At 40.4% G+C, this 72,089-nt stretch overlaps 1 long non-coding RNA gene across 1 annotated transcript; it reads right to left on the bottom strand.

Annotated features, from left to right (window-relative positions):
* Positions 1-26,234: 26,234 nt before the first annotated feature.
* On the bottom strand, positions 26,235-38,560 carry LOC129619415 (uncharacterized). Its single transcript, XR_008697869.1, has 3 exons — positions 38,523-38,560; positions 33,492-33,781; positions 26,235-26,830 (listed from the first exon to the last, which is right to left on the bottom strand). It is a non-coding gene; the product is annotated as an uncharacterized LOC129619415 (long non-coding RNA).
* Between the last annotated feature and the right edge of the window lie 33,529 nt (positions 38,561-72,089).

Here is a 72,089-nt window from a genome sequence, read left to right on the forward strand (position 1 = left end):
ACTTTCCCCCAGAGTGGGAGGTGCCTGTTTAATGATTCCCTCTGCTTCATATAATTGGGAAACACCTTCTCCGTTTAAAAATTCATGTTTGGAGGGCTTTTTTAGAGCCCGTGGCAAAAAAAAAAAAAAAAAAGGTAGACATTTATTTTCTTTGAGTGGTGAGCAGAGAGCTGAAAAAACAAGTGTGAATTCCCATTTTTGCCACCTTTACCCATGATTTGACAGTTGGTACAGATGATGAACATTAGTTTAGGCAACCTCTGGGAGATAGTGAAGGACAGGGAAGCCAGGTGTGTGGCAGTTCATGGGATCACAAAGAGTCAGACACGACTTAGTGATGGAACAACTACAGATGATGAAAAATGAAGAGTTTGAAATTTGGGAAATTTGTGAGAAGGGATACTTCAGAGAAATTGTGTTGTATAAAAGCATGTTGGATATAAAAGGGGAAATTTGATTTCTAGTCCCTGGAGGGGAAAGTGCTTAGACTGCAGTGTTCTGTTGCTGCTGCTGCTAAGTCGCTTCAGTTGTGTCCAACTCTGTGCAACCCCATAGACGGCAGCCCACCAGGCTCTGCCGTCCCTGGGATTCTCCAGGCAAGAACACTGGAGTGGGTTGCTAGTTCCTTCTCCAGTGCATGAAAGTGTTCTGGAGAAGTTCAAAACATAACTATGTTAATGTGTACTAATGATTTTCATTCAATCAGGCACATGTCATTTTGAGCCAAATAAAAGCTGATATTATTAGGATGTATGCAAATCAACAGCCAGCCAGTTTGGGCCATGATAAGAAGAAGACATGGTGATGGGGGAGTCCATGTGGACACCGTCTCAGCTGTGTGCATGAGGGGACCTTTTAGACTCTTGAGGGCACATGTGCTACTGCCCCAGTGGAAGCTGGGCTGGTCCTTAAATGGGCCAGAGGTTTGCAGGTTTTTTTTTTTTTTTATTAATTAATTTGTTTAGCTGGCTGTGCCAGTCTTAGTTGTGGCGTTGAAGATCTTGGTTGCAGAATGTGTGGTCCTTTAGTTGTAGCATGTGGGAACTAGTTCCCTGACCAGGGATTGAACCGTGCACCCTGCAATGAGAGTGCAGAGTCTTAGCCACTGGACCATCAGGGAAGTCCCAATACAACTTTCTTTTCACAGGATCCCTGTGTCCCCATGCGTCTTACTCCATTCAGGCTATTGTAACAAAATACCACAGATGGAGTAGCTCATAAACAACAGAAATTTATTTCCTACGGTTCTAGAGGCTGGAAGTCCAAGGTCACGGTGGCCTCATAGTTGGGCGAGGGTGCTCTTCTGGGTTGCAGAATTCTTGTTGTGTCTTTACAGGGTAAAAGGGCAAAAGAGAGCTGTGGGGTTGGAGGGTGGTTCTTATATTTATAAAACAGAAATAGAGTCACGAATGTAGAAAACAGACTTATGGATACCAAAGTGGGGAAGGGGTGGGGAAGGATAAATTGGGAAATTTGGGATTGACATATACACACTACTATGTATAAAATAGATGCCTCATAAGAACCTATTGTATATCACAGGGAGATCTACTCAATACTCTCTAGGCCTATATGAGAATAGATTCTAAAAAATAGTGGATATACATAAAAGTGTAACTGATTCACTTTGCTGTTGTAACATAAACAACATTGTAAATCAACAATATTCCAATAAGAATGAATTTTAAAAAAAGCACTAATCCATCATGAGGGCTCCACCCTCATGACCTAATAGCATAACTCACCTCCTAACTTCATGACACTGAGTTAGGATTCAGGCATGTGGATTTTGAGAGGATGTACATTCAGAGCACAGTGCCATGTAAATGAACTCATTCTTAGATGCTGGGTGAGGGAATACCCCTGAATCCACACCCAACCCTCTGTTGGGCTAGGTGCCCCTAGGACCACCCAACTACAAATGCATGCTAATGACCAGCTGGTGGGGAATGTGGAGCCTAGCAGGGGTTCACCCGAAGTTGGGTGTCCTTTTCTTCAAGGGAACACACTCATTTGTTAATGTTTAGCCTCAAATTCCCAGAATTTTCATGGGTTGCTTTTTATTGGAGAAGTTTTGATAAGTACCCTGGCTCATTAAGAAACTGTAAACACCCAGAGAGAAGGAATGGAAAAATGAATTTCTGGAAACTTTTAGCAGAACATGAGAGACATTTTTAAAGAGTGGCAGGGTGGAGCTTGGGTGGCAGAGGAGACACCCTGGAGTTGGGAAGGGGCTAGTTAGGGAAGTGAGTGATTAGGGGACCTCCCAAGAGTAGGGGAACTAAGATGGCAAAGGTACAGTGGGACTCAGCCTGCCTCAGCCCCGGAGCACAAGCTGACCTTCTGGAGTGTTGGTTTACAACCCTATGACAAAGTCTATTGGAAGTTTTTTCTAGTGGGGGGGGGGGATAAAAACCTTCATTTCATAATTAAATCAAAGTAAGAGTTGGGTTATTATTACACTCTTTTGGTGCAAGCTTTGTGGCACTGTGTTGTTGCGGAAATATAAGTCTATTTAAACGTTGACTTCTTACTTTCTTTAACTGTGAAATTAGCCCATTTGCCAGGAGCTAGAGAAAAGTCTCGGAGAAGGCAATGGCACCCCACTCCAGTACTCTTGCCTGGAAAATCCCATGGACGGAGGAGCCTGGTAGGCTGCAGTCCATGGGGTCTCTAAGAGTCAGACACGACTGAGCAACTTCACTTTCATTTTTCAGTTTCATGCATTGGAGAAGGAAATGGCAACCCACTCCAGTGTTCTTGCCTGGAGAATCTCAGGGACGGGGGAGCCTGGTGGGCTGCCGTCTATGGGGTTGCACAGAGTCGGACATGACTGAAGCGACTTAGCAGCAGCAGCAGCAGCAGAGAAAAGTCTGATGACCATAAAGGGAATCAGGAAGTATGTATAGAGAATGAACGCTGTTTGCCTGTTTCCAAGAATAATATTATGTCTGTCTGTCTGCTCTCCATCTCTGTGTAATCACATGCAGCACAGGCACTGACTAGTCAGAGTGTCTGCCTCTGTAGGTGCCAGGCATTAACCCCTTATTTGCTGGACTATACAGATGGTTGGAGAGGAAGGGAGAGAGGGAGCAGTCAGGTAGTCTAGAAATGGTTCCACCTTTTAACAACTGGTGCAGCTATATGGCACCCCACTCCAGCACTCTTGCCTGGAAAATCCCATGGACGGAGGAGCCTGGTGGGCTGCAGTCCATGGGGTTGCGAAGAGTCGGACACGACTGAGCGACTTCCCTTTCACTTTTCACTTTCCTGCATTGGAGAAGGAAATGGCAACCCACTCCAATGTTATTGCCTGGAGAATCCCAGGGACGGTGGAGCCTGGTGGGCTGCCGTCTATGGGGTCGCACAGAGTCGGACACGACTGAAGCGACTTAGCAGCAGCAGCAGCGGCGGCGGCGGCTATATTGGTGATCATCTGCTTAAAACTTATGTAGACTTTCCTTTAATTAGTATTTGGTTTGTTTATTATGATTTTGTATGGGGTTGTGGACAGGAGATGAGATGATGCCTGTGTTTTGTTTTTTCTTTATATTAGACATATGGGCAACGATGGAAACTTTGGGAGATCTGGGTTGTCTGAATATGGCTAAGGCCAAGGAAACCACTGGAAGTCAATGGTTGTGCTATTGGAGGCTTCCTGGCTTTTGAAAGCTGTTTTCAAGATGATTTATTTGCAAAGAAGTACTGGAGGAAAGGTTTTTTAATATCTGCTGTCGAAGGCCACCCAGTTCAACAGTGTAAAAGTTCCTAGAATCAAGTATGATTTCAGACTCACTGTTTAGTTATTCGAAGACTCATTGGTCTTTTTAAGAGGGTGAATGGAATTTTAAAAATGGGTAAGGCCTTTTTCTGCTCCATTTAATTCAAATAGTCCAAAAGTGCCAAGAAAATGTTCTCAAGTTCATGTCTTATGTGGTAGACAACTTTGAGCTTGAAGGACTGTAATATTTATCATTTTAGTGTTTTTATGATGCTGTTCCTCATGGTGGGATAGGAACATCATTTTTCTAGGGGAGCGACGTGGAGCCACTTTTCATTTCTAAACTCTAATTAAATCTCAGAGATTGAAAAGTATAACGATACTTCTTTTCTCAGGATTGTACTGCAAATTCGAGTCTTTTATCTTACAACTGCTGGAGTCATATATAGTTTTTGGTTTGAAGTAGAACAGAAGTATTATTCATGGTTCAATTAAGGTAAGAAATCCTATTCCTTTCACTGAAAGTGCTGTAGTAGAGCTGAAGTCCACCTGTGAATGCTGGGAAGAGTGGTTCTTGTATTAATAATAACATTTCCTTTTGTGGACCACCCAGCCCTCTAGCATCAGTTACAATCCATACTCATTATTTTCTCCCCAAATCATCACTTCTGTCAAAAGATAGCTTTTTCCCTTTTGAATTCACCCTACTCAGTGCCTCACTTTTGGAATTCCTTATGGCAAATAGTTTGTACCATAGCAAATTGTGATGAAAGATTATTTGCTCATTAGACTCTGACTTCAGACATGAGTCTTTCTATTCATTCATTCAGCCCACAAATATTTCTTGAATGTCTGATATGTGCTTTATGTCTTTTATATGATAAGGGCTGAATAACTATTGGGTGAAAGAATGAATAAATACCAGTCTATTGATGCCAACCATCCAGCACTGAGTAGAAGAGAGACAAGCTTTCAGACTTTGTGGAACTTACAATCTGGTAGAGAAAGAAGATAGATATTAAAAATGACACACAATTACATAAGCAATATTTTAAATATTTTATAATTATATAGCTAATCATTTAGCTATTACTATTTAAGAGCTAGTAAGGGAAAGCATTTTATGTGTTGAAAATGGTTAATAAAGGGATTTGACCTAATCTGAGAGTGAGGACAGGTTTCCTTGAAGAGGTGGCATTTGAAATTGAGACCAGAAGGATGAATAGACATTACACCAATAAAACTTTAGGGGGAAAATGTTTTTTCTGAGGAGTACTCAGAGTTCTCCAAATATAATGGTATCTTTGCATCTCTTGAGTCTAGCCTAGTGCCTTGTACCAAGTAGGTACTCAATAAATGAGAATAAGTAAATCTAAAAAATGAGTACTAAAAACCTATTATGGGTCACCCACTTTAACCTTTATGGAAGAAAGTGAAGAGGAACTAAAAATCCTCTTGATGAAAGTGAAAGAGGAGAGTGAAGTTGGCTTAAAGCTCAACATTCAGAAAACTAAGATCATGGCATCTGGTCCCATCACTTCATGGCAAATAGATGGGGAAACAGTGGAAACAGTGTCAGACTTTATTTTTGGGGGCTCCAAAATCACTGCAGATGGTGATTGCAGCCATGAAATTAAAAGGTGCTTACTCCTTGGAAGGAAAGTTATGACCAACCTAGATAGCATATTCAAAAGCAGAGACATTACTTTGCCAACAAAGGTCCATCTAGTCAAGGCTATGGTTTTTCCAGTGGTCATGTATGGGTGTGAGAGTTGGACTGTGAAGAAAGCTGAGTACTGAAGAATTGATGCTTTTGAACTGTGGTGTTGGAGAAGACTCTTGAGAGACCCTTGGACTGCAAGGAGATCCAACCAGTCCATCCAAAGGAGATCAGTCCTGGGTGTTCATTGGAAGGACTGATGCTGAAGCTAAAACTCCAGTACTTGGGCCACCTCATGTGAAGAGTTGACTCATTGGAAAAGACCCTGATTCTGGGAAAGATTGAGGGCACGAGGGGAAGGGGATGACAGAGGATGAGATGGTTGGATGGCATCACTGACTCGATGGACATGAGTTTGGGTGAACTCTGGGAGTTGGTGATGGACAGGGAGGCCTGGCGTGCTGCGATTCATGGGGTTGCAAAGAGTCAGACATGACTGAGCGACTGATCTGAACTGAACTGAACCTGGGAGGCGAGTATGGGATTTGATCATATCTTCAGTGCTGCCCTCCTACCAGCGTTCTGTGGCTCCTTCTGTATGTCTTTGGTTATAGAATATCTTTTTTGGTAGGTTCCAGTCTTTTTTACTTTGTTCAGCAGTTGTCATTTTGGTGTGGGCTTGAGAGGGAGCACAAGGTCTCCACCATTTTGTCTTCCTTACACTAAACACCTGTTTTGAACCAGGCACCATGCTGTATTTTAGGGATGGTGTGGGTAGTGCTGAGGTTGTGCAGTGGGGCAGTGGAGTTGTGGAGTGGGGAATTTCTCTCAACATCTTTCCCAAACATCATGGCCACTCTCTTTCACTTTCTCTTAACAGATTCCCTTGGCTGCCTCCATTCAGAAGAACCGAGTCCATTGAAATGAACTTTCTCAACTTTCTGCTTCTATTCTGTGAGTGTCTTCTCTCTGCCCTCTCCCTCCTCAACCTTATCACTGATCTTGGGGGCATCTCTTCCCTATCCAGACTGATTTATCCACTTGTGCTCTTGATTGGTCTCTCCTGGACCTCTTTCAGGAGCCAAAGCCATCCTTATTAACCCTCTTTTTTGTTTATGTCCTTGGAGGAGTTTGACCCTATTGACTGGCTCTTTGTTCTTAAAGTGCTCTCCAGCCTCAGAGACTCTTGTCCTGTTAACATGGCCTCTTGGTCTTACTCCAGCTGATGAATAGTCTGTTCTTCCCAATCTATTGGCCCGTCCTCCTCCACTTGCCTCTAGTATGGTGGGGTGGGGGACACCAGGTTCTATCTTCTGCTTTATTCTCTTTCTACACACTCCCTCAGAGGCCTTACTACTCCTTTGCCTTAAACTGCCACCTATATGCAAATGGAACCCAAATCCGTAGTTTCAGTCCAGACTTCATTCCCGGTCTCCAAAATGATTTACCCATTGCCTTCTGGGCATCTCCACTTGTCTTTTTAAAAATTATTTAGGGGGAGGAGCCAAGATGGCGGAGGAGTAGGACGGGGAGAACACTTTCTCCCCCACAAATTCATCAAAAGAGCATTTAAACGTCAAGTAAATTCCACAAAACAACTTCTGAATGCCGGCAGAGGACATCAGGCACCCAGAAAAGCAACCCAACTCTTCGAAAGGAGGTAGGAAAAAATATAAAAGACAAAAAAAGAAACAAAAGAGGGAGGGACGGAGTTCCGTCCCGGGAAGGGAGTCTTAAAAAGAGAGAAGTTTCCGAACACCAGGAAATCTTCTCACTGCCAAATCTGTGCCGAGCTTTGGAAGCACAGAGGGCAACATAAAAGGGAGGGAAAAAAATAAATAAATAAACAATTAAAAATCGCAGATTGTGAGCCCTACGGTAACTCCCCCAGCGGAGAAGCAGCGCAGATGCCTGCACACGGCATTAGCAAGCGGGGGCTGGGCAGGGAAGCGGGGCGCGGGCTGTGTCCCTTAAAGTAAGAATCGGCCCGAATGTCCTGAGCAGTATCTGAGCGAAATAATTTGGGCTAGCAAACCAGACTGTGGGATATCTACCACGCGAAAAGCCAGCCCTAACCTAAGACACCGCCAGGCCCGTGCACAGAACAAAGGACTGAACAGAGATAGCCGGTTGCAGACCTTCCCCCTCCGGTGACAGGCAGCCAGAGCCGGAAGGGGGCAATCACAGCCCCAGAGAGACACTATCTATAAAACTGTAAGCAGGCTTCTTTGCTAACTAAAACTTCTTGGGGGTCTGGACGGTCAACATCTGCCTGAGAAGGTGCGCCGGTTTTACACCCAGATAACCGAGTGGCGGGGAGGCGATAAGTCGCAGCATTGGCGCCTGCCAAACACATCACCCGAGCTGCTCGGATCTGGGAAGAGCACAAAACGCAGGCCCAACCGAGTCTGTGCCTCTGAGGACTACCCCAGTGCCTGAACCTGAGCAGCTTGGACCTGGGAGCTCAGCCCAGGGCCGGCCTCTGATTGTTCCCTGCGGAACAACCTAGAGCCCGAGCAGTGTGGGCAGGGAGGCTACACGCGCCTTGAGCGGGGGCAGACCCAGTGTGGCTGAGGCACTGCGAGCGCACGCCAGTGTTATCTGTTTGCAGCATCCCTCCCTCCCTCCCTCCCCACAGCGCGGCTGAACAAGTGAGCCTAAATAAAATAAAAAAAATAGTGTCCTCCACCGTCCCCTTTGTGTCAGGGTGGGAACCAGACACTGAAGAGACCAGCAAACAGAAGCTATAACAGAGGGAAACGCCTTGGAAGCTACAGGCCATAGATTAAAACCCTGTGGTTACTACGGATTACATAGGAAGGGGCCTATAGATCTTGAGAAATATAAGTCAGACCAAGGAACTAGCCAAAAATGAACTGAACCCACAATACTCACAACAAAACCAAAGAAAGACCTAGATATATTTTTACTATTTTTACGATCAATCTTTCTTTCTTTTTTTCTTTTTTTAATTAAAAAAAATTTTTTAAGTCCTCTATTGTCCTTTAATTTTCACTTTTATAACTATTACTTTGCAAAAAAAAAAAAAAACCTATTTTTTTTTCTTCAGCAAACTTCATATATATATTTTATAATTTTTTGACCGTGTTTTGTTTTGTTTTGTTTTTTTCTTTTTCTTTTCTTTAACATTGTATTTTTGAAATTCCAAACTCTACTCTAGATTTTTAATTTTAGCCTTTTGGTATATGTTATCAATTTTGTACCTATAGTTTTTTTCATAATTTCTGTGACTTTTTTTCCCCCTCTGTTTCTTTCTCTTCTTCTTTTGTATAACATCGTATATCTGCAATTCCAAACTCTACTCAAGATTTTTAATTTATGCTTTTTGGTATTTGATATCAATTTTGTACCTGTATTTTCCTTATAATTTTTGCGACATTGTTTTTGTTGGTTTGTTTGTTTTCTCTCTTTATTTTTCTTCTTCTTTTTTTTAACATTGTATTTTTGAAATTCCAAACTCTACTCTAGATTTTTAACTTTTGCTTTTTGGTATTAGTTATCAATTTTGTACATATAGTTTTTTTTTATAATTTCTGTGACTTTTTTTCCCCCCTCTGTTTCTTTCTCTTCTTCTTTTATATGGCATCGTATATCTGCAATTCCAAACTCTACTCAAGATTTTTAATTTATGCTTTTTGGTATTTGATATCAATTTTGTACCTGTATTTTCTTTATAATTTTTGCAACATTGTTTTTGTTGGTTTGTTTGTTTTCTCTCTTTATTTTTCTTCTTCTTCTTCTTTTTTTTTTAACATTGTATTTTTGAAATTCCAAACTCTACTCTAGATTTTTAATTTTTGCTTTTTGGTATTAGTTATCAATTTTGTACCTGTAGTTTCTTTATAATTTTCGCAACCTTGTTTGTTTTTCTTTGTTCGTCTCTTCTCTCTTTCTTTTCCTTCTTCTTTTCATTAACATCGCATTTTTGAAATTCCAAACTCTACTCTAGATTTTTAATTTTTGCTTTTATGTATTTGTTACCAATTTTGTACCTTTAAGAACCCAATCTTCAGGACCCATTTTTCACTAGGGAACGAGATTACTGGCTTGACTGCTCTCTCTCCCTTTGGACTCTCCGTTTTCTCCACCAGGTCGCCTGTATCTCCTCCCTGACCCCTCTCTACTCTACCCAACTCTGTGAATTTCTGTGTGTTCCAGACGGTGGAGAACACTTAGGGAACTGATTACTGGCTGGCTCTGTCTCCCTTCTTTTCATTTCCACCTTTTATCCTTCTGGCCACCTCTGTCTCCTGCCTCCTTCTTCTCTTCTCTGTATAACTCCGTGAACATCTCTGAGCGGTCCAGTTGTGGAGTGCACATAAGGAAGTGACTACTGGCTAGCCCACTCTCTCCACTATTGATTCCACCTCATCTCATTTGGGTCACCTCTAACTCCCTCCTCCCACTTCTCTTCTCCATGTAACGCTGTGAACCTCTCCGAGTGACCCTCACAGTAGAGAAACTTTTCATCTTTAACATAGATGTTTTATCAATGGTGCTGTATAGAAGGAGAAGTTTTGAAACTACTGTAAAAATAAGACCGATAACTGGAAGTAGGAGGCTTAAGTCCAAACCCTGACTCCAGGGAACTCCTGACTCCAAGGAACATTAATTGACAGGAGCTCATCAAATGCCTCCATACCGACACTGAAACCAAGCACCACACAAGGGCCAACAAGTTCCAGGGCAAGACATACCAAGCAAATTCTCCAGCAACAAAGGAACACAGCCCTGAGCTTCAAGATACAGGCTGCCCAAAGTCACCCCAAAACCATAGACATCTCATAACACATTACTGGACATTTCATTACACTCCAGAGAGAAGAAATACAGCTCCATCCACCAGAACATCGACACAAGCTTCCCTAACCAGGAAACCGTGACAAGCCACCTGTACAAACCCACACCCAGTGAGGAAACGCCACAATAAAGAGAACTCCACAAACTGCCAGAATACAGAAAGGACACCCCAAACTCAGCAATTTAAACAAGATGAAGAGACAGAGGAATACCCAGCAGATAAAGGAACAGGATAAATGCCCACCAAACCAAACAAAAGAGGAAGAGATAGGGAATCTACCTGATAAAGAATTCCAAATAATGATAGTGAAATTGATCCAAAATCTTGAAATTAAAATGGAATCACAGATAAATAGCCTGGAGGCAAGGATTGAGAAGATGCAAGAAAGGTTTAACAAGGACTTAGAAGAAATAAAAAAGAGTCAATATATAATGAATAATGCAATAAGTGAAATTAAAAACACTCTGGAGGCAACAAATAGTAGAATAACAGAGGCAGAAGATAGGATTAGTGAATTAGAAGATAGAATGGTAGAAATAAATGAATCAGAGAGGATAAAAGAAAAACGAATTAGAAGAAATGAGGACAATCTCAGAGACCTCCAGGACAATATTAAATGCTACAACATTCGAATCATAGGGGTCCCAGAAGAAGAAGACAAAAAGAAAGACCATGAGAAAATACTTGAGGAGATAATAGTTGAAAACTTCCCTAAAATGGGGAAGGAAATAATCACCCAAGTCCAAGAAACCCAGAGAGTCCCAAACAGGATAAACCCAAGGCGAAACACCCCAAGACACATATTAATCAAATTAACAAAGATCAAACACAAAGAACAAATATTAAAAGCAGCAAGGGAAAAACAACAAATAACACACAAGGGAATACCCATAAGGATAACAGCTGATCTTTCAATAGAAACTCTTCAAGCCAGGAGGGAATGGCAAGACATCCTTAAAATGATGAAAGAAAATAACCTACAGCCCAGATTATTGTACCCAGGAAGGATCTCATTCAAGTATGAAGGAGAAATCAAAAGCTTTTCAGACAAGCAAAAGCTGAGAGAATTCTGCACCACCAAACCAGCTATCCAACAAATACTAAAGGATATTCTCTAGACAGGAAACACAAAAACGGTGTATAAATTCGAACCCAAAACAATAAAGTAAATGGCAACGGGATCATACTTATCAGTAATTACCTTAAACGTAAATGGATTGAATGCCCCAACCAAAAGACAAAGACTGGCTGAATGGATACAAAAACAAGACCCCTACATATGTTGTCTACAAGAGACCCACCTCAAAACAGGGGACACATACAGACTGAAAGTGAAGGGCTGGAAAAAGATTTTCCATGCAAATAGGGACCAAAAGAAAGCAGGAGTAGCAATACTCATCTCAGATAAAATAGACTTTAAAACAAAGGCTGTGAAAAGAGACAAAGATGGTCACTACATAATGATCAAAGGATCAATCCAAAAAGAAGATATAACAATTATAAATATATATGCATCCAACACGGGAGCACTGCAGTATGTAAGACAAATGCTAACAAGTATGAAAGGAGAAATTAACAATAACACAATAATAGTGGGAGACTTTAATACCCCACTCACACCTATGGATAGATCAACTAAACAGAAAATTAACAAGGAAACACAAACTTTAAATGATACAATAGACCAGTTAGACCTAATTGATATCTATAGGACATTTCATCCCCAAACAATGAATTTCACCTTTTTCTCAAGCGCACATGGAACCTTCTCCAGGATAGATCACATCCTGGGCCATAAAGCTAGCCTTGGTAAATTCAAAAAAATAGAAATCATTCCAAGCATCTTTTCTGACCACAATGCAGTAAGATTAGATCTCAATTACAAGAGAAAAACTATTAAAAATTCCAACATATGGAGGCTGAACAACACACTGCTGAATAACCAACAAATCACAGAAGAAATCAAAAAAGAAATCAAAATTTGCATAGAAACGAATGAAAATGAAAACACAACAACCCAAAACCTGTGGGACACGGTAAAAGCAGTCCTAAGGGGAAAGTTCATAGCAAAACAGGCACACCTCAAGAAACAAGAAAAAAGTCAAATAAATAACCTAACTCTACACCTAAAGCAACTAGAAAAGGAAGAAATGAAGAACCCCAGGGCTAGTAGAAGGAAAGAAATCTTAAAACTTAGAGCAGAAATAAATGCAAAAGAAACAAAAGAGATCATAGCAAAAATCAACAAAACCAAAAGCTGGTTTCTTGAAAGGATAAATAAAATTGACAAACCATTAGCCAGACTCATCAAGAAACAAAGGGAGAAAAATCAAATCAATAAAATTAGAAATGAAAATGGAGAGATCACAACAGACAACACAGAAATACAAAGGATCATAAGAGAGTACTATCAACAATTATATGCCAATAAAATGGACAACGTGGAAGAAATGGACAAATTCTTAGAAAACTACAACTTTCCAAAACTCGATCAGGAAGAAATAGAAAATCTTAACAGACCCATCACAAGCACGGAAATTGAAACTGTAATCAAAAATCTTCCAGCAAACAAAAGCCCAGGTCCAGACGGTTTCACAGCTGAATTCTACCAAAAATTTAGAGAAGAGCTAACACCTATCCTGCTCAAACTCTTCCAGAAAATTGCAGAGGATGGTAAACTTCCAAACTCATTCTATGAGGCCACCATCACCCTAATACCAAAACCTGACAAAGATCCCACAAAAAAAGAAAACTACAGGCCAATATCACTGATGAACATAGATGCAAAAATCCTTAACAAAATTCTAGCAATCAGAATCCAACAACACATTAAAAAGATCATACACCATGACCAAGTGGGCTTTATCCCAGGGATGCAAGGATTCTTCAATATCCGCAAATCAATCAATGTAATACACCACATTAACAAATTGAAAAATAAAAACCATATGATTATCTCAATAGATGCAGAGAAAGCCTTTGACAAAATTCAACATCCATTTATGATCAAAACTCTCCAGAAAGCAGGAATAGAAGGAACATACCTCAACATAATCAAAGCTATATATGACAAACCCACAGCAAACATCCTCAATGGTGAAAAATTGAAAGCATTTCCTCTAAAGTCAGGAACAAGACAAGGGTGCCCACTTTCACCATTACTATTCAACATAGTTTTGGAAGTTTTGACCACAGCAATCAGAGCAGAAAAAGAAATAAAAGGAATCCAAATTGGAAAAGAAGAAGTAAAGCTCTCACTGTTTGCAGATGACATGATCCTCTACATAGAAAACCCTAAAGACTCCACCAGAAAATTACTAGAACTAATCAATGACTATAGTAAAGTTGCAGGATATAAAATCAACACACAGAAATCCCTTGCATTCCTATACACTAATAATGAGAAAACAGAAAGAGAAATTAAGGAAACAATTCCATTCACCATTGCAACGGAAAGAATAAAATACTTAGGAATATATCTACCTAAAGAAACTAAAGACCTATATATAGAAAACTATAAAACACTGGTGAAAGAAATCAAAGAGGACACTAACAGATGGAGAAATATACCATGTTCATGGATTGGAAGAATCAATATAGTGAAAATGAGTATACTACCCAAAGCAATCTATAGATTCAATGCAATCCCTATCAAGCTACCAACAGCATTCTTCACAGGGCTAGAACAAATAATTCCACAATTTGTATGGAAATACAAAAAACCTCGAATAGCCAAAGCAATCTTGAGAAAGAAGAATGGAACTGGAGGAATCAACCTACCTTACTTCAGGCTCTACTACAAAGCCACTGTTATCAAGACAGTATGGTACTGGCACAAAGACAGAAATATAGATCAATGGAACAAAATAGAAAGCCCAGCGATAAATCCACGCACATATGGACACCTTATCTTTGACAAAGGAGGCAAGAATATACAATGGATTAAAGACAATCTCTTTAACAAGTGGTGCTGGGAACTCTGGTCAACCACTTGTAAAAGAATGAAACTAGAACACTTTCTAACACCATACACAAAAATAAACTCAAAATGGATTAAAGATCTAAATGTAAGACCAGAAACTATAAAACTCCTAGAGGAGAACATAGGCCAAACACTCTCTGACATACATCACGGCAGGATCCTCTATGACCCACCTCCCAGAATATTGGAAATAAAAGCAAAAATAAACAAATGGGACCTAATTAACCTTAAAAGCTTCTGCACATCAAAGGAAACTATTAGCAAGGTGAAAAGACAGCCTTCAGAATGGGAGAAGATAATAGCAAATGAAGCAACTGACAAACAACTAATCTCGAGAATATACAAGCAACTCCTACAGCTCAACTCCAGAAAAATAAATGACCCAATCAAAAAATGGGCCAAAGAACTAAATAGACATTTCTCCAAAGAAGACATACAGAGGGCTAACAAACACATGAAAAGATGCTCAACATCACTCATTATCAGAGAAATGCAAATCAAAACCACTATGAGGTACCATTTCACACCAGTCAGAATGGCTGCGATCCAAAAGTCTACAAGCAATAAATGCTGGAGAGGGTGTGGAGAAAAGGGAACCCTCTTGCACTGTTGGTGGGAATGCAAACTAGTACAGCCACTATGGAGAACAGTGTGGAGATTCCTTAAAAAACTGGAAATAGAACTGCCTTATGATCCAGCAATCCCACTGCTGGGCATACACACTGAGGAAACCAGAAGGGAAAGAGACACGTGTACCCCAATGTTCATTGTAGCACTGTTTATAATAGCCAGGACATGGAAGCAACCTAGATGTCCATCAGCAGATGGATGGATAAGCAAGCTGTGGTACATATACACAATGGAGTATTACTCAGCCATTAAAAAGAATACATTTGAATCAGTTCTAATGAGGTGGATGAAACTGGAGCCTATTATACAGAGTGAAGTAAGCCAGAAAGAGAAACACCAATACAGTATACTAACACATATATATGGAATTTAGAAAGATGGTAACAATAACCCTGTGTACGAGACAGCAAAAGAGACACTGATGTATAGAACAGTCTTATGGACTCTGTGAGAGAGGGAGAGGGTGGGAAGATTTGGGAGAATGGCATTGAAACATGTAAAATATCATGTATGAAACGAGTTGCCAGTCCAGGTTTGATGCACAATACTGGATGATTGGGGCTGGTGCACTGGGACGACCCAGAGGGATGGAATGGGGAGGGAGGAGGGAGGAGGGTTCAGGATGGGGAACACATGTATACCTGTGGTGGATTCATTTTGATATTTGGCAAAACTAATACAATTATGTAAAGTTTAAAAATAAAATAAAATTTAAAAAATTATTTAATTAATTAAAAATTGTTTTTTGGTTGTGTTGGGTCTTTGGTGCTGTGTGTGAGTTTTTTCTAGTTGCGGCAAGTAGGATCTTCTCTTGTCACAGAGCGTAGGCTCTAGGGTGTGTGGGGTTCTGTAGTTGTGGCACATGGGTTTGTTGCTCCAAGGTATGTGGAATCTTTCCAGATCAGAGATCAAACCCCCGTCCCCTGCATTGGCAGGCGGATTCTTACCACTGGGGAAGTCTGCCACTTATCTTTTATACAGTTGCTTCAAATTCAGCATGTCCAGCACTGAACTCATTCTTTGCCCCCACCAGCCAAACCTGTTCTTCATGTTGTGAATATCATTGCTTTATGCCCTGTAATTTCAACTGGAAAACTGACAGTCATCTCTAGCTCTGCCCTTTCTTTTTCAGTTCCTAATTGTTGAACATGGTGCGTAGGTTCTTCAAAGCCTCTTTTTTATGACCCTCCTATCTCTTCTACTGCTGATTAATTACAGGCTTTCCTCATTTCTTACCTGGATCATTCCAACAGACTTCTAACTGAGACTCCTTCACTCAGTCTCTGAAGTGTCCATCCATCTTCCATGCTGCTGTTAGAATGAGCTTTCCAAGGTACAGATCTGATCATGTCTCTCTTACTTTAAACCATGACTAAGAATAAACTCCAAACTTTTAGGTGGCTTTCAAGGTATTTCATATCTGGACCTTGTCCACTCCTCTGTTCTTAACATTTTCTATGCCTCACTGTATGCTGTAGTTTCTCATACTATTTCATGACTCTGTGCCTTGCACTTGTGTTTTTCTCTGCGTGGAAAAGCTGTTTTCTCCTTCAATTGCTGTGTTAATATTTGGCCCCTTCTTAAAATTTAATGCAAGGAATAAGCATGTCTCAGGTTTAAGTGTGTATGTATGTGTGTATGTATCTGTATGTGTGTGATTGATGTAATTCATCCTGTACACTAAGAACACAAACCCAATTAATTTAAGAGCTGCTGCTGCTACTGCTGCTAAGTCACTTCAGTCATGTCCAACTCTGTGCAACACCATAGATGGCAGCCCACCAAGCTCCGCTGTCCCTGGGATTCTCCAGGCAAGAACACTGGAGTGGGTTTCCATTTCCTTCTCCAATGCATGAAAGTGAAAAGTGAAAGTGAAGTCTCTCAGTCATGTCCAACTCTTAGCGACCCCATGGACTGCAGCCTACCAGGTTCCTCCGTCCATGGGATTTTCCAGGTGAGAGTACTGGAGTGGGTTGCCATTGCCTTCTCCGAATTTAAGAGCTAGGGAGGGATATACCCATATGATAAGTCTTTGTGGGGGGTCTTTGGGTTATGCACATATGATCCTTCTTAAATTTTAATATCCCTGTTAAACACAAGGGTGCTAATGTATTGGCTAGAAATTCCACATTATTAGGCCCTCAGTAAAAATAGATGTTGACCAGTTATCTGACATCAAATATAGTGGGTCAAAAGGCATTCACAGCTCAATGATTCTGAGGGGATGGGTTGGAGGGTGGGGCACAAAACTGTGATTAAGACCCCAGAAAAGTGAAGAAAAAATAGGAAGCTTTGTGTCTGTTGCTGATTTCCTTGTTCAATGTCCTGGAATGTTGATAGAGTGAAGCGACAGCTGGTCATCAGGGGTTAAATACCCCTGTCACCAGGGCAGTGGGTAGAATGTGGATCTTCCTGATGATTCCATGTTATTTCTTATTTTGGCAAAGTGAACCCATGGGTCAAAGGCTAAGTTTATTATCTCAAAGCTATTTCCTGACTATCTATTTCTTTTAATGAACGTGAAAGAAAAGATAGCACTAGAAAAATACACATACCTCTCCAAGTCTGAGGACACACGGGCTCCTGAGAACAAGTCTGTTCAGTGACTCTGAGAATGCCTGCTAAACCCCAATAAAGCTCAAGAAGACAACTTGGTATTTCTTTCTGGTTGGCAGAGGAAAAGGCCGTTGGGGTATAGATGAAAGCCAGTGTTAATAAATAGGATAGAAAGCTTGACTCTTTCTAAATGTGCTGTGCAATTTGCTAATAAAACCACTTATTTATTTTAGCAAAGCCATAGGTTTAGCCAGACTTTGGTTTTATGGGTTTAATATAATTTCAGCATCATTTACTGTAGTCTAGCTCTTAAAGTTTTTGATCTTAAGAATCTTAAGAAGAAATAAAGTGGGAAATATACTGGACGTATTAAAAGTGGAGGCAAAATTTTCAATGGAAATTCAAAAGTAAAGAGTTGGAAGCAGATTTCAACTTGGTTCTCAAATTAATTTTCATCTGAGAGAGTTTCTAGAGGAACAAGCCTATTTATTTGGCTATGTGAAATGTCAGACTCCAGGCAGGCGGTCAAACTCCCTAATCCTGTCAGGTTTCCTCCCCAAATAGGAAGGGAAAAAAGAACCCAAAGAACTTGGTAGGGCTGCTCAGGAGAATAATTTTAAATCAATGTGACTTTGAAGCAAAGCTCCTGTTGATCCTCCTAAATCTCTGCTCAAGGAGAATAGCCGCCACCTAACTGCTGAGGTTTAGTGTTCGTAGCCTGAACGCCATTCATTGAAAGGACTAGAAAATCTGTTCTTAGCATCAAGACTCCTTGCTGGCAGCGCAATCCTTGAAACACTTCCATCATGGACTCTCATGGCCTGTTGTAGGGGTTCCTTTGCGTTCCTTTGAATCCAGCAGATGGAGCATCTTGCATGTCTAAGGAATCTCAAAGGTCAATCATTCCACCAGGCTTCTTCCTCAGGAGTCCACTTATAGGTCCAGAAGAACCAACTATTTCCTCATATCCAGGGTTTTCCAACATCACTGCAGACATTCAGTTCAGTTCAGTTGCTCAGTCGTGTCTGACTCTTTGCAACCCCATGAACCGCAGCACGCCAGGCCTCCCTGCCCATCACCAACTTCCAGAGTTCACCCAAATGCATGTCCATTGAGTCGGTGATGCCATCCAACCATCTCATCCTCTGTCGTCCCCTTCTCCTCCTGCCCTCAAATCTTTCCCAGCGTCAGGGTCTTTTCAAATGAGTCAACTCTTCTCATGAGGTGGCCAAAGTATTGGAATTTCAGCTTCAACATCAGTCCTTCCAATGAACACCCAGGACTGATCTCCTTTAGGATGGACTGGTTGGATCTCCTTGTAGTCCAAGGGACACTCAAGAGTCTTCTCCAACACCACAGTTCAAAAGCATCAATTCTTCGGCACTCAATTTTCTTTATATTCCAACTCTCACATTCATACATGACCACTGGAAAAACCATAGCCTTGACTAGATGAACCTTTGTTGACAAAGTAATGTCTCTGCTTTTTAATATGCTGTCTAAGTTGGTCATAACTTTCCTTCCAAGGAGTAAGCGTCTTTTAATTTCATGGCTGCAGTCACCATCTGCAGCGATTTTAGAGCCCAGAAAAATAAAGTCAGCCACTGTCTCCACTGTTTTCCCATCTATTTGCCATGAAGTGATGGGACTGGATGCCATGATCTCAGTTTTTTTATTTTATTTTATTTATTTTTTAAAATTTTATTTTATTTAACTTTACAATATTGTATTGGTTTTGCCATATATCCAAATGAATCTGCCACAGGTATACATGTGTTTGAATGTTGAGCTTTAAGCCAACTTCTTCACTATCCTCTTTCACTTTCATCAAGAGGGTCTTTAGTTCTTCATCACTTTCTGCCATAAGGGTGGTGTCATCTGCATATCTGAGGTTACTGATATTTCTCCCAGCAATCTTGATTCCAGCTTGTGCTTCTTCCAGCCCAGTGTTTCTCATGATGTACTCTGCATATAAGTTAAATAATCAGGGTGACAGTATACAGCCTTGACGTACTCCTTTTCCTATTTGGAACCACTGTGTTATTCCATGTCTAGTTGTAACTGTTGCTTCCTGACCTGCGTACAGGTTTCTCAAGAGGCAGGTCAGGTGGTCTGCTATTCCCATCTCTTTCAGAATTTTCCACAGTTTATTGTGATCCACACAGTCAAAGGCTTTGGCATAGTCAATAAAGCAGAAATGGATGTTTTTCTGGAACTCTCTTGCTTTTTCGATGATCCAGCAGATGTTGGCAATTTGATCTCTGGTTCCTCTGCCTTTTCTAAAACCAGTCTGAACATCTGGAAGTTCATGATTCACATATTGCTGAAGCCTGGCTTGGAGAATTTTGAGCATTACTTTACTAGCATGTGAGATGAGTGCAACTGTGCGGTGGTTTGAGCATTCTTTGGCATTGCCTTTCTTTGGAGACGTTAACCACGTTAATCTGATTTGATGGATTTTAATCTCCCAGGTGGTAAAGAACCCCCCTACCAATGCAGGTAGATGTAAGAGACGCCGGCTTGATTCCTGGCTCAGGAAGATTCCTTGGAGGAGGGCATGGCAACCCACTCCAGTATTCCCGCTTGGAGAATCCCATGGACAGAGAAGATTGGCAGGCTACAGTCCATAGGATCACACACAGTCAGACACAACTGAAGCGACTTAGCACACAGCTTGCACAATCTCCCTCAGATATTCAGGATGCCTCATGTTCAGTTTGAGAGGTGTGAGCCAGCACCTGAGGAAGCCTCCTCACAACCCTGTGGGCTGGCAGTGCTCAGTTAACCCGTCCTGGTGACCATCTTCCCCATGGAAAACATGTAGACACTGACATATACACCACAAGGCTGATTGGTTTTAACCTATACATGGAATGCAAACCCAATAAAGGGATCCTGTTTCTGCAAAGGAGAAGCAGCAAGAACATCCAGGAAGCTCTTAAAAAAGAAGAGCAATGAGGAGGATGAGTTCTATCAGATGTTAACACCTATTATAAGGCTTCTATTGGTGGCTCAGACTAAAGAACCAGCCAGCAATGGAGGAGACCCAGGTTTGATCCCTGCTGGGGAAGATCCCCTGGAGAAGGGAATCGCAACTCATTCCAGTACCTGGAAAACCTCATGGACAGAGGAGCCTGATGGGCTACAGTCCATAGGGTCACAAAGAGTTGGAACACAACTGAGTGACTAACACATAAGGCTTCTATGATTAAAACTGTTGTAGTGTTGGTTTATAGAAAATGGAATAGTATAGATAATTGCAAATGGAAACAGTGATTATGATGCAGACAGCATCTGAATTCAGTGGGCTCGGGTAGAATTTTGTTTTGTTATTTTGAATAGCATAAAGAACTCCCATATAACCTTCCCCAAGGTTTATGTTGTCATTCCCATTTCATCTCCCCACTACTTTGCCCCCCCAGATTTATGTATATATTTTTTCTGAACCATTGGAAAAGAATTGCACACATAATGTCCCTTTGTTTGATAATATTTCAGTATGAATGTCCTAAGGACAAGAACATTCTCACACATACCCACAGTATGGATATCAAATATGCAGGAGACATAAGAGATGCGGGTTTGATCCCTGGGTGGGGAAGATCCCTGGAGGAAAGCATGGCAACACACTCCATTATTTCTCTCTGGAGAATCCCATGGAAGGAGGAAACTGGAGGGTTACGGTCCACAGTGTCCCAGAGTCAGACAGGACTGAAGCGACTTAGCACGCATGCATACTGAACCAGCACTTTAGTATACAATTCATATTCCAGTTCTGTCAATTATCTCAGCAGTGTCCTTCAGAGTAAGTCTTTCTCTAGTTCAGTATGCCAACTGGAATCACATATTGCTGTTCATTATCTTTTCTCTTCAGTTGCTTTTCTCTGCTTTTGTACCATTTGCTTATGTGCTATATTTTGAAGAATACAGGCCAGTAATTTTAGAGAATTAGTTTCTCTTAATTTTAGGTTTCTGTGATGTTTCCTCTTGATTAGATTCTGATTATAGATTTTCAGTTTTATTTTACTTTTTTCTTCCAGTTTTGTTGAGATATAATAGACATCAGCACTGTATGAGTTTAAGGTGTATGGAATAATGATTTGACTTACATCATGAAATCATTACCACAATAAATTTGATATCCATCATCTCCATATATATAGAAAATTAAAGAAATGGAAAAAAAATTTTTTTCCTTTGTGATGAGAACTCTTAGGACTTTCTCTTGTAACAACTTTCATATATCATGCTTCTAAGTCACTTCAGTCGTGTCTGACTCTGTGCGACCCCCATAGACGGCAGTATATCATATGGCAATGTTAATTTTATTTATCACACTGTACTTTACATCCCTGAACTTATGACTCTTATAACTGAAAGTTTGTACCTTTTGATTGCTGCTCTAATTCCCCTTCCACCCACCTCCATCTCTGGTAACCACAAATCTGATCCCTTTTTCTATGAGTTTGTGTTTGAAGTATAATTGACCTACAAGACTCTGGTAGTTTCTGTAACATAACATAGTGATTCCATATTTCTACATATTTCAAAATGATTTTCATAATAGGTAGGATAGACTTTTAAATGAATGGTATTAGGACAACAGGCTAACCATGTGGAAAAGGATACCACATACCAGGATAAATTCTGAATGTATTAGGGATTTACTATAAAAAAATGAAACCATATAATCACCAGATTAAAACATAGATGAGTTTCTCTATAAGCTGGGAAAATAGTTCCTGTGATTCAAAATCCATAAACAATGTGAGTTGATAAATATGGAGGAAAAAAATAATTTTTATTCCCTTTACCAAATAACATTCATAAATAAAAGGGCAACCTGGCAAAATCTTTGCAACTTTTGTCACAGATAAAGGATTAATACCCTGTTATTTAAAGGGCTTCTAAAAACAAAAAAGGCCAGCAATCCTAAAAAACAATAAATAAGGGAGATTGACAACTCATAGCAAAAGAAGTTCAAATCGTTTTTAGAAATTTGAGAATATGTTGTCTTGTTTTTAACAAGGAAAATGTAAGTTAAAACATCTCTGAGATAAAAATTCTCAGCTATCACACTTGCAAAAATGCAAAAGTTTTACATTAAACATTCTAATTTGTGGAGAAATAAGTACTCGTAGGTTTTACTAGTGGGAATGTGAACTACTGCAGGGTTTTGATGCACCCCACTCCAGTACTGTTGCCTGGAAAATCCCATGGATGGAGGAGCCTTGTGGGCTGCAATCCATGGGGTCGCTAAGAGTCGGACACAACTGAGTGACTTCACTTTCACTTTTCACTTTCATGCATTGGAGAAGGAAATGGCAACCCACTCCAGTGTTCTTGCCTGGAGAATCCCGCAGATGGAGAAGCCTGGCAGGCTGCAGTCCATGGGGTTGCACAGAGTCAGACACGACTGAAGCGACTTAGCAGCAGCAGCAGCAGCAGCAGCAAAGTTACAGATACACTTATTCATTGGTCAGGCAATCTCACATCTAGGAATCTGTCCCAGAGACACTATCCCCAATGTTATGTCCCTGAATTGTGCACAGGACAATTAAATTAAGCAGTATTTGCAATAGCAAAGAACTAGAAACAACACATGTGTCCTTCAGCAGAGGACTGATTGTATAAATTATACAATTATAAATTATAAGCCACCTAATGGAGTACTATGTAGTCGTAAAAATAAATGAGACTACTAGGTAACTATAAAAACAAATAAATGTAAATGAGTATGTCTATATACTTCCACAAGAGATCACCAGGCTATATTATTCACAAATTGTTAAATTAAAAAAATAAGGTGGGGAAAAGTGATCAAAGCAATCTCTAAAATGTCAAATGAAAAGTGAAACAAATGAATCCAACTGAGTATCAAGTTGGTGACATAACCATATATTAAATAAAATCTGTTCCCAGAGACATTAAAACACATCCCTAGTGGTTTTACACCCTATGGAAAAAAACATGTTCCCGAGAGAATTGTCTGACTTCAGCTCTGGGAGTACAAAACATACAAGGTAAGCCGGAAGCATCTTACTATAACAGAAAACAAGGATTTTATTTAAGAATATGGGATCTTGACAAAAGAACTCAGGAGCCAACTTGAAGGGATTCTTTTAGTTAAAAATGAGCATCAGTGAGCAATAGATTAATAACTTCGATAGATTGAAACATACAAAATACTCTTAAATTCATGAATTAACTCATTTTTTTAAAAAAATTAACTCATTCTTTTGGAAGTTGATTAAAGGAAAGAATCAAGCATTTTACCTTCTTTCCTGTGTAAGGTGTACTTTAGGGTAATAGATGGCAGAAGAACCATTTTCTTTAAGCAGGATTCAAGTGAAGCAAAGAATAGAGTGAGAATATCTCCATTTTGCAACCACTGATGAAACAATTCACTGCAACCACGGATGAGACAATTCACTGCAGACAGTGTTCTGCAGTGGCTGCTAACATTATAAAAAGAGAGACAGCCAGCCATGGTTTGCTTCCTGATGCCTGTTATTTACTCATTTAGGAAGTATTTTTGTCAACAAAGAAAATCAAACCTGAATGTAATCAAGGCTTTAGACCTAATAGTTTATGAAATAAATAGGGGAAGAGACACATGTTAAAAGATGCCAAGTGTATATAATCAGCAAAATTCCGTATGAGAAATGATTTAGGAAAGAAAATAGGCTTTTTTTCAGAATAAATTATGAGAGAAAGCATTATAGATTAAAGTGTGAGACATATAAATTGCAATGTATGGAACTGTTTGAATGAATAATAAAAATATATGAGACAATCAAGGAAGTTTGATTCCTGGCTGGATATCTAATAACATTAAACAATTATTTAGAAATTTTACATTTGTTAATGGTTGTGTTAAAAAAAGAGCCCTATCTTTTGTAGATACAGACTGAAATGTTTACAGATGAGATGGTATGATGTCTGGGATCTGCCTTAAGAATCCAGTGTTGGTGGAGGGGAGTGAGTGAGTTATAGATGAAACCTGATTGGCCTAAACTTAATTGTTGAGACTAGGTGATGGGTGGAAGCTTCATTATGTTAGTCTCTCTACTTCTGTATGTATTTGACATTGTCCACAAAAAAGAAAAGAGGTATACATAGAGATAGGGCTTTCTTTCACCCACAGGTATGGTGAGACCATGGAATTAACTGGTCTTTTAAAAAAATTTATTTTATTGAAGTATAGTTGATTTACAATATTGTGTTAGTTTCTGCTGTACAGCAAAGTGACTCAGTTATATATATATATATATATACACATTCTTTTTAATATTTTTCCATTATGGTTGATTACTGGATATTGAACATAGTTCTCTGTGCTGTACAGTAGTACCGCGTTGTTTATCCATCCTATATATAATAGTTTGCCTCTGCTAATCTCAAAACTCCCAATCTATTCCCCTTCCTACCCTTTTCCTTCTTAGCCACCACAAGTCTGCTCTCTATGTCTGCGAGTCTGTTTGTGTTTCTTGGATGAATTAATTTTTTTTGTGTTTTAGATCCCACATATAAGTGATATCATATGATATTTGTCTTTCTCTTTCTGACTTACTTCACTTAGTATGATCACCTCTAGGTTCATCCGTGTTGCTTCAAATAGCATTATTTGCTTCTTTTTTATGAATGAGTAGTATTGCATTTGGAGAGGGAAATGGCAACCCACTCCAGTATTCTTGCCTGGGGAATCCCATGAATTCCCAATCCATGGGGTCACAGGGAGTCGGACACGACTGAAGCGACTTAGCACGCACGCAGTATTCCATTGGATATATGCACCACATCTTTATCCATTCATCTGTCGCTGGACATTTAGGTTGCTTCCACGTCCTGGCTGTTTTGAATAATGCTGCTGTGAACATAGAGGCTCATGTATCTTTTCAAATTATAGTTTTGTCTGGATATGTGCCCAGGAGTGGGGTTGCTGGATCATATGGTAACTCTACTTTTAGTCTTTTTGAGCAACTTCCATACTATTTTCCGTAGAGGCTGCACCAATTTACATTCCCACCAACCATGTAGGAAGGTTCCTTTTGCTCCACACCGTCTCCAGCATTTATTGTTCATGGACTTTTCTTCATGAGATGGAAAGCTTAACTGCCATTTTGGAATTTTAGGAGTGCCATGAAGAGGGCAGCTGCATTCCCTAGAAATTCCTTCATAGACTTTCCTGGAGGTGTTTGTGTGCTTGGTGACTTCCAGCTCAGATGTGGCTTCTCCAGGACACTGAGTGGGACACTCATGGTTTCAGATTCAAGGTCTGCTCTTTGCAACTTACTCTCAGAAGGCTGTGCCAGCATTGCCTTGAGGAGCTCAGCCGTGCCTTGTCTGTGAACTCAGAGTGTAGGTGTGTATAGCTCTCTCTGCTTTCATTCCAGAAGTATTTCTCACTCCCCTCTGTGCAGCCTGTCAGTGGCTGATCAGGTGCTGAATGGGGGTCAAGCGGTCCCCTCCCCAGGAGCCAGGCTAAGAACTTCATCTCATTTTGCTGAATGAGGCTGTCAACTGGAATTGGTTTCCTGAAGGGAAAAGTCTATTTCTCATACCATTGCCAGAGCCAGTTTCCCACCAGTGGTATTTTAATTGCATACCAAGCAGCTGTCTGTGTATGCTGTTGCCCAACATGTCTAAATTTGTCCCCATACGATCCCAGTGCATGTTCTCTGTCAGCAATGGAGCAGAGTATTTTTCAGGAGGGTGTGCTGTACAGACATATATCAGGGTGAGGTTCCTAATTGTCTGGAAGTGATACAGTGACTCCAACTTATTTTGACATCAGAAATTATAATTTTTTGAAATGGTACAGTTCCCTCTTTCACACATTTGGAGGCAAAGTTAAGATTACAAGAGATATAAATCACTGCTGTGCTACAGTTGAGAAAATTGTCAACTTTAGACTATTTCTGTTTTGACTATATTGTCTAGAAATAAAACTCGGTATGTTGATCTCACCTCATTTTATTACCTCTTCCCATGGGTAGCTGAGGGCACATTCCCACAGATGGAGGTTCTCAGAATGTCTTTTGGGCCTGACTTGACTTGAGAAATAAGGCTTAAAGCTACTGGATTATCTCTGGGTTGGAGGGCAAAGGGACTAGTCCAGAACCAGGATCCAGACCCTTTCCATATTCACTCTGGTTAAATATATTGATGTTGGTGTCTAGGAGGAAGAAATTTTCTTTTTTCCTTCTAGGTTCTTCTGGCTGCTCTAAGAATTAAATTGACATGAGACAGATTGGCAGAAGAAAATTAAACAAAAGTTTAATAACATATATATAATAGAGAGACCCAGGAAAACTGAATAATTCACCAAAATGGCCAAAGCCTCACCTTAAATACCATCTTCAAGGAATTCCCTGGTGATCCACTGGTTGGGACTCCACGCTTCCACTTCTAAAGACTTGGGTTCAATTCCTGGTTGGGGAATTAAGATCCCACAAGCTTTACGGTTCAGTCAAAAGTAAAAAAAAAAAAAAAAAAAAAAAGTTAAATAAAAAAATATCATCTTCAGCTAAAGCAAAAGAGGATATTGGAGGTGGTGGTTTGAAACCTCAAAGGGGAGAAAGGAAACTGACATGGATATAGAAAAACAAATGTTTGTTAAATGTTTGCTGGGCCAGAGACAATGGGACATAGAGAAGAATTTTAACAAACAGACTTTGCTGCGTTCCTCCCTGTTTACACATCTAGTTCATACCATAGTTATAATGGTGACAGCTCCCTCCTTGGAACATGTCTTCTATCTATATTCTTTCAGGCAGTTGAGGGGAAGGTCAAAATTTCTTCTTGAGTCTTTGGGCCTTGAATGTTTCCAGCTCAAAATAATCTGCATGCTGAAAAGATGTTTGGGATGGCAAGTTTTGTTTTCCTACATAGGCCCGTCCCTGCCACTAGCTCTGTCACACATTCAGCTTTTTAACCCCCAGCAAGTTTGCCCAGAGAACATCAGTGTAGAACAGAGGACAAGGCCTAACCCAGGTGTGTGGGTGGTCCCTTGTCAAGATCTTGTGTCTCAATTTGAGGCAGAGCTGAGTCTACTCAAGTGTCTGGAATTCCATCCTCAGCCAGTGTTATTTCTGGATTTTCTGTTTTAGATGCATCATTTCAACTTGCAGAAGGAAGAAATAAAAAAAAAAATCTTTTATTTTTAAACATCGTGTTCTTGGGGTGGGGGAACCATGTCATTGAAATGCTTCAATATCTGATTTAAAAAAAGTTTCATGGGGAAAGTAATTAAACTGCTAGAAGGTCAAAAGCATTCATTTAGGTCACAAACATGGTAGAGGTTTTAACACGTTCCAGCAGCGGGGAAAGTTGGGGAGATTGACGAAGACACAGTTTCCCTCTTCAAGTTCTCAGGTGATGACCTGGAGGGCTAGGGTCGGGGGAGGGAGGGAGGTTCCAGAAGGCGGGGATATATATACACACATAGCTGATTCACCTTGCTGTACAGCAGAAATTAACACAACATTGTAAAGTAATTATAATCCAATAAAAAATAATAAATGGAAAAAAAATAAAATGAGATCTACTGCGCCCAAAAAGAGTTCTCAGAATGTTAAACCTAATAGTTATACAACTGGACCTTTGATGTTCTTGAACGTGGTAGGAGGGATTTTGACTCTTTTCAAATTATCCTCAAGGCCTAACCTAGAGCCAGTTAGAACTTTGCTGAGGGCCAGGTCATGGTCGGGGAGGGGACAATTGAAACAGTGATTGAATCTAGCAGTTCCCGCATTGCTTTTCTCCTTTCACAACAGTCTCTTTGGAACTTGGTTTTGTCATTATTGACTCCGTGACAATTTTATGGGCTTCCCTGGTAGCTTAGCTGGTAAAGAATCCACCTATAATGCAGGAGACCCTGGGTTCCATTCCTGGGTTGGGAAGATCCCCTGGAGAAGGGACAGCCTACCCACTCCAGTATTCTTGGGCTTTCCTGGTGACTCAGACAGCAATGGAAACCATAGGCTTCATGCTACTGAGGGATGTTCTGGTCTCTGAAGATTTCAGGAATGCTGAGCTGATGGTGGAGCAGGCAGGGCACTGTGAGAGCCAGCAGAGGAGCAAGGACCTGCCTGGATGGATCAGAGAAGGCCCCGTGGAAGGCAAAATGCCTATGCTGAGCCCTGGAGAACTGGTCAGAACAGGCCTCAGAACACATAGTTGGCAGCCACTGAATATCTGGAATGAATCTTGCAGAGGAATGAATCTGGGCAAAGGAAATAGCATATTCAGAGAGCAAGAGGGTGGACAGCATGGCATATTTTTGGGGAAAGTAAACAGTTCAGCCATTCAGCGTTTGACCAATGTTTATTTTAATGAGCATCTACTGCGTGCCAGATTGTGTCATAAGGGCTGGGGACATGGTAATAAATAAAATCAGTAAACCCCTGTTTTTACAGAATTTGGAGAGGATAGTAATCAAACAATAAATAAGACAATTTGGGACAGATATAACTGCAAGAGGATGTACCAGAGTGATTAGGAAGCAGGCTAGTAATTTGGTATACTACCTCTTTCAGGGCTTTTTACTAAAAAGGATGATTATGTACAGGAATAAAGGTCTAATTATGATATTTTAGAGGAAGTTTTATGATATGGCAGAGAGTCTGCTCAAATCACCAAACATGAGACGGTCTTGCTCAGGAGAATGAGTAGGGGCATAGGGAGTATCTGATAAGGGAGAATTTTGAGCATTACTTTGCTAGAGTGTGAGATGAGTGCAATTGTGCAGTAGTTTGAGCATTCTTTGGCATTGCATTTCTTTTTGATTGGAATGAAAACTGACCTTTTCCAGTCCTATGGCCACTGCTGCATTTTCCAAATTTGCTGGCATATCAGCACTTTCACAGCATCATCTTTTAGGATTTGAAATAGCTCAACTGGAACTCCATCACCTCCACTAGCTTTGTTCGTAGTGATGTTTCCTAAGGCCCACTTGACTTAGCATTCCAGGATGTGTGGCTCTAGGTGAGTGATCACACTGTTATGATTATCTGGGTTTTTGAAGATCTTTTTTGTACAGTTCTTCTGTGTATTCTTGCCACCTCTTCTTAATATCTTCTGCTTCTGTTAGGTCTATGCCATTTCTGTCTTTTATTGTGCCCATCTTTGCATGAAAATTTCCCTTGGTGTATCTAATTTTCTTGAAGAGATCTCTAGTCTTTCCCATTCTATTGTTTTCCTCTATTTCTTTGCATTGATCACTGAGGAAGGCTTTCTTATCTCTTCTTGATATTCTTTGGAACTCTGCATTCAGATGGGTATATCTTTCCTTTTCTTCTTTGCCTTTCATTTCTCTTTTCATAGCTATTTGTAAGGCCTCCTCAGACAACCATTTTGCCTTTTTGCATTTCTTTTTCTTGGGGATGGTCTTGATCCTTACCTCCTGTACAATGTCATGAACCTCTGTCTATAGTTCTTCAGGCACTCTGTCTATCAGATCTAATTCCTTGAATCTATTTGTCACTTCCACTGTATAATCATAAGGGACTTGATTTAGGTCATACCTGAATGGTCTAGTGGTTTTCCCTACCTTCTTCAAGTCTGAATTTGGCAATAAGGATTTCATGATCTGAGCTACAGTCAGCTCCCGGTCTTGTTTTTGCTGACTGTATAGAGCTTCTCCATCTGTGGCCGCAGAGAATATAATCAGTCTGATTTCAGTGTTGACCATCTGGTGATGTCCATGTGTGGTCTTCTCTTGTGTTGTAGGAAGAGGGTAATGCTCAAAATTCTCCAAGCCAGGCTTCAACAGTATGTGAATCATGAACTTGCAGATGTTCAAGCTGAATTTAGAAAAGGCAGAGGAACCAGAGATTAAATTGCCAACATACATTGGATCATCGAAAAAGCAAGAGAATTCCAGAAAAACATCTGTTTCTGCTTTATTAACTATACCAAAGCCTTTGACTGTGTGGGTCACAAAAAACTGGAAAATTCTTAAAGAGATGGGACTATCAGACCACCTGACCTGCCTCCTGAGAAATCTGTGCAGGTCAAGAAGCAACAGTTAGAACTGAATATGGAGCAACAGACTGGTTTCATTTCGGGAAAGGAATACGTCAAGGCTGTATATCGTTACCCTGCTTATTTAACCTATATGCAGACTGCATCATGAGAAATGCTGGACTGAATGAAGCACAAGCTGGAATCAAGATTTCTGGGAGATATATCAATAACCTCGGATATGTAGATGACATCAACCTTATGGCCAAAAGCAAAAATGAACTAAAAGCCTCTTGATGAAAGTGAGAGAGTGAAAAAGTTGGCTTAAAACTCAACATTCAGAAAGCTAAGATCATGGCATCTGGTCCCATCACTTCATGGCACATAGATGGGGAAACAATGGAAACAGTGAGAAACTTTATTTTGGAGGGCTCCAAAATCACTGCAGATGGCGACTGCAGCCATGAAATTAAAAGACACTTGCTCCTTGGAAGAAAAGTTATGACCAACCTAGACAGCATGTTAAAAAGCAGAGATATTACTTTGCCAACAAAGGTCCATCTAGTCAAGGCTCTGGCTTTTCCAGTAGTCATGTATGGATGCGAGAGTTGGACTATAAAGAAAGCTGAGTGCCAAAGAATTGATGCTTTTGAACTGTGGTGTTGGAGATTCTTGAGAATCCCTTGGACTGCAAGGAGATCCATCCAGTCCATCCTAAAGGAGATCAGTCCTGAATATTCATTGGAAGGACTGATGTTGAAGCTGAAACTTCAATATTTTGGCCACCTGATGTGAAGAGCTGACTCATTGGAAAAGACCCTGATGCTGGGAAAGATTGAAGGCAGGAGGAGAAGGGGATGACAGATGAGATGGTTGGATGGCATCACTGACTCAGCAGACATGAGTTTGAGTAAAGTCTGGGAGTTGGTGATGGACAGGGAGGCCTGATGTGCAGCAGTCCATGGGATCACAAAGAGTTGGACATGACTGAGGGACTGAACTGAACTGATAAAGGAGAAAAGGGAATAAAATAAAGGTGTTAGAGAAAGAAAGGAAGGATAGAGTGGTGGAAAGAGTGAGAAAGAAGACCAAAGAACAGATTGTGGGTCGGTTAGTAATCATACTTGCTGGCATTTTTTTTTTTTTCTTTTTGAGTTTCTTGTTATTGGTCACTAAGTTCATTTGATGTATTAACTTATTTTGTCTTCATCACAACACTTTGAGGTAGTTACCAGCATCACACTCATTTTATTCTTTTGGAATCAGAGGCAGAGACGTCTGAGGACCTGCCTAGGGCTTCAAGCCAGAGGTGAGATGCAAACCTAGATGTGTGCTCACCACAGTCCAAACTGCTCACCGTGAGTTTTGCTGCCACTGCCATTGGTGTTGGGCAGCTCAGCGGCTTCCTTGCCCTGCATTAATTCACTGTATACATGATAGCAAAATTGATATCGTGCTCTCCTGGGGCTGGAGCTGGGCTTAAAAGTCAGGGCCTCTAAACTCTTAGAAACAAAATGTAGGGTGGTGGCTCCCAGGGAGAGGAGAGGGCAAGAGGAGTCTTAATGAGTGCAGTTTCAGTTTTGCACAATGAAGATGTTCTAGAGAGCTGTTGCACAAAATGTACAGTCAACACTATTATACTGTAGACTTAAAAAAATGCTTAAGATGGTGTGTGTTTACCATAGTTAAAAGTCAGAGACTCTAGAAAATTTCTGTGTTTTGTATTTCAGTATGAATGTTCTTTTTAAAAACTGAGTACACTGAACTAAGTCATATTTATCTTGAGCCCCTTTTTTAATAAAAAAAACTTATTGGAGTATAGTTGATTTACAATGTTGTGTTAGTTTCAGGTGTACAGCACTGTGAATCAGTTATATATATACATATATTCACTCTTTTGGAGAAGGCAATGTCACCCCACTCCAGTACTCTTGCCTGGAAAATCCCACGGACGGAGGAGCCTGGTAGGCTCCAGTCCATGGGGTTGCTAAGAATGGGACACGACTGAGCGACTTCACTTTCACTTTTCACTTTCATGCATTGGAGAAGGAAATGGCAACCCACTCCAGTGTTCTTGCCTGGAGAATCCCAGGGACGGGGGAGCCTGGTGGGCTGCTGTCTATGGGGTCGCACAGAGTCGGATATGACTGAAGCGACTTAGCAGCAGCAGCATTCACTCTTTTTTAGATTATTTTCCGATCACAGAATATTGACTAGAGTTCCCAGTAGGTCCTCATTAGTTATGTATTTTATATATAGAAGTGTGTGTATGTCAATCCCAATCTCCCAGTTTATCCCTCCCCCCACTTAGCCCTGTGATCATAAGTTTACTGATCTTGAGGTCTCCTTGAACTCGAACTCTCAGACACATCTGACTGATTCTCTATCCAAAATTCTCTTTCTCTGTCTCTTCTCTCCTACCTTTCTTTCTGAGGAGTCTGTAGAAGTATCCCTTCTATAGATTTTTAAAATGAGTGCATTTTAATGGTGAGGAACTTGTCACCAGGTTCCTAACGTAAAGATTACTTAGCTGGATTTGTTTGTCTTTAAGAACTTTCCTTCATGGTGGGTCTGGAAAAATTTAGAATTTATCTCCAAGATGAGAAATATTATCCTGCATGGTCTTCCTCAAAGCGTGTCCTCAAAACCAGAGAATTGGCAAAGGCTTACATTTGGTTTCTGTGCAAAGAGAACTGGATTGATTGCCGCTTCTGTTCACAGTCTGTGTCTGAAGGAGGTCCTCCACATTGCTCTTTCAACACTTTGTTGGATCCCTGTGTTTACGTGCTGACTTGGGGGGAGGCAGAGCTGCTCTGTGAACATCAGAGCATCCACATCAAGTGGGGGTGGGGGGCACTTCGAGGTGGGCTGAATTGAATGCTGTGAGCAGGAGCAGATGTCGGCTTCCTTCCCAGCAGCCTCCAGCCTACCCCTTTCCCTAAACTCTTTATTTATTTGGTGCCAGCGATATATCTCCATGGTGCATGTCTAAACAGAACACACAAGTGCCACTGAAGCTCCAGAAAGTCTTAGAAAAGAAAGAAAGACCACAGAAAAATGTGACTCAACATTCTTCTTCTGAACATTTAGAAAATCAAGAGCACTGCCTGCCAAAAAGAGAAAGAAAATACAGACTCCGTAAGGGGACACATACCCATAGCAAAAGTGATCTTCATTGGGCTGCTTGTGCGGTTGGAATGTTGCCTTGTCTCTTCATGGTGCTTCCCTCCTGGTGGACTCTTGCTTTCTGATCACTTCAGGGCAGAGGAGAGGGGCAGGACTTGGTGGGCATGTGGTTTTGTGCTGGTGAGTTGTGGGGTGGGTGGACTGGGATGGATTCTCCAGCTGAAAACAATAAAATCCACCTCAGAAGAATTCTTCACGAAGTCGGATGATGGTTTGACAGTCCCAGAGTACTCACACAATCTCTGCAGCTGTGCAGTTCTTAAAAAAAAAAAAAGCTTCATGGAAGAGAAAGGAGACAATGGTTCTGAATTCCTCTTCCTATACCCATGTCTATCTCTAGGCACACGATCATAAGAACTCACTTCTCATTGATGTCAATTCACTAATCATTGCAAACACCCCTGTTCAGACATTTCTAAAGCTGGTCACAACATTTCTTTATTCTTGGTAAAGTGTGATCAGTTTCAATTTTATTGATTTTGTCTGAGTGGAGAACCAAAAATGCCTGTTAGGTGTGTTTGGACATCACTGGAAGCCTCAGGAGTTTTCCAGTTTGATATGTGGCTAAGAAAACATTCAGTTTCTGTTTTATTGGGTCTGGGTCATCTTTCAAGTTGCTTCCCTGGTGGCTCAGACGGTAAAGAATCTGCCTGCAATGCAGGAGATCTGGGTTCGATCCCTGGGTCAGGAAGATTCCCTGGAGAACAACCCACTTCAGTATTCTTGCCTAGAGGATTCCATGGTCAGAGGGGCCTGGTGGGCTACAGTCCATGGGGTCGCAAAGAGTTGAACATGACTGAGTGACTAACACAATCTTTCAAGTTAGCACTTCTGCACACCTTGGAACTTGTAGAGGAATGGGTGCTGAAATGCTACCTTAAACATGTTTTCCCACTTCTTATGAGGGTTGCAAGAATAGGTGATTTCGCTTCTCAGATTCTTGTACGTGAATGTTTATATTAGCCAAAAGGTTAAAAAAAAAAAAATACAACCCAAGTATCCATCAGTGGAGGAATAGATGAACAAAAGGCACTATTTATGTAAGATGAAATATTATTCAGGCATACAAAGGATTAAAGATCTGAGACATAGTACCATTTGAATGAACCTCAAAAGCACTATGCCAAGTGAAAGGGGCCAGACACAAAAAGTCACATATTGGATTTTTATATGATAAATCCACACATTTTTATATGATAAATCCAGAATAGACAGATCTATAGAGTCAGAAAGCAGATGGGGGAGGGGAGAATGGCTCGGGTGTTCTGGGGTAATGAAAACATTTTGAAAGTAGAAAGAGATGGTGGTTGCATCACATTGTGAATGTACTAAATGCCACAGAACTGTACATGTTATATGGTTGATTGTATGTTATGTGCATTTCACCTCAGTTAAAAGAAGGAGTATGTATAGCAAAGGAAACCATAAACAAAACAAAAAGACAACCTATGGAATGGGAGAAAACATTTTTAAATGATGCGACTGATAAGGGCTTAATTTCCAAAATAAACAAACAGTTCATACAATTCAACAATAACAAAACAAATACCCAATTGAAAAATGGGCAGAAGACCTAAATAGACCTTTATCCAGACAAGACATACAGATCTCAATAGGCATATGAAAAGATGTTCAATGTCACCGGTTATTAGAGAAATACGTATCAAAACCACAATGAAGTGCCACCTCAATCTTAAAAACTCCACAAATAAATGCTGGAGGTGTGGAGAGAAGGGAACTCTCTTGCGCTGTCAATGGAAATGTAAATGAGTGCAACCACTATGGAAAATAGTATGAGGGTTCCTTAGAAATCTAAAAATAGAATTACGATATGATCCAGCAACCCCACTCCTGGGAGTATATCTGGACAAAACTATAATGCAAAAAGATATATGTGCCCCTTCATTCATAGCAGCACTATTTACAACAGCTAAGACATGGAAGCAACCTAAATGTCCATAATAGATGAATGGATGAAGATGTAGTGTGTGTGTATATATATATATGTATGTATATGGAATGTGTGTGGTATGTGTATGTATATATACACACAATGGAATATTACTCAACCATAAAATGAATGAAATAATGCCATTTATGGCAACATGGATGGACTTAGAGATTATCATACTAAGTAAGTCAAAGACAAAGACAAATACGATATATCACTTATGTGTGGAATCTCAAATACAACAGAAATGGACATATCTATGGATAAAACCAAAAATAGTTTTAGTTGAAACAGAAATAAACTCACAGACCTAGATAGAGACTTGTGGTTGTCAATGGGGGTGGGGGAGGGAAGGATTAGGAGTTTGGGATTAATAGATGCAAACTTTTACATACAGAATGGATGGACAAGGTCCTACTTTATAGCAGAGGGAACTATATTCAATGACCTGGGATGAACCATAATGGAAAAGAGTATAAAAAAGATTATATGTTTATGTATAACTGAGTCACTCGGCTGTATAGCAGAAATTAACACAACATTGTAAATTAACTACACTTCAATTAAAAAAAGGAGTGCATAATTTGTTTCACTTTTAGAGATGTAATATTTCTTTTTAATTAATTAATTTTTTAATTGAAGGATAATTGCTTTATAGTGTTGTGTTGGTTTCTTCCAAACATCAACATGAAGGAGCCAGCTGTCCCCTCCCTCTTAAACCTCCCTCTAGAGATGTGATATTTCTGTTCGGATGCTTGCCTCTTTTTCTATGGCATCCCAGAGAGGCTCATTCTTCACATTCCAGCCAAAGTCCTCAGACTAGAGACAGTTACTATTTAACTCATCTTCTTATCTTTCTCCCAGAAATTCTTACATTCATAGTATCTCCCAATTTGCCTCATTTTCTTAGTGGCAAATGCATTCTTTTTAAGAACTCTTTTTAAGTGTCAGTGTGCCTGTGTTCAGGGTTATCCCTGATTGCAAGTGAAGGAAACTCTGGAAAATTGGTAGAATCTCTGAAACTGGCAACTTGGGTTGGATAATATGTTAGCTTTTCAAACCCTTGTGGGTCAGAATGCAAGTGCATGAAAACAAACAAACAAACTGAACCTCTTCCTTTGCTTCTGTTCTTCTATTCAATTTCCTTGGCTGGTTTCCTCAGTGGAATATTTTAATAAAGGAAATAGTTTTCCTCCTGCCTAGTTCTGTATTGGAGTCTCAATGTCATGGGCGATGCTAAAGTGAGCCTGTTTGTAAAAGTAGAACCCTACAAATCCTGCTGTCGCTGGGCAATGGTAATTTATATTCTGGAATGAGAGTACTTCATTTGGAGGAGAACATGACTGGGAGGAAGCTGAAGAGGAGGATCTAGAGAATGAATAGAAGACAAGTAGAGAACTAAACTGGAACCCATTAATAGCAGAGGAAAAGGAACAAAAGTGAACTCTTAGAGTACTGTGGACTTTGAATGCATTGTGACACAAGACTTAGAATTACCCGCTTAACCACCTCCTGCCTTAATGCTACAAGAACTTCTGGATAGAATTATATCTCCGGTTGGTGGTCTTTTTCTTTCACATCTCTTAGTGGAGAATGCAATGGCACCCTACTCCAGTACTCTTGCCTGGAAAATCCCATGGATGGAAAAGCCTGGTAGGCTGCAGTCCATGGGGTCACTAAGAGTTGGACACGACTGAGCGACTTCACTTTAACTTTTCACTTTTATGCATTAGAGAAGGAAATGGCAACCCACTCCAGTGTTCTTGCCTGGAGAATCCCAGGGACGGAGGAGCCTGGTGGGCTGCTGTCTATGGGGTCACACAAAGTCAGACACGACTGAAGCGATTTAGCAGCAGCTATAGAAGAGGGAGGCATTTTCCTCCTAAAACCAAGGGAAGTCATTTTATGTAGTCACTAAGTTTTATCTCACTCTTTTGTGACCACATGGACTGTAGCCTGCCAAGCTCCTCTGTCCATGGGATTTCCCAGGCAAGAATACTGGAGTGGGTTGCCATTTCCTTCTCTAGGGGATCTTCCTGATCCAGGAATAGAACCTGGGTCTCCTGCTTGGCAGGCAGATTCTTTATTGCTGAGCCACCAAGGAAGCCCCAAACCATGGGAAACCTAATGTGAATAAGCTTAGTGTTGAATCACTTGGAGGCCAGGTTGACCAACCACGTTCAAGCTGAGGCACTATGGGTTCAATTCTATGTTCAGTTCAGTTCAGTCGCTCAGTCCTGTCCGACTCTGCGACCCCATGAATCGAAGCACGCCAGGCCTCTCTGTCCATCACCAACTCCCGGAGTTCATCCAAACTCATGTCCATAGAGTCAGTGATGCCATCCAGACATTTCACCCTTTGTCATCCCCTTCTCCTCCTGCCCCCAATCCCTCCCAGCATCAGAGTCTTTTCCAATGAGTCAACTCTTCGTATGAGGTGGCCAAAGTATTGGAGTTTCAGCTTCAGCATCAGTCCTTTCAATGAACACCCAGGGCTGATCTCCTTTAGGATGGACTGGTTGGATCTCCTTGCAGTCCAAGGGACTCTCAAGAGTCTTCTCCAACACCACAGTTCAATTCTATGTACCTAGGATGAAAGTCAGTCTCCTTGCTCATAGAGAATGAGTCCGTGGCAGCTTTTAAGAAAAACTGTCTGAACTTCAGATAACTTAGTCAACATTTAGATGAGCTAAGTGAAATTTAATCAGAAACACATTGAAATTTATCTTGAAGCACATGGACCTTAAAATGACAGAGATTAATCAGCATAAAAGTTTGAGAAATTCCAGCAACATGCTTCTTATATTGATTTTGTAGACATAGAATTTCTTAGATAAGAACTCAGATTATCTAGAAGATTCTGAAACCAGACCAGATTACTCATTGTTTGTAAGTATTTATTCTTGGCATTTCAGTAGGGGGTTCTTTCATATTTCAAAATGAAGTCAAGAGGGACAATTCTTAAAAGAATAAGGTTTTCAAGTAAGAACATTATTGTTGTGGAGTAAAATATAAAATTAAGGCAATGGAAGATCCATTTTTACCTACCTTGTATGAGAATTTCATCATTTCTTCCATATACACTCTGAGAGTGCCAAAAAGGAGTACCTGTAACTACAACTGATTGGATCACGCATGGGCATGTGACTCAAGATGAACCAATCAGATTTTATCACCTTGAGGAATGTGGAACTGGTTCATGGAGACTGTGTCAGTTCACTGAGTATCTGGGGAGTCACGTTGAATTGGAGGATGAAGTTGCTATTGATTAGTGGATAATTACATTGATAAGCTGGCCAGAGGATAGAAGAGAATTAAATATATGTGCAGAGAGACACAGGAATAAGGAAATACTTGGTCTCAAAGAGCGGGAGGGGAAAGGTTCCTGGTATCTTTCCAGTTTTCCTAACTCCCAGCTCTATATCTTTATTTGGCCTCCTTGAGTTTCCCTTGTACTCTCATGTTTCTTAGATGAGTTTTGGTTTCTCACAACCCCCCAAATGATCCCTGAATAATTCAAACCTCTGGCTGCTCCCCAGAGCGAGCCCTTCTAGGGCAAATAGTGATTTTCTTCATTTAATAAAGCTTTTCAGAGATGGGGATTCCAACTCTCATAAAAGCCTACTGCAATATTTAGACGTCTTTAATTAAAATCTCCCTTATCCCACACCAAACTTTTACAGAAATGAGAGCTCATTTTTTTGCTGTTGTTCTTTGTTCAAAATTTTGTTCAATGGGACAGGTAACTTTTATTTCTTATTCAAAGTAGACTTCAGATCCTTCATTAGTATTTCCCAAACTTGCTTCATCATAAGAATCACCCAGGAGATGCATGTTAAAAATTCAAATTAGTGTGCTTCTCTGGATCTGATTCAAGAGGTCTAGGGTGGAGCTAGGAATCTGTATTTTAACAAGCATCCCTAGTGATTCCTATAATCACAGAAGTTAAGAAACATTGTATTTAAAGATAGTTAGTAAGTTACCTCTTATGATTTATTGTGTTCAAAAAATTTCCTCACCTCTAATTGCCTCCCCACCTACCTCTGCAAGTTCAAACTCTTCATTGTCTTCAAGGCTTAGAACAAAACCCAGTGTCTTTGTAATACCACAGCTGGTGGAATCTCTTCCTCCATTTCAAGTGTAGTAAGACAATTCCTGAGCAGTGCTTGGTGAAGGACAATTTACCCTTAACGTTTATTTGTGGCTCCTTTATGGAATTAAATGGCAACCCACTCCGGTACTCTTGCCTAGAAAATTCCATGGATGAACCTGGTGGGCTACGGTCCATGGGGTCACAAAGAGTCGGACACGACTGAGCGACTTCACTTTATGAAATTGGTTCTATTTTACCTTTAAGGTTGTTCAGCTACTTGTTTAATATCTCCTCTGAGACTGTATTCCCATTCACTCTAGTATTCTTTGCAACACCCAGCAGAGGGCTCTGTAGGAAGTAGATTTCATATGCTTCCTTAATACCTCAGTTGGTAAAGAATCTGCCTGCAATGCAGGAGACCCTGATTCGATTCCTGGGTTGGGAAGATCTGCTGGAGAAGGGATAGGCTACCCACCCCAGTATTCTTGGGCTTCCCTTATGGATCAGCTGGTAAAGAATCTGCCTGCAATGTGGGAGACCTGGGTTCAATCCCTGGGTTGGGAAGATCCCCTGGAGAAGGGAAAGGCTACCCACTCCAATATTCTGGCCTAGAGAATTCCATGGACTATACAGTCCATGGGGTCACAAAGAGTCTGACACGACTGAGCAACTTTCACTTTCACATGTGTAGGGACTGATGGAGGTCTTCTTCCCTGGAAGCCATCCAGCAGTAGCTCAGGGTTTATGGTGGAGCCCCTCCTTTGGAAATATTCACTAAATTCTATAAGTCCAACTCCCAAGAGGGCTCACTTCTGAATTGAGTTTCTTCCATCCTACCCCACTGAGAGAGGCTCAAAAGTTTCCAGTTTTTTATCAAGAAAAATTGTAAGCAGGGATTTCCCTGAAAGTCCAGTGGTTAAAACTCCATGCTTCCACTGCAGAGGACATTGGGTTCAATCCCTGATCAGGGAACTAACATCCCACACATCACATGGCCAAAAAGGAATAAATAAATAGGGTCAAGATATTTTTAAAGATACTATTACAAAGAGAAAAAATATAATCTGGTGAGTGGGAAAGGAGTCGATTTGGGGGAATACAGAATTTGCCACATGGTATCTTCCCCCTTTCTTTGCCTTGCGTAAGAGATAGCATTTGATTTGTTCCTTCAACTGCCTGTGAGACTGAGGTGCTCAGACTGTTCTTCTCTCCACACTGAGGAATGGGTGATAGTCTCTTCTCTGAAGGTTGGTGGGCTCCTAAACCCCAAACCCTCAGAATGTGTGACATTGCTTGTGAGGAAATGGAGCAGGGGAGAGATGGCAGAAGTGTGAACGAGTGCTAGGTTGGGGTGGGGTCAGTGTGCCTTCTCATGGTTGAACTTGACAAGGAGATATGGCAGTTCCCTGGGGTCAAATGGAGACCTCAGGTGGAGCCTGGGCTGAAGTAGGCATCATCTTGGTAGGAGCCTATATGAGTCTTTTTGGCTGAGGGTATTTAGGCCATGAAAGGATATGGACTAGGTCACCCATTTTGGTGGATGAGGGCAGGGAGCAAGAGACAGGGCCTCAGAGCCCCAGCAGATTTCTTCTCTGGGGGGGCACTTGGCAGGGAGAGGTCACTGAGTGCCCTCTGAAGCTCAACAAATGTGCCCCATGAGACAGTGGGCATTTGGGTGCCTGCCATGGGGACAGAAGCAGTGACAAAGAACAGGAAAAGGAACAGTGTACTACTGGCCATCTATGACTTATGGTCACTGAAACCAAGAATGTAAAGTTCCACCCAAATCCCCCAGCTTTTGTAGTGAGCACATGCCAGAGGGGTGAAAACGGAGGAAAAAGGGAGGGGGGAGAAAAAAGTGGGTGAGCAAACCACTTCTCACCTCCCCAACCCAAGCAAAAGAACTGGAGAAAACAGAAAGTTTTACACAGGACATGAGATGGTTTTAATTGCCAAACATGATGGTAAAATAATAGAATCGAAACTGACATATTGTTAAGGAAGGTGGGTACTCTGCAGAAAGGGGATTTTAACAGGGTGAAACTAGTAGCCATTATTTAGAAAATTTAAATGATTCCATGCTTATGCTTCTTAGTCCAGCCAATTACATATGCAGTGAATACTTTCCTCTTGCATTTCATTCTATCACTTTTCAAATAAGAACCCCAGATCAACCTCTGTACCTGAATAAGGATATGACCAGTACAATGAAAAGATTATCTGCCAGCTCTTGCACTACAATACCATGTAGCTTTTCTGACATTAATCTTATAAAGATGATGTATAGATACACAGAGTTATCCATTATCACGATGGTTCCCTTCTTTCTTCATTGGAATTTTCTCCTTAACTTTTATTTTATGTGTGTGTGTTTACAGTTTTATTGGAGTATAACCAACATATAATAAATTTTGTATATCAAATATGTACAGTTTTATGTTTCAACACCTGTATATCACAGTGAAACCGTCAAGACAATCAAGATAAGGAACCTATTCCCTACTCCTGGAAGTTTCCTTCTGCCCTTTTGTAATTCCTCCCTCCTGCTACCCTTGCCTTCCTTCCTCATGCTCCATGGCTCCCATCTCTCAAATCCCCAGGCAGTCATTACCAAGCTGCCCTCTGTCCTTTTTAGATTAGCTTGCATTTTTTATAATTTTGTATAAATAGAATTGTTCAATCTATATTTCTTTTTTGCTCCTTTCACTCTGAATTATTATTCATTCATGCATGTTGTAATTCATCCATGCAGTTCATTCCATGTGTGTATTAACAGTTCATTCCTTTTTATTTCTGAGTAGTATTTCATTGTATGGATATGCCACAGTTTCTTTATCCTGGCAATGGACAGTTGGGCTGTTTCCAGTTTTGCCACTGCAAATAAAAGTGCTGGAAACATTAGTATACCAAACATTAGTATACCAATCTTTGTTTGGATGTATGCTTTTATTTTTCTTGGGTAAATACTTAGGGGCCAGAATGACTGGATCACATGGTAAATGTATGTTTAATTTTTAAAGATGTTGCCAAACTATCTCTCCAAGTGGATACAGCATTTTGTATTCCCTACCAGCAGTGTATGAGGGCTCCAGTTCACCCATATCCTTGCTATTATGTTCAATCTTTTCAATTTTAGACATTCTACTAGGTGTATAGTGGCATCTCATTGTGGTTTAGTATCTGTTCATATCTTTTGTCCATTAAAAAAAAAACTGGCTTCTTTCCTTATTATTGAGTTCTTTTGAGAGTTCTTCATATATTCCAAATACAAATCTATATCAGATATATGGCTTATAGATGTTTTGTCTCAATCTATAGCTTATTTTTCATTCTCTTAATGTTCTCTTTTGAAGAACAGAAATTTTTAAAATTTTGATGAATTTATTCAATTTAATTTTTAAAATTAAAAAACTGCAAACTGTGCCTTGGTGTTATATGTAAGAAATCTTTGCCTAAGCCAATTGTGTGTTTGCTTTCAATCCATAAGCATTCCTAGAAAACATTACAGTAAGTTCCCTACGTAAGGAAGAGCTACACTACACTCTGAGAGTACATTCTTAAGTCCAGTTTATTTGTAAGTCCAAAAAAGTTGGCATAGCTAACCAACTAACTGAATCAGCTATATAATAGTGTACTGTAATAGGTTTATAGTACTTTTTACATAAATAATATGTACATAAAAACAAACACAAAAAAATAGAGAAAACATTTAAAATCTTACAGTACGATATCTTGAAAAGTACAGTAGAACATTACAACAACTGACATACAGGGGCTGGCATGCTTGCTTGCATCTTTGAAAGTCTGCAACTTGAAGGTTTGTATGTAAGTGACTGCCTGTATTTAGTTTTAGCCTGATACATGAAGATAACCAAGTTTTCTTTTATGTCCCCTTTATTTCAATTGGTTGTTAAGGATTCCAGTAACACTGTGCTGCATCCTGTCACTTAAGCTGCTGATAAAGCCATCAGAGAGTGCCAACTACTTCCCTCGATGGCATCCCTTAAATTGATGCTGAGTGTAACCAAATTCGGTGTTTAGCTCTCAAGTTGATTGTGTACTCACACATGAGAAATGTGATCTAGGCCACACATGCTTCATCTATTGATAAGAATGGCAGATTTGGAGAAATCATATTCTGTGGACTGTTGCTTATTTTTTTCATTTTTAACATCAATCATTTATGAAGAAAAAACGAAATGGACCTGGCATAGTATAGTCCTCCCTCTGAGTTGCCTGGACATTTTACATACACTTCTACTAGTCATCTATGTTAGGCGCACCTAACCCAGAGACCGAACTACATTAACTACAGATAATCTGGTGTGAATGCCCATGTGTTCAGATATATGGCAGCTAGTGAATATCCTTTGAACATCTTCTAGATATTAGACTGATCTCAAATTTTTGTAGCATTTCTATCTTTTATTTTTAATTGAAGGAAGCACATCACTATTTTTTTTTTTTTTTTCACTTAACCACTCACTCTTCAGGGTCATCTGCTGAATTCAGAGCTCTTCTGCCTCTTCTCTGAACTTCTCATGAGGTTTGTAGAACCTCACATTCCATCATGAAGGATTCGCCTCCCCACCAGCTTTCCACTGTTCAGGTTGTCATAACCCCCTTATTTGTGGTTCATAGTCCACTCTTCATGAATGTCTTGCTTCCAGCTCCACACACATTGTAGAACAAAAGTTACTCATACTATTTTCAACCACAATTCTATATGCTTCCCTTTGTTTTTTGCTCCCTGGCTCTTTTCCCTCAGATTTCCAGTTCTTATCTCTTCCTTCTTTCACATACTAACTCTATCAGAGACTCAACCTTACTGACTTTTGTAGAACAATCAGAGTCATGAGTCTTCTATGCATCTGTCCACCATCTTGCTACAAAGAGGCTAATTGTCTTGACATGCTAATTTGTCAACATGAAATTGTAAAGTATTTTATGCAAGGTTTCTCCCTGGCCCCTTTGGAAAATTTAGAGATTTGAAAGCATCTTTTTTTTTCTGTTCAACTTTAATATGATCCTGACAGCCCTGGGAGACTCTACAAAATTGTGTACACACACACACACACACACACACACATGCTTCCCCGGTGGCGCTAGTGGTAAAGAACCCACCTCCAATGCAGGAGACAGAAGTGACACAGTTTCAGTCCCTGGGTTGGGAAGATCCCCTGGAGGAGGGCATGGCAACCCACTCCAGAATTCTTGCCGGGGAAATCCCATGGACAGAGGAGCCTGGCAGACTACAGTCCATAGGGTTGCAAAGAGTCAGACATGACTGAAATGACTTACTTAGCATGCATGTGCAAACACATACAAACACATGTTCATCTCTAGTGGGTTCTCAGATGAAATGTCTGTAGCTGAGTCAGGAATATTCATTGCCTTTATTCAGTGATAAATGAACCTGGGGTTTGACAATTGTCAAGCCAGTATGCTTTGGGTTCCATCTTCTTCTCCATACTTTCCCTGTGTTACTGTTTTAATGTTACCTTAGCTCTGGAGAGAGGGTTTTGGATTGATATGAAGTAACATGTGAAAATGTGGTCGTGGGTTCCTTCCAGTCTCCAGTGGAAATCTGTCCACATCAGAGAACCTCTGCTTGAGGTGGCATGATTGGTTTTATGTGTTCCAGGGAGGCCTAGTCTTTGACAAGCTGGGAATGTTTTGGATTAAAATGCAAGCATGTTGGCAGAAAGATGTGGGGAAGCTTGCATAATGTATAAGGCCTGTCAGCACCCTGCCCCGATCGAGCTGGTGCTTACGAGTCCCTCAGTTTAATGAGTCCAATATACACCTATGAGTTTTTATAAGCTAACACCAAAGCAAGTTAGAAAGACTTGAAACACATATGTTTTTTGACCAACTGTGATATTTTCAGGAACTCACCCATGAGACTTTAAAATGTCTATAAAATTTTCTGTTGGAAGCAGTTTCTGGAAGCAATAGTGTGCTTGGGGTTTAAATTTACACAGCCCAGTGAAGGTGCATCCCTTTCATGATCTGAAGATCTGACTCATAGCAAATCCTTCTTCCCCACTCTTCTGTGGTCTTGCATTCATTTATTTTGGCCAGGAACAAAAACCTTATGCTTAATTTAATACCCCTTTATTTGAATAAATGCCCCGTGGGTAAATAATCCTCCTGCAATGCAGGAGACTCAGGCAGACATGAGCTTGGTCCCCGGGTTGCGAAGATCCCTTGGAGGAGGGCATGGCAATCCACTCCAGCACTCATGCATGGAGAATCCCCATGGACAGAGAAGCCTGATGGGCTACAGCCCATGGGGTCACAAAGAGTTGGATACAACTGAAGTGACTGAGCACACGCTCAGCTGCTTATTCAAATAAAAAAATGTCCTAGAATTACCAAAAGAGTTAGGGAAGTTAGGTAAGAGGGTGGGGCTTATAATGGAGTTATCTGATTAACTAAGGCCTGACAATGTATGCATTTTTCTTTCCTTCCTGTTGATGAAAATCCTTTTGAACATTGTCCTAACCTTACTAAGTTCTATATAGAAAACATGAGATAAACTTTCTCTGATGATTGAAAATATTATTGTGCTTGAGGTTCACATCTCTGAACATTGACTCTCATTGGGAACAGTCCTTAGCCTACAGTAAGTGCTTGGTGAATATTTGATGAAACAAAGTGATTTTATCACACAGTACTGCCATTACAAAGATGTGAGAGAAGACTTAAGTCTGCACTGACACCAGGTCACTTGTTGCCTATTTTTCTATAAACGATGGTCTTCTATTCTCTCTCTATTTTTTTTTTCTAAAAGTGAGATACAGAAAAGACCATCCAGTTAAACTGTGTGAAGCTGAGATGGGTTTTGGTTTCTAACAAATGATATTTTTCCTCCCTTTCTCCTTTGTAGAGAAAACATTCAAAAAGACTGACAGTATTAGTAAGAAACAGGTTTGCTCAGATGTAGCTTGAGACATTGTAAAACTGTCTTGAGCATTCAAAAATGTAGTGGGTTTTGCGTGTGCCAAAACCCTTTAGCTTATACCATCCCAACTCCAAGATCAGAAAGTTCAGCGATTCACAGAGTCAAATGGAACACAGCTCAAGCCAAAAAGAGTGACAGGATACACAGTATATATTGTCTATTGCCCTCTTTTAAGAGATGCATTTTCAAAGAAGACATGAAATGAGAATTCCCTAGCCAAGCTCTCTACTGTCATCATTACGGCATAATTGGCACAATGGTTTCCCAGACATCTGTACCAAAGATGTTGCTGATTGCTGAATACATGATACTGGCGATGGTCGTCAGCTGTTCTGGGTTAGTGTAGCTGATGTAATCACCAAAGTTTCATTCATAACAAGCGCTCATCTTATATGGCCCCTTAACCACTTGAATATGGATTTGTGCTGTACAGGTCAAAGTTCGAGCGTGTATGCAGCATGAAGCAGTCCAGAATGTTCTGGTAGGTATTTTATTTGCCAACAATGTTTCTTTCAGTTCTGTCCAATAAAAATAGTTTGAGTGAATGGATGGTGTGGAGAGACAAGGTTCTTATACCTATAGGTCTCTCTGATCTTTCATCTTTCCCCCTGAGAACTCTACTACAGTTTTCATCAAAAGCACCAGAAACACGCTTCTTCAGAATTGATTCTCTTGCCCGTTTCACAGCGATTGATGATGTGTGCTTTCCTTGCGGAGCCATGTGGATGGTGTAACTGATCTTCCTTGTTCAGCAGTTAATAAGCACTTTTCTTTGCCTGGCAGGCTCCTACTTCTCTTTTAAGACTTGGCTCAGGCATCCTCTCTGTAAAGGTCATTCCTCGACACCTCCCGCCCCCAACACCTCTGTTTCTACTCTCATAACATCATGTGTTTATGTCTGTCAAAGCACTCACAACACTGTATTGAAATTTTGTGGTATATATCTGTCATCCTCTCTCGAGTGTAAGCTTTTCAAGGTCAGTGGCTGCCTGGGATTTCAGCTCCAGTTTTTCTGATTTCAGTCCCCTCGCAAACTCTTCATACTTTATCACACATGGGTTACAAAGTGAAGCTTTGGGTGCCTGAGTTCTAGAAATTTGGAAACATCATACATTTAAACATATACTCAATGCATCCATGACTGCATACAATCAAATACTTCTTTGAAAAAGACAGATCAGTACTTTGGGGCTCTAGTAAACCATATGCGTGCATGCATATGCAGTTGCTCAGTCATGTCTAACTGTTTGTGACCCCATAGACTGTAGCCCACCAGGCTCCTCTGTCCATGGGGTTTTCCAGGCAAGAATACTGGAGAGGGTGCCATGCCTTCCTTCAAGGGATCTTCCCAACCCAGGGATTTTGAAACTGCGTCTCCTGTGTCTCCTGCATTGGCAGGCAGATTCTTTACCACTGAGCCACGTGGTAAGCCCAGGAAACCATATACCAGAGGTCAAAATCATGTAAGAGTTGATGGTTCATTGTCTGCAGTTTCATGTTGTGAACTTGATAGTGGACGAACCTATTCCTACAGTCTACTCAAGGGTGCAATCAAATTTTTGTCTTCATATTATTGTTTAGTTCAGTCACTCAGTCATGTCCGACTCTTTGTGATCCCATGAATTGCAGCATGCCAGGCCTCCCTGTCCATCACCAACTCCCGGAGGTCACTCAGACTCACGTCCATCGAGTCAGTGATGCCATCCAGCCATCTCATCCTTTGTCGTCCCCTTCTCCTCCTGCCCCCAATCCCTCCCAGCATCAGGGTCTTTTCCAATGAGTCAACTCTTCGTGAGAGGTGGCCAAAGTACTGGAGTTTCCGCTTTAGCATCATTCCTTCCAAAGAACACCCAGGGCTGATCTCCTTTAGAATGGACTGGTTGGATCTCCTTGCAGTCCAAGGGACTCTCAACAGTCTTATCCAACACATATTATTGTTAACTGTGATCAATTAGATATAGAAGATAAGGAAAAAATTTTATATCCTTAAATTTTGTATTTATATGAGATGTTGGATGTTCACCAAACTTATTGTGATAATCATTTCATGATGTATGTAAGTCAATTATACTTTAAACCTTAAATTTATATAGTAGGTCAGTTATATCTCAATAAAACTGGAAGAAAAAAAATAAAATATGAAAGAGATAAACTTCTGATTTAAATTCTTTAGCAGAAATTGAATTTAAACATAACTTTAATTTTGCATATTTTTCATGTTGGTCCTTTTGAGATCAGGGTATTTTTTTGGGTGGTGGGGTTAGTGCTTTATAGCTAATGAAATTCAGGATAAAAACTGTAACATTGTAAATGTTTAGTAGTTGCTCTGAACTCTGTCTGAAATCCCCTTAGACCACTGGGGCACCCAGAGGCCCTGAAGCCAGACTGCCTGATTCTGTATCCTAGATTTTCTCTTAATAAGCCACTCCAGGACCCATCTCTGCCTTAACATCCTCTTTTGAGAGATGGCAGCAGTAATCTTACCTCAGAGGGTTTTCGTGGGGATAAAATGAATTGACATATATGGAGAATTGGGCTGGGGAGTGAAACCTTAATCATTAAACCTTGCCTTCTATGCAAATCCAAACACACATTTTTTTTGTTTGTTTGTTTCTCACAAAGATGATGTCCAAGCAGCATCATAGTCATAAGATTGACTGACTGCTCGCCGACAGAGACAGGGCCGAAAACATGGTCTGCTTCCGAGGAACTTAGAAACATAGCAATAAAATGGGCCCATAAAAGATATTCTTTCAGAACAAGACAGTTGATGCAAAGAGTCCGTTGAAATCACTGTTGTTCAGGGTGAGTCTCGCTTGTGCCAACATGGGATGAATGCCCAGGACTCTGGGTGCAGTGCTTCTTCAGAGAGAAAGGACATGCTTCAGAATATTCTTGTCAGTAGATGTTGTCCGGTTACATCACCAGGCAATTAGTGGCCAATTGCCATGTATGAAATGTGGTGCTGGGATGGACAGCAGGAATACGAAGTGGCCGAAAACATGGTCTGCTTCCGAGGAACTTAGAAACGTAGCAATAAAATGGGCCCATAAAGGATATTTTTTCAGAACAAGACAGTTGATGCAAAGAGTCTGTTGAAATCACTGTTGTTCAGGGTGAGTCTCGCTTGTGCCAACATGGGATGAATGCCCAGGACTCTGGGTGCAGTGCTTCTTCAGGAAGGTCTCCCTGACCCTATTGCCAGTCTCCTCTGGGAAAAGAATGGGAAAGGCACTCGATATGGGAGGAGCAGCACAGACAAAGCACCGGGGAGCAAGGAGAGTCTCCGTGGATGTGGTTCTGTGGATATGGAATATGTATCATATGAAATGATGGGAATGTTGTTGGACCCAGAGGATGATGGCTCCTCCTCAGAAACTTGAAGGCAAAAGGTTGATGCAGTCAGGCTTTGCATGTTAGGAAGCAATCAGATGGCGGACTTGGAAGATGGCATTTTGGAGTGGGTCTGGAGGCAGGAAACCCACAAAGAGGCTATGATACTAGTCCAGGGGATGATTGTTCCTGGTCACCACAGGCTGAGTAGTCACAGGTTTAGAGAGTGGGGGATATATTCATGAGCTACTTGGGAGGAAAAACCTGCTCTAATTAGTGGCTGGAGGTCAAGGGTGATATGAATGATTTGGCTCATGATAAGGTGTCCTTTCCTGACCTGGGGAGCACAGGAGGAGGGGCAGAATCCAGCTGAGAATCCTGAGTGTGAGAAAGCACTGAGACATCCAGATGGAGACATCTCATTGAGGTGGGAAGTGAGTGGGAGCTGGAGGGAGCAGTCTGGACTGAGATAGGAATTCGGAGTTATTGGCGTGTGTGAATGAACTGGGCCTGGGAGGTGGGGAGAGTGGGGGGACAGGATGGGCCCTGGAGCACTCATTTTTAAAGGTGGGAGGATACAAAGAAGACATGAAGGAGCCTGAGGAAAAATGAAAATAGTGGCAGGGACCAGAGCACAGGGATGGGGAGTTAATGGGAGGAAAACCAGTGTGGTTGATTTTTGTAAAGTTCGGCTGGTAAGATTTGGGGAGAGAAATGGTGGTTAGAAGGGAATAGGCAGAAAGTGGGTGAGCAAAGGGAGCTTTGAACATGAGGCCATGAAGGTCCTGCTGGGATGGTCCAGGTGTGTGGCTGTGATTACATGAACCAGAGTGATAACAGGGAATAGGAAGGAAGCAAAAAGCAGCAAGGACATTAAGAAGGAAGGCTCTCCAAGGGTGGGAGACTTGGCACATGATGATGCTGTTGTCAGGAAGAAGGTCATCTGTTGGACTGTTTCCAGAGATATGTGCTTCTAGGTTGACTGATGGAGAAGGCAATGGCACCCCACTCCAGTACTCTTGCCTGGAAAATCCCATGGATGGAGGAGCCTGGTAGGCTGCAGTACATGGGGTCGCTAAAAGTCGAATACGACTGAGCGACTTCACTTTCACTTTTCACTTTCATGCATTGGAGAAGGAAATGGCAACCCACTCCAGTGTTCTTGCCTGGAGAATCCCAGGGACGGGGGAGCCTGGTGGGCTGCCGTCTATGGGGTTGCACAGAGTCAGACACGACTGAAGTGACTTAGCAGCAGCAGTAGCAGCAGGTTGACTGAGGCATGGAAATAACAAAATAGAATAGGATGTGATGGTGTTATTATTTAAAATCACATCCTATTTGTTCAGTTCAGTTCAGTCGCTCAGTCGTGTCCAACTCTTTGCCACCCCATGAATTGCAGCACACCAGGCCTCCCTGTCCATCATCAACTCCCGGAGTTCATCCAAACTCATGTGCATTGAGTCGGTGATGCCATCCAGCCATCTCATCCTCTGTCGTCCCCTTCTCCTCCTGCCCCCAATCCCTCCCGGCATCAGGGTCTTTTCCAATGAGTCAACTCTTCCCATCAGGTGGCCACAGTATTGGAGTTTCAGCCTCAGCATCAGTCCTTCCAATGGACACCCAGGACTGGTCTCCTTTAGGATGGACTGGTTGGATCTCCTTCCAGTCCAAGGGACTCTCAAGAGTCTTCTCCAACACTACAGTTCAAAAGCATCTATCCTTTGACACTCAGCTTTCTTCACAGTCCAACTCTCACATCCATACATGACCACTGGAAAAATGTAGGTACTAGAAAAAGAGTTAGAATGATATTTTTCAGATACTAACTTTTTATTTTTAAAATTGATTTACCATGTCTGTTAATTACCGCTGTACAGAAAAGTGATTCAGTTATACATATATATATATATTTATATTCTTTTTCATTGTGATTTATCATAAGGTACTGAATATAGTTCTCTGTGCAGTACAGAAGGACCTTGTTGTTTATCCATTCTGTATATAAAAGCTTACATCTGCTAACCTTAACCTCCCACTCCATCTCTCCATTCACTTTTTTTTTTTTTTAAGGGCTGAAACTGTGTTTTAAAGTGAATTCAAGATAATACAAGTTTGCATTTCATGATTGGAGGGCAGGCAGGATAACATAATGTTTAAGCTCCCAAACTACTCATTTTTACTTATTAAAAAATGGGCCAGTAGAAGCCTGGATAGGAAGATGGCTTTGGGGGAGAATGGATACATGTACATGTATGGCTGAATCCCTTTGCTTTTTACCTGAAACTACCAAAGCATTGTTAATCGGATTTGGAAAAAAATAAAAATGGAGCAATAGAATACCTTCTTGAAAAGTTTTTTTTTTAAATTGAAGTGTAGTTGATGTACAATATCATATAAGTAACAGGTGTACGATATAGAAGTTTACAGTTTTTAAAGGTTATCCTCATGGATAGTTATTATAAACTATTGTCTATATTCCCCATGTTGTACAATATATCCTTGTAGCTTATTTTATACCTGATAATTTGTACCTCCTGCTCCCCTACACTTTATTGCCCCTTCCTCCTTTCCTGTCCCCACTGGTAACCATTAGCTTAGTCTCTATATCTGTGAGTCTGCTTCTTTTTTGTTACATTCACTAATTTGTTGTATTTTTCAGATTTAAAATATTAGTGATATCATACAGTATTTGTCTTTCTCTGTCTAACTTATTTCACTAAGGATCAGTTCAGTTCAGTTCAGTTCAGTCACTCAGTCGTGTCCGACTCTTTGCGACCCCATGAATCGCAGCATGCCAGCCCTCCCTGTCCATCACCAACTCCCAGAGTTCACTCAAACTCACATCCATTGAGTTGGTGATGCCATCCAGCCATCTCATCCTCTGTTGTCCCCTTTTCCTCCTGCCCCCAATCCCTCCCAGCATCAGAGTCTTTTCCAATGAGTTATTTCTTCACATGAGGTGGCCAAAGTACTGGAGTTTCAGCTTTAGCATCATTCCTTCCGAAGAACACCCAGGACTGACCTCCTTTAGAATGGACTGGTTGGATCTCCTTGTAGTCCAAGGCACTGAGCATAATACCCTCCAATCCATCCATGTTGCTGCAAATGGCATTATTTCATTCTTTTTTATGGCTGAGTAGTATTCCATTATATATATAATATATGCATATATTGTATATATAAATATGCTTGCATGCATGCTAAGTTGCTTCAGTTGGGTCAGATTCTGTGAGACCCTATAGACTGCAGCCCGCCAGGCTCCACTGTACATGGGATTTCCAGGCAAGAATACTAGAGTAGGTTGCCATGTCCTCCTCCAGGGGATCTTCCTGACCTGAGGATCAGACCCACATATGAATATATATAAAGCAGCTTCTTTATCTGTTCATTTGCTTCCATGTTGTGGCAATTGTAAATAATGTTGCTATGAACTTTGGGATGTATGTATCTTTTTGAATTAATACTTTTTTTTTTTGATATATACCTGGGAGTAGAATTGCTGGGTCATATAGTAATTATATTTTTAGTTTTTTGAGAAGAAGTTCCATACTGTTGAAAATGTTGTTTTCATGATTAAATGAGATCAGCATACACATAAGCATAGTAGCTGACATATAAGTTCAGAAAAAAAAGTTAATTATTACTTTTATTCTAGTTTTGGTAGTTACCTTTACATGTAATCTTTATGAAAATGACAACTTATTGAACAGGGCTTCAGTAATTTAAATTTTATGATAATTATAATAAGTTTATATTTACTTCTGAGCTGTAAGAAAAAGCAAAATAAAATTTACAGGTATCTTTAAAAGAAAATATGTACCCACTTAAGAAAGCTGCCTTTTTACCATTTTAGGAAACTTTTTAACCTACACATGATTGAATTCCATGTAAACTAAAGCAAACAGGAAGATAATTAGGGCACATTTAAATCTGTTGTTGAAGTGCAGAATGTCTACTAACTAACATTTAACCCAATGTGGCTAGCCACAAGCCATTTAGCCTTAAAATTGTATTTGTTTATATGTATAATCTATTGCAGAAAAATTGTACTTAATTCAGAAAATTATTTTGAGCTGTACTGCTGAAAAGTATTTCATGCAGTTATTGGAACATTTTTTTGTATTTAATTTAGTCATCTACTGTCAGAATATCTCACTGTAATTAATGGTTTCATTTTCTTCTGGAACATATATCTATAGATTATTTCCCTTTCTTTCCCAGAGAATAGACTAATTTATTATGCACAGTGTTCTAGGAAACCTGATGCTTAGCATCAGACTGTGGCTCTTATATTTATGAGGGGCACGAGTCAGGTTTCTCTTCTCATGGAGGATTTGGGTTTCCTATTAAGGAATATTCATTTATCAATCTCATTTCCTCCACAAAACTCTGTGAGATATGATATGTTTTGAGGTCAATCTGAAATACACTAAGATTTGTAAGCATCTTAAAAGAAAATGGATTTCTAAAAAGGTTTTTCAATTCACTGTGGATTTCTCTTTTCACAACTGTGGTGTTGGCTTTCGTTAACAGAATGAAAAAGAGAGACAACTGTAGGCTTCCTGTGTGAGGTTACCAATCAGAAGCTCACTTGTAAGAAAGAAAATGCCAGACCCATTCACAGTTCAGAGTGAATTTCAGGCCTGTTTGGGTTAAATCAAAGGAGAACATTCTCGTATAATCTTTTAGTTCCATTCTAGGTGATATTGCTCAGTGATCTTGATCAAGCCCCTGCCCCCCTTTATATATATATATATATATATATATATATATATAGTCAAATATATACATATATTTGACTATTTCTGTTTCCTTTCTTTGGAGAAAAGGAATACTTTTTTTGGAAACAAATCTGAAATGATTCCAGCATGGTCAGTGTGGTTTAATTTGGGATGAATCACAAGCTGGAATCAAGATTGCTGGGAGAAATATCAATAACCTCAGATATGCAGATGATAACACCCTAATGGCAGAAAGCAAAGAGGAACTGAAAAGAGGTGAAAGAGGAGAGTGAAAAAGCTGGCTTAAAATTCAACATTCAAAAAAACTAAGATCATGGTATCCAGTCCCATCATTTCATGGCAAAAAGATGGGGAAAAAAAAATGGAAACAGTGCCAGACTTTATTTTCTTGGGTTGAAGCAACTGAGCATACACACACACACACAAAATCACAGCAGACTGTGATTGCAGCCATGAAATTAAAAGATGCTTGCTCCTTGGAAGAAAAGCTATGACAAACCTAGACAGTATATTGAAAAGCAGACACATCACTTTGCTGACAAAGGTCCATATAGTCAAAGCTATGGTTTTTCCAGTAGTCATGTACGGATGTGAGAGTGGACCATAAAGAATGTTGAGCACTGAGAAATTGATGCTTTTGAACTGGGGTGTTGGAGAAGACTCTTGAGAGTCCCTTGGACAGCTAGGAGATCAAACCAATCAATCCTAAAGGAAATCAACCCTGAATATTCATTGGAAGCACTGATGCTGAAGCTGAAGCTCCAATACTTTGGCCACCTGATGCTAAGAGCTGGCTCATTAGAAAAGACCCTGATGCTGGAAAAGATTAAAGGCAGGAGGAGAAGGGGATGACAGAGGATGAGATGGTTAGATGGTATCACTGACTCAACGGACATGAATTTGAGCAAGCTCTGAGAGATAGTGAAGGACAGGGAAGCCTGGTGTGCTATAGTCCATGGGGTTGCAGAGTCAGACATGACTGAGTGAATGAACAACAAAAACAGAGAGTTCATGTTTGAGAGAAATTGTCAGCCCTGGAGAAAGAGATCTTCAAGATTTCAAGAGTCGTATCTGGACAACATTTTTGAGACTTTATTCTTTAAGATCTTCTCTAAAATATGAATTTCAATGAACTGTACTACATTTATAAGCTTATTTACAGCACTTCATTAAGCCTAGAAGCTTATGTGTGTCTGTAAATTTATCTTCAGTTATTAGTGAAATGACCTAAACCTCAGTGGTGAAACTGGATAGGTCCCAGTCTTCCCAATTACTGCTTCAGTTTCTCCATTTAAAAATATGCACTGATAATTGGTCAATACTTACTAAAGCAAAGCAAATAAGCAAACCCCCCTTTTTAGAACCTGATGCTTTATGTGATTTGACAGAAGAAAGAAATCCTACAATAGAAAGGAGCCACTCATGCTAGCATTTATAAACAGTGTGCAATTAAAAATACTCTCGGTAAATCCTTTCTTCTTAAGCGTATTGTGCATTCCCCAGTCTCTCCTTCTTTCACATCTATTTCATGTTTAATAAATAGATAAGGCCTTTTATTTCTGAATTATAGCTCAGATTTCAAATGTAGAGAGAGTATAGGGGTGAAGTATTTAAAATTCAAACTGAAGTGTAAATGGCTAACACTAGAATCTTTCCACAAAGCAGGATCCTTTTGCTTCTCATCTGGAGGGCCTGAAAGTGGTCTGTTCTAGAAGCAGGCATAGTGCAAATTGGATCTGTTGTTCACCATTTCTTTTCTTTCTGTGTGACTGTTTATGTCTTGAATCAACCGATTGACTCCATATATCATTGATAACACATTAATCATTTCTCCATGTTATCTCTTGGCTTTTGAATGGTGTGTGGAGTGGAATAATTATAACTCAGGCTGTTTTGTTATAGATTAGAAACATATGATTTGAAACAAATATACCTTTAAGAAAAGACAACATTTGGAACTTGTTATCTTTGTAAGCATAGTTTTTTGTTTTTTGAAAAGACAGTCGTATGGGATTCAAATGCTCTAACTGACCCAAGAAAGAACAGTAAGGACTTAATGCTTTGCTTTCTTCATAGGGCTTTCCTGGCCAGAGCTTGCAATTTGAATGATTGGCAAGCTCCGTAACTGAGTTCTCAGGAAAACAAATGACCTCATCAATTGGAGTGGCTCCATGTTAGGAAGGGCAAGAGTTATGAAATGCAGTCACAGCAAGGAAAGAAGTCTGTTTGCATTTGGATGGGGACGTTTTGTTTCTAAGGTGTTATAGGGTGGGTTAGGCTAATAAATGCCTTTAGTGTGGTCCTAGGGAGAAATCCTGGTTTCTCTTCCTCACTCTTCTCCTGTTTAATTCTTTTTTTTTTTTTTTTAATCTGGGTTTTTGGCAGCACCCCTGAGTCATGTGATATGCTTGAGGCTACCAGGTGAGACTGCCTTTTGGCCTGTATTTGATTCTAGGAAGCACAGCTTCCTGGTTCTGGGCTGTTTAGAACATTCTTCCCTGTACCCGCCTCAGTGGTTTGTAGCCATTTGTCTATGTTGAAGTGATATATATTGTTTCCGATATTGTTATAGGAATTCAACAAGAGTTTAACTAGTACACGTTTTACACCTTCTCATATATTCAGGAGGCGAAAGTGTGGAGACCCTGCCCTACGGACCCAGGCTAGGAAGGAGCAGTCTCAGAAAGCTCCAGTCACCAGCAGATCCAGTCAGTCAAAGACAGAGTCACCTCTCTTTTCTACCCTTGTCTGGGTCAGTTCAGTTCAGTTCAGTCACTCAGTCGTGTCCGACCCTTTGCGACCCCGTGGACTTCCCTGTCATTCACTATCTCCTGGAGTTTGCTTAAACTCATGTCCATTGAGTTGATGCCATCCAACCATCTCATCCTATACTATTGCCCCCTTCTCCTCCTTTCCTCAATCTTTCCTGGCATCAGGGTCATTTCCAGTGAGTTGGCTCTTTGTATCAGGTAGCCAAAGTATTGGAGCTTCACCTTCAGCATCAACCCTTCTAATGAATATTCAGGGTTGATTTGCTTTAGGATTGACTAGTTTGATCTCCTTGCTGTCCAAGGGACTCTCAAGAGTCTTCTCCAGCACCACAGTTTGAAAGCATCAGTTCTTCGGTGCTCAACCTTCTTTATGGTCCAAATCTCAGCTTTGACTATATAGACCTTTGTTGGCAAAGTGATGTCTCTGCTTTTTATTCAGCTTTTATTTACCCCTTGTCTGCTGACCTGGACCTTTGGGTTCAGAAGATTGTTAACCCAGAAGACTCTTCTTCCTCCAGTTTTCTGGTTTCCATCTCCAAGCTTATCCTGAAATTTTCCCTTTCAAATAGACTTTATTTTTTAGAACAACTTCACAGCAAAATTGAGCAGAAGGTACAGAAATTTCCTCTACATCCCCCCTCCACCTCCCTAACTGTAAACATCTCCCACCAGATCAGTACTTTTGTTGCAGTTGAGGACATACACTGACTCATCGTTATCACTCAGAGTCCATAATGTACATTGGGGTTTACTCTTGGTATTATACATCCTGTGAGTTTGGCAAATGCACAATGATATATCTGAAACCACACACGCCAGGTTGGGACTCGAACCCATGACTTGATACTCAAATCCAGCCCAAACTCAGATTGAAACTTGAACCCAGATTGAGACTTGCCAGGACTTGAACCTGGCCAGAACCCGATTGGGACTTGAACCTTCATCTTTTAATTGAGATCACATAATGAAGGACTGGTCTCAGGACTTAATGAAGCTCAGGTTCTTGATGTCTTGTGGCAGAAAGGATTCAGGGAGAGACAAAGTGATAGGTAACAAGTGGATTTATTTAGAGAGAATCACATTCCACAGAAAGATACATATTCCGTAGTCAGAATGTGATCCGTCTCCAAAGGTGAGAATGGCCTTGGGAGAAACACACTCCACAGAGTATGGGCCATCTCAGAAGGTGAGAGGCCCTGGAAATATGGTGTGGTTAGTTTTTATAGACTGGGTAATTTCATGGGCTAATGAGTGTGAGGGTTATGCCAACTATTTTGGGAAAGGAGTGGAGATTTCCAGGAATTGGGTCACTGCTCACTTTTTGATTTTTGATGGTTAGTCTCAGAACTGTCAGGGTGCCTGTGAGAATGTTATTTAGCTAATGTGTTAAAAGAGTGTGTAATGAGGGTCAAGGTCTACTGGAAGTTGAATTTTCTGCCATCTTGGACCTAGTTGTTTCTAACCGGTTTTTGTTAAGCCTTATGCCTGGAAAACCCCACGGGCAGAGGAGCCCTGTAGGCTGCAGTCCATGGGGTTGCTAAGAGTCGGACACGACTGAGCGACTTCACTTTTCACTTTCATGCATTGGAGAAGGAAATGGCAACCCACTCCAGTGTTCTTGCCTGGAGAATCCCAGGGACGGGGGAGTCTGGTGGGCTGCCATCTGTGGGGTCACACAGAGTCGGACACGACTCAAGTGACTTAGCAGCAACAGCAGTATGGCTATATTATTCTTTTAAAGGTTGTGCCCTGCCCACTTCCTTCCTGTTTCATATCCACTCTTAAATTCTGCCTCTTCATCCTTCATTCCCTCCTACTCCCCCGCAGCCATTGATCCTTTTAAGGTCTCCATAGTTTTGCCTTCTCCAGAAGGTTATACATTCATAATCATCAGTATGTAGCCTTTTCAGCTTGGCTTCTTCCACTCAGTAACAGGCATTTTAAGTTTCCTCCATATCTTTTCATAACTTGATAGTTCATTTCTTTTTGTATAAACCCTCTATTACCTGGATGTACCACAGTTTATTTATCTATATGGACATCTTGGATGATTTCAAGTTTTGGCATTTATGAAGAAAGCTACTATAAATATCCTTGTGTGCTTTGTGTGGACATAAATGTTCAACTCTTTTGCATAGATTTCCAGTTTGTATAGGAAGAATATACTTAGCCAAACTGTTTTCCAAAGTGGCTGAACCATTTTGGCATTCCTACTAAGAATGAATGAATGTTTTCATGTTCCATGTTCCTGTCAGCATTTGCTGTTGTCAGAGTTTTGGATTTTGGCCATTCTATTAGGTGTGTAGTGGTATCTCATTATTGTTTTAGTTTGCATTTCCCTAATGACATTTGACGTGAAGCATCTTTTCATATGCTTGTTTTCCATCTGTATATCTGGTTTACCCTGGAGGAGAGTATGGCAACCCACTCCAGTATTCTTGCCTGGAGAATCCCATGCACTGGAGTCTGGCAGACTGCAGTCCAAAGAGTTGCAAAGAGTTGGACATAACTTAGTGACTAAGCATATGTCTTCTTTGGCAAGGTGTCCTATGCCAAAGCCTTTGACTGTGTGGATCACAATAAACTGGAAAATCCTGAAAGAGATGGGAATACCAGACCACCTGCCCTGCCTCTTGAGAAATCTGTATGCAGGTCAGCAAGCAGCAGTTAGAACTGAACATGGAACAACAGACTGGTTCCAAATAGGAAAAAGAGTATGTGTCAAGGCTGTATATTGTCACCCTGCTTATTTAACTTATATGCAGAGTACATCATGAGAAATGCTGGGCTGGAAGAAGCACAAGCTGGAATCAAGATTTCCAGGAGAAATATCAGTAACCTCAGATATGTAGATGACACCACACTTATGGCAGAAAGTGAAGAAGAACTAAAGAGCCTCTCGATGAAAGTGAAAGAGGAGAGTGAAAAAGATGGCTTAAAACTCACCATTCAGAAAACTAAGATCATGGCATCTGGTTCCATCACTTCATGGCAAATAGATGGGGTAACAGTGGAAACAGTGACAGACTTTATTTTTTGGGGCTCCAAAATCACTGCAGATGGTGATTGCAGCCATGAAATTAAAAGATGTTTACTCCTTGGAAGGAAGGTTATGATCAACCTAGATAGCATATTAAAAAGCAGAGACATTACTTTGCCAAAAGAGGTCTGTCTAGTCAAGGGTATGGTATTTCCAGTAGTTATGTATGGATGTGAGAGTTGGACTGTGAAGAAAGCTAAGCACCGAAGAATTGATGCTTTTGAACTGTGGTGTAGGAGAAGACTCTTGAGAGTCCCTTGGACTGCAAGGAGATCCAAACAGTCCATTATAAAGGAGATCAGTCCTGGGTGTTCATTGGTAGGACTGATGTTGAAGCTGAAACTCCAATACTTTGGCCACCTCACACGAAGAGTTGACTCATTTGAAAAGACCCTGATGCTGGGAAAGATTGAGGGCAGGAGGAGAAGGGGATGACAGAGGATGAGATGGCTGGATGGCATCACCGACTCAATGCACATGAGTTTGGAAGAACTCCGGGAGTTGGTGATAGACAGGGAGGCCTGGTGTGCTGCAATTCATGGGGTTGCAAAGAGTCCGACACAACTGAGCGACCGAGCTGAACTGAACTGTTCAAGTCTTTTGCCCATTTCTATTTATTTATTTATTTTACCCTTTTAGAAAAATCACATCATTTATTGTTTGGTTGAGTTTTAGAATTCTTTGTATATTTTGGATAATAGTCCTTTATCAGCTGTTTTTTTTTTTTTTGCAATCATTTTCCCCAGCTTATTTTCTCATTATCTTGACAGTGGTTTTTGCAAAGCAAAAATTCTTAATTTTAATTAAGTCAAGTTTATCAATTTTTTCTTTCATGGATCATGAGTTTTGTGTGTTTCAAAAAATCATAATCTTATACAAAGTAATCTAGATTTCCTTCTATGTTATTTTCTAGGAGTTTTATAGTTTTGTGTTGCATTTGAGTTTGTGATCCATTTTGAATTAATTTTGTGAAGGGTGTGAAGTTTCTATTTAGATTAATTTTTTTTTTTTTTTTTTTTTTTTTTGCATTTGGAAGCTGTGTTGTTCCAGCACCATGTGTTGAAAAGACTATCTTTTTTCCATTGTATTGCCTTTGCTCTTTAGTCAAGAATCAGTTGACTCTATTTATGTGGGCCTATTTCTGGGCTCTCACTTCTGCTCTGTGATCTATGTATCTATTCTTTTGATGATACCACACTGTCTAGAATACTGTAGCTTTATAATAAGTCTTGAAGTTGGGTAACACCAGTCCTCCAACTTTATTCTTCTCTTTCAATATAGTGTTTAGTATTTTGGGTCTTTTCCCTCTCCATATAAATTTTACAACCAATTTATTGATATCCAAAAAATAACTTGTTGGGATTTTGACTGAACCTATAAATCTGTGGAATCTATTGGTCAAGTCAGGAAGAACTGACATTTTGACAGTATTGATCCTGTTTATTTTTTACATTTGGGTACATTCAGCAAGGTATGGGCTCATTTACAACTCATAATAACCCTGTGAGACAAGCAAACAGCAAACTGAGATTCGGAGAAGCTGGGTAATTAGTTCATGGTCACCAGGTGGGAGATCGTAGAGACAGGATTTGAGTGCAGATCTGCCAGGCTCAGAGTCCTTGCTCTGAGCCAGCTTCCTAGGCAGTACCATAGAGTGCTTCAGGGCACAAGCCCTGGTGTCACACCAGCAGGGTTTAAACCTTGGCTCTGGCACATGCTATACTTGTGACCTGGCATGTCAGATAACTTCTCTCACTTCAGTTTTCTCATCTATAAAACAGTAACTGCTTCATAGAATTGTTTTGAAGATTAATGGAGTTGGTTATACATAGTTATGTACACATGCCTGGGACATAGCAAAAACTTGATGAGTTTTATTTACTGCTAGTGTGGCCAATCCCTGTTGGCCATGGTGCCCTTTGGAACCTGGGCTTCGGCATTTTGTATAATCTAGTTTAAATATTTACAGAAAAGGCACTTGTGGAATAATGCCTGCCCCTTTGTACAAAGACCTCTCCGTACCAAGTAGGGGTGAATGAGTGTGATGGATCAATACCTTTGATTCCATAGTATGATAAAACCCTTAAAATGCAAATATATCTGTAAAAGACAGATCTTGCTTTAACATTTTTCTAAGGTATATACAACTCATATGGCAAATATTTTCCTCAGTACAAAAAAATTGTGTACCAAAACCTGGAACCAAGGACAGAACAGAAAAGGGAAACAATGTTAAAACTGGGAACTTAGATACTAAAGACACTATTCATGACTAAATATGTAAGAGAAACATCATTAACAAAACTGAATCTGATACTCTTTTAGATAGAGACTATAGTCTCTCGACCGTTTTTAATTGTCACCTCTTTAAGGAGAAAACAAAATTAAATTTAAATTAATTAAATTAAAATAAAAAATTAATTTCTTTCTAATGAGAAAAATAAAAAATAAACTACTAAAAAATTGTATTTTGTCACAAACATTATTGTCATAAATAGTATTATAAACCATTTTAATATACAGACTAGACTATATTTGTCTCATTTCTCATGTGAATTATTGTGATGGGCTTATCACTGGGCTTGATACCTTTAAAGATTTTAAATTGATTTACAGACCAAAGGACTTTGGATGGAGGCTTATTTTTGGTTTCAGTCTTGTGGGATAGGATGAATTTCAGGATCTTCCCTGACATTTCCTTGTCACTTTATTCCTGGTTGGCCTTATACGTGGATTAAGTATGACAGTCATGAGTGTGTCACAGAGTTGTGCCTACATTCCTTAGCATCTCACTTTAGGCCTCTGTCAAGGGGCTGCCTGGTGCCTAATTCCTCTGGGCTCTCAGGACTCATCTGTATTAGCCCATCCTGTCACTTCACTTTCCTCCACATCTATACATATCATCTTTCTCTTCTTGAGTCTTCTTTTTTTAATTTATTTTTTTGTTTTATATTGGAGTAAAGTTTATTTACAAAGTTATTAGTTTCAGGTGTACAGCAAAGTGATTCAGTTATATATATACATATGTATTAATACATACCTTTTCAGATTCCTTTCCCATATAGGTTAGGACAGAGTACTGAGTAGAGTTCCTTATGCTATACAATAGGTCCTTGTTGATTATCTATTTTATGTATAGTAGTGTGTATATGTTAATCCCAAACTCCTAATTTGGGGTATAATCCCAAACTCCTAAATAACATAAACACACTACTACACATAAAATTGGCTTCCCAAGTGCCTCAGTTGGTAAAGAATCCTCCTACCAATTCAGGAGACACAAGAGACACAGATTCTATCCTTGGGTTGGGAAGATCCCCTGGAATAAGAAGTGGAAACCCACTTCAGCATTCTTTCCTGGAGAATCCCATGGACCGAGGAGCCTGGTGGGCTACGGTCCATGGGTTGCAAAGAGTCAGACACAACTGAGCGACTGGGCATGCATGTATGTATAAAATAGATAACCATGTCCACAGAAGATGGTCAGGAAATACTTCTAGTCTTGAAAACTCTGGTTTCCATGATCGATCACTCATGTTGGGAGTCATTGAGGCGATCTCATCATCTGCTATTGCTATATTTTAACTGCAAGTTTCAGGAGGGAGACTGAATTAGCTCCTAGAATTTGGATTCCATGGACCAGGAGAATCTCAGTAACATCTTTTTGGCCATAGGAAAGAATAGTTGACTTTTAAATTTTGCCAATTGTGAGAATATACAATGGAGAAAAGACAATCTCTTTAACAAGTGGTGCTGGGAAAACTGGTCAACCACTTGTAAAAGAATGAAACTAGAACACTTTCTAACACCATACACAAAAATAAACTCAAAATGGATTAAAGATCTAAACGTAAGACCAGAAACTATAAAGCCCCTAGAGGAGAACATAGGCAAAACCGTCTCTGACATAAATCACAGCAGGATCCTCTATGACCCACTTCCCAGAATATTGGAAATAAAAGCAAAAATAAACAAATGGGACCTAGTTAAAATTAAAAGCTTCTGCACAGCAAAGGAAACTATAAGCAAGGTGAAAAGACAGCCTTCAGAATGGGAGAAAATAATAGCAAATGAAGCAACTGACAAACAACTAATCTCGAGAATATACAAGCAACTCCTGTAGCTCAGTTCCAGAAAAATAAACGACCCAATCAAAAATGGGCCAAAGAACTAAACAGACATTTCTCCAAAGAAGACATACAGATGGCTAACAAACACATGAAAAGATGCTCAACATCACTCATTATCAGAGAAATGCAAATCAAAACCACAATGAGGTACCATTTCACGCTAGTCAGAATGGCTGCGATCCGGAAGTCTACAAGCAATAAATGCTGGAGAAGGTGTGGAGAAAAGGGAACCCTCTTACACTGTTGGTGGGAATGCAAACTAGTCCAGCCACTATGGAGAACAGTGTGGAGATTCCTTAAAAATCTGGAAATAGAACTGCCTTATGATCCAGCAATCCCACTGCTGGGCATACACACCGAGGAAACCAGAATTGAAAGAGACACGTGTACCCCCACTGTTCATCGCAGCACTGTTTATAATAGCCAGGACATGGAAGCAACCTAGATGTCCATCAGCAGACAAATGGATAAGAAAGCTGTGGTACAAATACACAATGGAGTATTACTCAGCCATTAAAAAGAATACATTTGAATCAGTTCTAATGAGGTGGATGAAAGTGGAGCCTATTATACAGAGTGAAGTAAGCCAGAAAGAAAAACACCAATACAGTATACTAACGCATATATATGGAATTTTAGAAAGAGGGTAACTGTAACCCTGTATGCGAGACAGCAAAAGAGACACAGATGTATAGAACAGTCTTTTGGACTTGTGGGAGAGTGAGAGGGTGGGATGATTTGGGAGAATGGCACTGAAGCATGTATAATATCATATATGAAACGAATCCAGTCCAGATTCAATGCACGATACTGGTGCACCAGTGCACCAGGATGCCTGGGCCTGGTGCACTGGGATGACCCAGAGGGATGGTATGGGGAGGAAAGTGGGAGGGGGGTTCAGGATGGGGAACATGTGTACACCCGTGGCAGATTCATGTTGATGTGTGGCAAAACCAATATAATATTGCAAAGTAATTAGCCTCCAATTAAAATAAATAAATTTGTATTAAAAAAATAAATTTTTCCAATTGTGGACAAAAAGTTACCAGCTATCTCATCTATTAGTCATATTATTTTCTGAAAAATGACATTGACACATCAAAAGAATGGAAATGACATAATTTTATAATTATGCAGTCTGAATAAATTAAACCTTATGAAAAACTTACCATATTTTTCTTATTGTTTCTAATTTTCTCACCTGTAAGTTGGCATACAGTTAGTAGTTTTCCAGGGGTGAACTGATCAGATCCATCATTCAGTTCAGTTCAGTCGCTCAGTCGTGTCCGACTCTTTGCGACCCCATGAATCGCAGTATGCCAGGCCTCCCTGTCCATCACCAACTCCCGGAGTTCACTGAGACTCATGTCCATCGAGTCAGTGATGCCATCCAGCCATCTCATCCTCTGTCGTCGCCTTCTCCTCCTGCACCCAATCCCTCCCAGCATCAGAGTCTTTTCCAATGAGTCATCTCTTCACATGAGGTGGCCAATGTACTGGAGTTTCAGCTTTAGCATCATTCCTTCCAAAGAAATCCCAGGGCTGATCTCCTTCAGAATGGACTGGTTGGATCTCCTTGCAGTCCAAGGGACTCTCAAGAGTCTTCTCCAACACCACAGTTCAAAAGCATCAATTCTTTGGTGCTCAGCCTTCTTCACAGTCCAACTCTCACATCCATACATGACCACAGGAAAAACCATAGCCTTGACTAGACAGACCTTTGTTGGCAAAGTAATATCTGCTTTTGAATATGCTATCTAGGTTGGACATAACTTTCCTTCCAAGGAGTAATCGTCTTTGAATTTCATGGCTGCAATCACCATCTGCAGTGATTTTGGAGCCCCCAAAAATAAAGTCTGACACTGTTTCCACTGTTTAGGTCCATTCTAATACCTCTTGCTTATGTATTCTGGAAGTGGCCCAATAGTCCCAAATGATACTTAAAAATCCATTACTATGGCAAATAAAATGATTTTAAATTTAGAAGCCAGTGTCCTGGCCATTTCCTATTCCTATAATTACATATAGTTGAGAGTCAAGGGGAGAATGTCTTCTAGTGCTATGATCATACTAACTTCTGTATCACCTGTGCCACAACTCTATCCCTAGCTTATTTTGGCCTTCTTTTGTTGTTACCTAAAGACTTTTATAAAAAAATGATATAGTGAATATCAATATTTGTAGCAGTTGGCATCGGTTTAAAAATTTAATTTATGAAAACAGTACACCCAGTGTCATTCAGAAGATTTAGATGGGAGCAGCTGTTTGTGTTTTTGCTTCAATAGTATTGGGATTCTAGACCAGCCAGTGTCCTTGAGAACATTACCAGAATCTGGAGTAAGCACTTGCCCAAATGACAGACCATCAGCTTGGACGTCCTCAAAGGAAAGAGGATGCTTACACAGTCACCACATGGATTTAATGTATTGATTTTGGTTAGCAAGGTACACAAAGCAGGAGTTGGAAACTGTGGTTGATTGTCTTCCCACTTTGCTTTCTGGAGCCAGCTGTGGCCTCTGGGATTTTAAATTGCACTTGATTTTTGAAACGCATGACTCTCCTCTGTGTGTGTGTGTGTGTGTGAAGTTTCTATCCTATGCATGTGAGATGTTTCAGGGATAAGATATGTATTTCCCTTCTAGGTGGATTGGGTGTGATCAAACCATTGGCAATAATACTCCCTTTGTATGGGGCTATTTTAAAGTTCTTTGCACTTTGGCGGTACTCCTGAGGTCATTCCCCAGTTCGGAGGCCTTTCTGCCCTGGGGAGTTTTACTGATTACATGAATTAACCCTCAGAAAACAGTGTCAGACTTTATTTTTTGGGGCTCCAAAATCACTGCAGATGGTGACTACAGCCATGAAATTAAAAGACACTTACTCCTTGGAAGGAAGGTTATGACGAATCTAGACAGCATATTCAAAAGCAGAGACATTACTTTGCCAACAAAGGTCCGTCTAATCAAGCCTATGGTTTTTCCAGTGGTCATGTATGGATGTGAGAGTTGGACTGTGAAGAAGGCTGAGCACTGAAGAATTGATGCTTTTGAACTGTGGTGTTGGAGAAGACTCTTGAGAGTCCCTTGGACTGCAAGGAGATCCAACCAGTCCATTCTGAAGGAGATCAGCCCTGGGATTTCTTTGGAAGGAATGATGCTAAAGCTGAAACTCCAGTACTTTGGCCACCTCATGCAAAGAGTTGACTCATTGGAAAAGACTCTGATGCTGGGAGGGACTGGGTGCAGGAGGAGAAGGGGACGACAGAGGATGAGATGGCTGGATGGCATCACTGACTCGATGGACGTGAGTCTGAGTGAACTCCGGGAGTTGATGATGGACAGGGAGGCCTGGTGTGCTGCGATTCATGGGGTCGCAAAGAATCGGACACGACTGTGCGACTGAACTGTACTGAACTGGACATCTCAGATAGAGAAAACATTCTGATTTGTAAATCATGCCTGTCACCTTTGATACTACTGTAAATTATGGAAATATTTGAGAATTACTATATGTAACCTTTCAATGAATTCTGTAGGTATTACTTTCCCACCTCTGAACACTTTAATGGGGACATTTTAATAGCAAGATAGCAAAGTATTCAGCAGTTTTCTTGCTGACCTTCTATAAGATTTGTGTAATCAGACTTTTTTGTTTTAAATGAAGAAAAGGCTCCAGCATGCTCAAACTCTGTTATGCTGTTGTAAGTCTATTACTGAACAGGCAGCATGTTGTTATTTGAGAGGTGGACAAAATAGCTAGTATCAGATAGAAAGCTATGGTAGATGTGGGATAGACTTTCTAAGGGGGTCAGTCCCGTGATGATGCGCACCCACAGGAGTGGTCGCAGCTATGAGAGGTAAAGGAGGAGGTGAAACACGAACCCCATGAATGGCACACGGGGAGAGATCATTGCTTTTATTCCAGGTTGTGGGAATGGTCACCTGAAAGAGGTTAGAGGTCTGTGATTCAGAAGCTTCTTTAAGCATTTGGAGCAAGAAATGTGTGGAGATAGAAATGTGTTCCAGTTCAGATTCCTTGCACTTCTTTATCTACGATTAACTTCTCTGTGACTGTTTTCTCACCTGTAAAAATGGAATAATTTTAATAGTGCTTGTATTGTCTGGGCTGGTGGGAAACCTTTGCTGTCATGCAGGGATACAGCCTGACGGGGGCGCTGCTATCACAAGCACAAGGCCTTCTAGCTCACGGTGGTTGTCCCAACCCAGTTAGCCAGAAGGGGAGGAGTATAGAAAAGAGACGCAGAAATGGCTCATCCATTTTACAGGGGGACTCAGTTGGCTAGAACTCATCACTATGAGGAGGGCTGCAAAATGGGGATTAGCTGTGTGTTCAGGGAGAGGAAGAAGGAAACGGCATGGATTTTTAGTAAAGATCGAGCAGTCTCTTGTTAACAGGTATGCTAGCACTTAAGAGACTGTTTTTGTTACTATAACTGCTCAGCTTTTCAAGTACTCTGTACGCTCAGAAGAACATTCTTATATTCACTTGTTTGTTCATGCCACACGTATTTGTTAAGACTACTTACTATGTGCCATTCGTTATGCTACATTCTGGTAGCTAAAATGGAGATGACTTTGAATTTTTTTTTTAGTAGCAAAAGAGAAAAACTCCAAAATTTCAGAACTTATATGTGTTATGTTGCTTCATAACCTGTAATTGAAAGCAGAAGTCATGCAAAACCCTCATTTCTTTTGCATTGGCCTTATGCATCTTCCAGATCTCCTTTCTGACTTAGCACAGTTCTGACTGAACACATAGGAAACCTTCAAATATATCTGTTGATTAACCATGTATTTATTTGATCAAGGAACAAGTGTGCCTGAAACCCATTAATAAATATGAGTCACTCTCTCCAATATGTTCCCTAAAAGGATTTGAATTCCAAGAGAATATATTTTTTTATTAGGGATTTTGGCTAAATTCATTGACCACTTCATTTAGTGCTGTGTAGACAGGACCTTTAGTTCTTGGCATAATAGATCTTATGGGACCAATTAGGTTTTATCCAGGAAAGCAAATTTCCCTCCTCTGGATGAGATCTGATTTTCATTAGATAGGTTTGCTGCAAGATGATTTCATGAAATGAATGTCCAGAAGCTTCTGACAATTCAGATTTAGCTTCTCCTCGTCCACCTGCATCCCTACGGTGCCTGGGTTGGAAAGTAGGCTGGGATTCCATCTGGGAAGCTACCATTAAGACAATTTGGGCTGAAAGCTTAGCTTTGAATGGAAAATGAATGAAAGGATGGTGGAGCATGATTTTTCTCAGAAGAAAAAATTAGGGGTTAATATTGCATTTCAGCTAGAATGATGGTTTCTCAAATAATGTAATCCTTGGGTGCATCACAGAAATAAAGAAAGGAAAGAAGTAGACCAGCTCAGGGGGGAAAATTGCATGGGAAAATATGCTGAACTACCTAAAGCATATTTTAATTAGCCACAGTGGAGCACGTGCTAAATTAACTACACTTTGGATTCAAGACACCTTGAAGCAGCTAGAGGGATTTAGCGGGATGAATAGCTTTAATTTTGTCCAAAGAAAACCATTATATAACACATCTGCTGGTGGTTAACAGATCTTCAACATGTCTAAAAGACAGAAAATATTGTATATTTAAGGAATATAGCTTTGATTCAGAGGTAGGAAGGAAAACCTGTTAGAAATGGGTCTTCCTGACTTACTTATGAGAACTTTTAGAGCTATTTCACGAAAAAAATTCCATCAACCTTCACAACACCTGTAGGAAACCCAGCAATATAAGAACATTTGAGTAGCCCCATTAGCCTTGGCAGTATGCCAGCATAGGAGTATGCTTGTAATCATTGTGCAGGCAAAGTTGTTGAGCTCCGATGACTCTCAATTCTGCACCATGCACTTTCTCTTCTTGTCTGGGTCATCATCTTCTAGCAGGGCCCTGGAGCCAGTTGAAACTTGTGTATGGACTGAGAGTGGGAATGTGTGCTGACTCGGGATGTCTTCTCTGGGAAGGCTGCTTGTTAGAGCAAAGAAGAATTTGTAATCAGTGTTCATAATGGCTAAACTGTTACCTCCAAGTTACCTTGTAAGCCATCTTGGTTTTGCTCTTTGCCCAGTTAGGGGTTTTGGACATTGGAGGTGCCTTGAGTAGAGGCAGTGGTTCTCAATGCTGGCTCATGCTCAAATCTGCTGAAGAGCCTCTTAAAAATGAAGATGCTGCAACTCACTCAGGATTCAGTTGATTTGAGTTGGGGCTGACCCATATGCATTTTAAGATGGTGACTGTTGTGCTGTCCTCATTGAAAACCACAGAGACAGTTGTGTGTTACCAAGACCACAGGGGACAGTGACATGGTTGACAAGTTGCTTTCTCCTATAGTCACTTGCAATTGGCCTTTTTCAAAACCCAGCTCAATTTTTCTGCCCTTATCACTGACTTTCCTATTAGGACACATTTTTGGAATAGGCATAACATTATTCTTTTATTAGTTTCCATTTTTCATTTGATCTGCATCCCTTGTGAAGTGCCACTTCTGCTGCCGCAATTAGCTGGACTGAACCACTCTGGCTGCTGATTTGGATCAGGTTAACTTCTCTCTGATGCTGTGAATTACATTCTGGCTTCGTTGATTTACAGTCAGTCAGTGATATGTGAAATAAAATTTGGTACGTATTGTACATACTGTATGAAGGTAAAGTCTGGCTTGTGGAGTTGAGCGGTTCTATGGTGAAAAGATCCAAACCATATCTTTACCTAAACCTTTCCCTGTCTGCACTCCCATTTCTTCGGCTGAATACATATGCCCTTTTATAGGATACGGTTTATGCAAACCATATTTTGTGAATGAAGTTGAAACGATAAGTTAGCTTACTGAACTAATCTTGTATGAGGTTAGCTTACAATGTCATAGTCTTTGTTCCCTACAGGCTAAATTGCTTTAGTTCCCTATATGGTAGGGCCACTTCTTTGATAGATCTGAAGTTGTGAAAATATTCTTAGAAAAGTCAGTTGTAAACATTAATAGTCAGCAACAAGTTGGATAGATTGTGAGCCTATTATCTACTTTGTTAAAGGGATTATCACAGGCTTTCTTTAGGGATCCATTTTACTTAGGTATTTAAGGTGAGACCCACATTCTCAGAGGATTACACTAGCTTATTGGTTGGCTTCTACAAGGAGTACTCATGTGGCGTTCCATGAGAAACTTCACTGCAGTTTTACATAAAACAAAAATGGTTCATATGGATATGAATCTTGATTAGTAGGTGAAATGCTTGGCTAGTTCTGAAGGTGACAGATCTGGAGGGTTGGGGAGGACAGAAAGAAAACCTGGAGGGAGTAGGGTATCTCAGAGGCAGCCCTCATCTGGGAACTGGGGAGACAGCCTGGAACTGGCCTTTCACTGGCTCCATCCGTGAAGTGACCTGACTGAGCAAGGCTATGCTTTACTTTATTTCCAGGCCTAACAGTCTTAGTTTTGGCTCACTACCATTTTTGACATCTTTGTTTTTGTGTATCAGATCGGGGCATCATGCTTACA

The sequence above is a fragment of the Bubalus kerabau genome, chromosome 9, assembly GCF_029407905.1.
Source record: "Bubalus kerabau isolate K-KA32 ecotype Philippines breed swamp buffalo chromosome 9, PCC_UOA_SB_1v2, whole genome shotgun sequence".
In the NCBI taxonomy this organism is placed as follows: domain Eukaryota; kingdom Metazoa; phylum Chordata; class Mammalia; order Artiodactyla; family Bovidae; genus Bubalus; species Bubalus kerabau.